At 43.4% G+C, this 72,089-nt stretch overlaps 1 protein-coding gene across 1 annotated transcript; it reads left to right on the forward strand.

Moving 5' to 3' along the window:
- Window positions 1-3,407: 3,407 nt before the first annotated feature.
- Window positions 3,408-34,288, forward strand: TMEM52 (transmembrane protein 52). Its single transcript, XM_031961570.1, has 5 exons — window positions 3,408-3,474; window positions 4,263-4,388; window positions 23,734-23,803; window positions 26,834-27,012; window positions 32,902-34,288. The coding sequence occupies exons 1-5, from the start codon at window positions 3,408-3,410 to the stop codon at window positions 33,174-33,176; spliced, it is 717 nt and encodes a 238-aa protein (XP_031817430.1). The 3' UTR covers window positions 33,177-34,288.
- Window positions 34,289-72,089: the final 37,801 nt, after the last annotated feature.

Consider the following 72,089-nt stretch of genomic DNA (forward strand, 5'->3'; position numbering starts at 1 on the left):
GTTTCTTTTTCTGTAAAAAAAGGAGAAGAGACGGACCCGAAATATAGAACACACTTTTAAGTTTAATCTACACTCTTAACTTTCTGAAGTCTGAACATTCAAAACAATCAACCAAATCCTGAATTGCAGCTAGCTGGGACGGTGGATAAAGTGGAAAGAATCCACCACAACTCCCCATTCTGCACACACACACACACACACACACACACACACACACACACACTCACACACACACACACACACACACACACACACTGCTTTGTTTTGTTTTGTTTTGTTTTTCATTTCTATGTATTTCCAGCACTTACGCCTGGCTCATAGTAGGTGCTTCATAAATGTTTTTTGACTTGACCAAAAATCCCTAGGTTGTTCCCCACTCTCAGCCCCTTTGTTCCAGGCTTCTAGAAGCCTTTCTCCTTGCCAGGGCTACACAAACACATCCTTCCCTTGGGTCCTTGATGTAATGCCTCTGGGAGCTTAACTCAGTGTACTATCCCTCTCTTACCTCCTTAATCTCTCCCTAACCCCCAGCTCCTTTCCCAATGGCCAGCTATGTCAGAGAACTAGCCCATAGGGATAACCTGGGTTTTCATTGCTCCCAATGGAGCCCTTCTCATAGAAGCAATGTGGTACATTGGCAAGTGTGTTTGATGAATTCAAGTTCAAACCCCCAAGTCCATCACCAACTTTATGACTTTGAACAAGACCCTTTTAGACCTCAGTTTCCTCTTCTGTCAAATGAGGCAGTCCACCTATGCTACCTCTGAGGTCTCTAATCCTGGAGCTCAAATCCTTCTAATATTGAGTCTATTCTGTGGCTACTGCACCCAAGGGTGCTTAGTGTTGAAAGTCTTAATTGGCACAGTGCCTAGCAGAGATTAAGCCCTTGTTGACTGACTAATGTGGCAACTTGAGGCAACACAATACTTACTCTCTGAGTACTCTTTCCCCCCAAGGAAAGGGGGACAGGAAAAAGGGAGGAGGAAGAGGAGGAGAAGAAAGAGAGAAAAGGAGGAGGAGAAAAGATGGAGGTGGTGGATGAAAGGAGGAAGAGAAGAGGAGAAAGAAGAGGAGGAAAGGGGAAGGTAGTGGATGAAAGGAGGAGGAAGAGGAGCAAAGGAGGAGGAGAAGGAAGAGGAGGAGTCTTCAACAAAGTCTCATCACCAGGAAAAGCCATTCACACCATGGGAAATGGTCCAACCCATACAGATGGGACACTGGGAATAATCACCCCCCATCACCAGCAGCACATGAGGGAACACACACCCCTGGAGCCTCTGGGAACATCTCCCAGCATGTCCAAATCTTGCCCATCCTTAAAACCCTCTCTCCTGCCTCTTCCATCCCCTAGATTACCATCCTATGTGTCTTTCTTTCCAAAGCCAAACTCCTGTGGAGGGTCTTTAGGGCGTCCCCTATGTTCATTACCTCAGTTTCCTCCCACTCCCTTTTCAAGCCTTCTCAATCTGGTTTCTGGCTCCACAGGTCAATGGAACCTACTCCAGGAAATGGTAAATAACTTGCTGAGGAAACTCCAACTAGGAGAGTTGGACAACTGAACAATTTGGACTCATATAACCTATAGAGAAGCAGCCTCGTAAAATGGAACAATCGCTAAATTTGGAGTCAGAGGACCCAGATTCAAATTCAGATCCTTGCTCCTTACTAGCCGTGTGACTTTGGATAAATCATTTCAACACTCTGAGCCTCAGTTTCTCTATCTGTCAGATGAGAAGGTTGGACCCTTCCAGGTCTAGATCTATGAACTCTTCACATCCAACCAACAACTCCCCACTGTGACATCTCCACTTGGAAGCTCCATTAGCATTTCAAACTCAAAATAGCCACAGTGGAATCTCTTATTTTCCTTCCCCAATCCAGATCTCTTCTCCAAATCTTCCCTGTGTCTATGAAGGGTCTTATGTCCCATTCTCAGAGCCTGTTCTGGATTTTTCCTCCCTTCCTCCCTTCCCTATCTGATCAGAAGCCCAGACTGGCCAATTCTCCCATCACTATCTATCTCATCCATATCTCCCTCTCTACATGTAGCTCAGGCCCTGAACTATCACAATAATCTCATTAAAGAAGTCTCTTTATTTTCTCCCTTCTCCAATTAATTAATCAGATTGACATTCCTAAAAGGTAGGTCCAAGATACCCCTTCCCTGCTCAAAAACCTTCCTTGGCTCCCTAGCGCCTCAATTACCAAATAAAAAATGAAATGATAAAACAAAAACTCCCCAGACTATTTAAAGCCCTCTGAGTCTGTCTGCTCTGTACATTTCTAAAATTGCCGTATCACACTCTTGCGTGCAGCCTTTCCAAACTAGCCGCTAGCTATTCCCTCAAACTCAATGTTCCACATTCCATCTGTGCCTGTGACTAGAACGCACCCTTTCCTCCCCTCTGCCTCTTAGGGAGGGAAGGGAATAAGCATTTATATAGCACTTACTATGTGCCTTTACAAATATTGAGGTCTCAATCATTTTTATAAGACTTTGTGTCCAAATTTCTCTCTCTCCTTCCCTCCCCAAGACAGCAAGTAATCTGATGTGGGTTAAATATATGCAATTCTCTTTTTTTTTTTTTCTTTTTGCTGAAGCAATTGGGGTAAAGTGACTTGCCCCAGGGTCACACAGCCAGAAAGTGTTAAAGGTCTGAGGTCTCATTTGAACTCAGGTCCTCCTGACTTCAGGGCTGGTGCTCTATCCACTCCACCAACTAGCCTCTCTGTGTGGTTCTTTTAAATATATTTCCATATTTGTCATGTCATATTTCATTTGAGCCTAAAAAAAAAAACCCCAGGAGGTAAGTGCTATTATTATCCCCACTTTACAGTTGAGGAAACTGAGGCAGGTAGCAGTCAAATGACTCGCTCAGGGGCACACGGTCTGAGACTGGATTTGAACTAAAGTATTTCTAACTCCAAACCCAGGATCCTCTCTGTGGTACCCCCAAGCTGCTTTAGGATTTCAGGTTTCTTTCCAGTTTCAACTCAGAAATGGGAATGATCCCAAGAGCTGCTCATAATTTATATAATTTATTAGTCTTAGATATCTAGGAGTGCCAAGTGTATAATAAATATTAAGGGAACGCTGGGTGAATTGAATTGCTTTGAGCCAGATCAAATGGTGGAGAGCTAGCTAATAACCCAAGAGAAGGACTGAACAAAAAGCAGAGGGGAGATCCAGAGGTGAGTACTGTGGGTGAGGGGCTAAGCAAATGCAGGGAGGTAAGAGAGCTCCAGACAAGATCCCAAAAGCTGCCAGATCCCTATCTTGGAGTCCTTAGACTGTCACATTTTTTCCATTTGGCCCCAGAGGTCAGGGAGGGGGGACCACAGATAGAACTTGGGATTTTAGGAAAAAATTCCACAACAGTTGGCGTAATCTCCAAGTGCCTTGGGAGATGGGGAACTTCCCCTCCCTGAAGGTGTTTAAGCAGAGGCTGGGGGAGACCTTCTGGGGGGCTACGGGTGAGGGGATACTTTTTCAGGATGGACTGACCTAAAAGATCTCTAAGGTTCCCCTCCCCCTCCCAATTGGGTAATTGTGTGATTCTGGGAACTCCCATCGGAGTTTTCTGATATGGGGAATAAAGGGCTGACTCACCTCAAGATCCTAAAAGCATTTATCAGAAACTCAGAAAGATACGTTTGACAGTCAAACAATAAATAAGCAAGTTACTAAGCACCTATGCTAGATTCTAGGGACACAAAATAAGGCAAAAACTACTACATAGGACACTGTGTTTGAGTAGTTTCCAACTCTTTGTGACCCCATTTGGGGTTTTCTTGACAGAGATACTGGGAATGGTTTCCCCTTTCCTTCTCCAGTTTGTTTTACAGATGAGGAAATTGAGGCAGAAGATTATTCCCATTTAATCATTTAGTACTAAATAAAAGCATTTGCAAAGGACTGGCTAAGGGGGGTGGCGGCCAGAGCCCAGGGCTTGGAATCCTCATGGGTTCAAATCCCACCTCAGCCCCCCTCCCGCTCCCCCCCCACTGAATCCTGGGCAGGTCACTGTGGCTTCTTGCTCAGAAGGAAATGGCAAACCCTCTCTAGCTTCTTTGCAAAGAAAACTCCACTTATCTTACTGAGGTAAGGGAACAGCAGCAAAGGCTTGGATAAGGGCCCATCGGCCAGGGCCCCACTCACCACAGTTAACTTTAGCAGAGGCATTTACTTGGAGGATGGCTCAGTGGCAAAGAGCACAGTCATCCTCTGACACTTCACGGACTACCCCTGACCTTATCCCAAGAGGCCTTTGTCTCAGAGGGAGCAGGTTCTCTCCCCGACTTTGACCGGGCTGTCCAGGTCTGGACTTCCAAGAGAGTCCCAGCAGTCCAGGCTGGCCCACGCCGGATGCTGAAGGTCGGTGCCAAAGGTCTGGCTTTGTCCCCCCGAGCATCCGCGCTGAGCTGGTTACAGCCCTGGAAGCCGGGACCCAAGCTAGGCCAGAAATGACAGACCTTGGGGGGCAGTAAGAGCCGGTCCCCAGACCCAGATTCCCAGACCCAAGTGTGACCTCGGCAGGAGCCCAGGGCTCGCCCCTTCATCCCATCCCAAGTGTGAGCGTGCAGGTCAGTGCGTAGCCAAGGAGGGGTGGTCGGAAGCCCAGTGTGGTCGGGGTCTCTGAAGCTGGGCCAGCTTGGGCTCCTGGGACAGCACAGTAGGGCCGGCGCCCACACCTGCCCCCATCCCTCCCACGTCACTGTCTGCTGGGATTGGGCTGCTTGCTCGTGCCATGGAGAACTTGTACCACCGGAGCACATGAGGCACGTGCCATCCTCAGCTCTAACTGTACATGCGTGTGCGGGCAAGCCCCAGCTCCTACGTGTGCTTGTGCACATACTGCGTGTGGGGAGTGAGCCCCCGGCACGTGTGCGGGCCATCGGGGTGCACGCATGTGTGTGTGTTATAGCTGACATGTAATGCTTCCTGGAGACCGCGCTCAGGATGACCGCCGGCCAGCCCCCCGCGGGCAGAGCGGCCTTGCCCGCTGGCCTTGGAGCGCCTGCAGAAGGCCCCGTCCCACGGCCCGCATTCCCATCAGGCTAAAAGGTGGCTCCCGTGCCTGTGACGCCCCATGAGACACACAATTGGAGAGCAGAACTTAGGCCCTCTTTGTCCTCCTAAATCCTCTTGGCCTCCGAGAACACTCCAAGGACCTTGATCGCTTTCCCATTTGTTTTTTTTTCCATTGGGGGTTTAGGGAGTGGAATCTCTGACACTGGGAGTTTCAAAGGCCAAAAGTCACTGTCCAGGCCGGAGAGCATCACGGAACTGAGAGGCGAGGGGCGACCCCCTGGGGAGAGCTCGCAGATTCTGGCGGCAGAGGCCGAGACATGAAGGCGAACGCCCAGTGTGTCACACAGGAGCAGAGGCAGCGTGGGGGGAGGAGCAGCCATTGATCTCCCGGTATCTCTGAACTAAATCTCCTTTTGTAAAAGCCTCCAGATGTTAAGTGGTTACATTGCATTAGGATGCTAAAAGTGGCTAGGGTTCAGTCCTGTATGACTTTCCATAACTCAGTTCAGAGTTTTCTTGGAAAAGGTACTAGAAGGGTTTTCTCATTTCTTCCTCCAGCTCATTTTACGGATGAGAAAACTGAGGCAGACAGGGTGAAGTAACCTGCCCAGAGTCACACAGCTGGCGATTTGCCATTTCCTTCTCCAATTCATTTTACAAATGAGGAAACTGAGGCAAACAGGATAAAGTGACTTGTCCAGGAGTCACACAGCTGGTGGTTTTCTATTTCATCTCCAGCTTATTTTACAGGTGAGGAAATTCAGGTAAAAAAAGAAGTGACTTGCCCAGAGTCAAAGAGTCTGAAGTCAAATTTGAATTCAGGTCTTCCTGAATAGCCGAGAACTCTGTCCACTGAGCCACCTACATGCCCTGGGGTCTTAGAATGGGGAGAATACTTCTGGTGGGGCTGAGTTAAGTTCCCAGGAAAACAACATCCTATAGACATTTCAGAGCACCCTGGAACTCTGAGGGACAATATAGAAAACCTGGCCCTTAGAGATTAGGGCCAGCTCATATGTGTTACATGTACATGTATATATGCATGTAGCATAACAGATAAGCTGGTGTGTCTATATGTCTTAAGCACCTCCCATCTGGTGACCTGGAGCTGGCAAAACTCTCTGGGCCTCAGTTTCTCCATATGTCAAAGAGGAGGTCAAGAGATGAATGTGGGTCTTCTTGAGTCTAGAACCAGTGCTCTTTGATGCTATTATGTTTAAAAAAACAAAAACAAAAACAAAAACAAAAACAAAACAAAAAAAAAAAACATTAAAGCGATAAACTGGGGAAGAATTTTTACATTCAAGGATTCGGCTAAAGGCTTCATTTCAAAAAATATACAAAGAATTGACTCAAATTTATAAGAATTCAAGCCATACTCCAATTGATAAATGGTCAAAGGATATGAACAGACAATTCTCAGATGAAGAAATTAAAACTATTTCTAGTCACATGAAAAGGGGCTCCAAATCACTATTGATCAGAGAAATGCAAATTAAGACAACTCTGAGACACCACTACACACCTGTCAGATTGGCTAAGATGACAGGAAAGGAGGACAAATGTTGGATGGGATGTGGGAAAACTGGGACACTATTATATCGTTGGTGGAGCTGTGAACGGATCCAGCCAGTCTGGAGAGCAATTTGGAACTATGCTCAAAAAGTTATCAAACTCTGCACACCCTTTGACCCAGCAGTAATTCTACTAGGCTTGTATCCCAAAGAGATTTTAAAGGAGGGAAAGAGACCTGGATGTGCAAGAATGTTTGTGGCAGCCCTCTTTGTAGTGGCCAGAAACTGGAAATTGGATGGATGCCTATTAGCTGGAGAATGACTGAATAAACTGTGGTATATGAATATTATGGAATATTATTGTCTTATAAAAACAATCAGCAGGGGGATTTCAGAGACTTACGTGAACTAATGCTAAGTGAAGTGAGTAGAACCAGGAGATTATTGTACATGGCAACAAGGCTAAAAGGCGATCAATTCTGATGGATGTGGCTCTTTGGGGTGATTCAGGCCAATGAACTTGTGATGGAGAGAGCCATCTGTACCCAGAGAGAGGACTGTGGGAATTGAGTATGACTCACAACAAAGCATTTTCACCCATTTTGTTGTTGTTTGCTTGTATTTTGTTTTCTTTCTCATTTTTTTTCCCTTTTTGATCTGATTTTTCTTCTGCAGCAGGATATTTCTGGAAATATATATAAAAGAATTGCACATTTAACATATATTGGACTACCTGCCATCTAGGGGAGGGGGTGTGAGAAAGAGAAAAAATTTGGAACACAAGGTTTTGCAAGGGTGGATGTTGAAATTTATCCTTGCATATATTTTGAAAAGCTTTAATTAAAAAAAAAAAAAATACCCCATTAAAGGGACTGGGGGAGGAAGGGATGGGGCCGGGTGAAGGAGCTACTTGTTGACCTGATAACTTCCTGGGGTATGTATTTAAAATATTTAAACCTCCTAAGACTTGTCAAAACAAGTGACTGTTCTGCCCTCCTGATGATTCACCTGTGGGAAATAAGCTATCAAGAGAAACCTAGAAAGTCTTGCTAAAAAGGGTGGAATCCATAGCAGCTCTGGGGACGTTTCCATTCCTGCTATCCGTGGAGAGCCCAGGTTTCAGAAAAGAAATGAGGGCATCGGGAAACAAAGAGCTGATTAAGAAAAAGGTGTCTGAGAATGAGCTTTGGATTTCTAAGTCACAGCTTAAAATAGTAGCTCTTGGCTAGGGGCAGAGTTCATCTAGAATTTATTTTCCTAGAGTATTGGAAATCTAATCAAAAGGGCTTTAAAATGATAAGGAGGAAGGAACTGCCACACATACATGTGCTGTGTATATATAAATATACTGCACATACCAACATCTGTTTATTTACATATAAACGTGTACATTATAAAAATCAGCAATACATATCATGCAGATTATATATAAATATATGTATCTTGTTTATTATCTATACCTGAGAATTTGGGTATGAAGTCATGGAGGCTTCCTCCTCAAACTTTGTCTCTTGTAAACTTCTGGGTTTCTCTACCATTATTCTTCCCACTCTGTAATTATTTTACATTTCATTTGGTACTTATATATACCTGTATGTATAAATTGGAAACATGTATAAATATATCTAGCTATGTGTGTACATACAAACTTAATAGCTTAAAACCATACCAAGGGTTTGGGACTCTGTGCACCTATCTAATATACATGCTTATTTTTGTAAATGTACATGTGTAATATATATGTACATATATATAAGTATGTACATATATATGTAAATAACTATATATATATATATATATATATAGAGAGAGAGAGAGAGAGATAACTACATGTATATTAAGTGGCACAATGAATTGAGTTCCAAGCCTGGAGTTGAGTCAGAAAGACCTGAGTTCAAATTCAGTCTAATTCTTACTAGTTCTGGGTGCTAGGTAAGTCACTGACTCTACTGACCTCAGTTTCTCTCAGCTAGAGAAGAAAATAGGAAACCATGACAAAATCTTTGTCAAGAAAATCCTAAATCGGGTCACGGAAAGTCAAACATGACCCATGGATAGAATTTTCTAACACAAATTTTTTGGAATTGTCTTGAATCATTGTATCTCTGAGAAGGTAAATCAGTCATGGTTGATCATCATACAATGTTGCTGTTACTGTATACAGTATACTCCTGTCTCTGTTCAGTTCATTCAGTATCAGTTCCTATCAGCCTTTCCAAGTTTTTCTGAAATCCATCCACTCATCATTTCTTAGAGAACAATAAGCGTCCGATTAAGTTCATACAACACAACTTGTTGAGTCATTTCCCAATTGAGAATGCCCTCAATTTCCAATTCTTTGCCACGACAAAAAAGAGCTTCTTTAAATATTTTTGTATATATGGGTCCTTTACCCATTTTGATGATCTCTTGGGATACAGACTTAGCAGTCCATACTAAGTGTCTTAATGGAGATGGGGAACAAATGGCAGCTTCATTGCTTTCTAGCCAATTGCAAGTTACAAATCCAAGGTAGGCTAGCTAAAGGACCTGAGCTTCAGACTGTGTTCCTGGACAGGAAGGTGCTGGGTAACAGATAGAAAAAAGGCTCAATTTATAAACCAACAGCAATCAAGAAGTTCTGAAACCTTCAGAGAAATAACTAGAACAGCAATCCCTGAGCCAATAGAGCCTATAGTTGAGTCACTTTGAGCCACCAGAGATTTCCAGCTGGCCAATAATGGTAGAGTTCAGCAATAGTCTAAGGTAGTTCAGACCCAAACCGAAGTCATGAATTTGCAGAGCTCAGACCAGGGGCAACAACCAGACTTTGCCCTGGATCAGTCCATTTGGAAAAGGCTGAAAGCTTGTAGGTTCCCAGCCTGAGCTGTCCCTGAGATCCTACAACAATACAAGACTCAATATCCACAAAAGAAGCAATAGAAACAACCAGGATCTTCTTCCCAAAAGAAGTGCACAGAGTCTGTTCCCAACCAAAAATCCAAAGTGAGAAATTGGGATTCTTTTGTCATACACATGACAAGTGGTCATGCAAAAGATATTTCCATATCACTCACATTGCAAAAGGAAATATATAAAATCCCAATAAGAATAAAGAAAAAAAATTTGAAGTATGCTTAGATTTCCACTCAGAGTTCATCACTTCTCTTTGGAGATGGTAAGAATTTTTCATCATGATTTCTTTGGAATTGCCTTAGATCATCATGTTGATCAGAGTAGCTAAGACTTTCACAGTTGATCATTCTTACAACATTCCTGTAACTGTACACAATATTCTCCTGGTTTTGCTCACTCCACTTTGTATCAATTAATTTAAGACTTCCCAGATTTTTCTGAAACTACACCCCTTATTATTTGTTATAGGATAATGGTATCTAGCAGATTCACATAATACACCTTTTTCAGCCATTTCCTAATAGGCATCCCCATCAATTTTCAATTCTTTGCCACCATAAAAAGAGTTGTGACAAATAGACAAAAATATTTTAACCTTTTAAAAAACTCTTATTTCATTTATTCCAGGGATCCCGGTTAGATTTTTGCCCACATTGTGTTTTGTTTGAGGCTTATAGATTATTACTTTTTTAGGTTTGTGTTAACTCATCTCTGTGACTAATATGGAAATATCTTTTGCATGACCACTTGTATAATCAATATCCTTTGTCTTCTCAAAAGGTGAAGGAAGATCATCAAAAGAGAGGGAGATGATTTGGAGCTTAATATTTTAAAAAATTAATATCATAGGAAGTAGTTAATGAAATAAATAAATATTTTTAAATTGTCAGTGAAATGAAAGCACAAGAGGAAAAAATTGGGAAAGAAATAAGACCTGTGTAAGAAAGAACTGGAAAAGCAATTAACAGTTTAGCACAAGAAGTAAAACACTTTGCCCAAACAACAAATCCCCTATACATTAAAAATAAGTAAATCAAAGCCAATGACTTCATGAGGCAACAAGAAACATTAAAACATAGTCAAGAAAGCTTAAAAAAAAAAAACTGCCCAGATTGAGAAGGAATCTCAGTCACTTTCTGAAGGAAATTCCCAAATGAAAACCTCCAAAAAAATTGTAATCAAAATTCAGAACTTCAGGCTTTAAAAAAAAAAAAAAATACTGCAAGCAGCCAGAAAAAAGGATTCAAGTACTAAGGAGCCACAGTCAGGATCACACACAATTTAGCAGGTGCCACAAACAAGGAACAGAGAGCTTGGAATACCATCCTCCAGAAGGAAAGGATAGAGGCTTGCAGTCAAGAATAACTTATTCAGAAAAACTTATTATAAGTTTATAGAAGAGAAATGGACATTTAATAGAGGAATTCCAGAGCTATGAAGACACTTTGAAGTTCAAACACAGGAACTGAGAAAAACATGAATGAGCAAAGAGAAAGAATTAAAAAAGGATAAACTTTACATCCAAACATGGGGAAATCATATATATGTGCTCACTGAACTCTGTCATCATCAAGACTCATAGAGGGAACCTAATTAGATATAATATTTGGGAATAGCATTGCTATGTCTTGATATTCTTAATAGAAGGATGGAAAGGGGGGGGGGAATACAACTAGGGAAAGAGGGAAAGAAAAACTTAGGGGAAATTATTCCACATAATTGGAGCAATTAAGTGGCGTATTGGATAGAGGGCCAGGTCTGAAGCCAAGAAGACTCATCTACTTGAATTTCAATATGGTTTCAAAAGCTTACTAGCTCTGTGACCCTGGGCAAGTCACTTAATCCTGTATACCTTGGTTTGCTCATACATAAAATGAGCTGGAGAAGAAAATAGCAAATCATTCCAATATGTTTGCCAAGAAAGGAAGAAGAGTCAGATATAACTGAAAAGATTTAATAACAAAAATTTCACATAATTAGGTTGTATAAGTAGATATCTATGTAATCAAGGAGGAGGAAATGATTGATTCTTGAACTTTAATATCATCTGGACTAGTTGGTCAAGGGAGAAAATAACATACATACATACCACTTGGGCAGAAAAATACATCTCATTCAAGGGAAATGAAAGAAGGAAAAAAAGGATATTAATGGAAAATTAGTTTGGGGGGGATGAATTTTAAGTAAAACAAATCTTAAGGATATGCAAAAAATATATTTATAGGCCTTTTTGTAGTGACGAAGAGTGGAAATCTGAGATGTCCTTATATTGGGGAACGAATGAACAAGTTATAGCATATAAATGTGATGGAATAATGATGAAGAGGCTATTTTCAGAGAAACATTAGTGAATTAGACTTAGTAAAGTTAACAGAATCATGTTGATAAAGTGACAGCAATATGATAAAGACAAACAACTTTGAAAGAATTAGAAATTCCAGTTAGTAATGATCGTTCACGATTTTAGAGTTCTCCAATGAAACATATTACCTACCTCCAGATAGAGAGATGAAATCGAGTACAGAATGAGACTTTTTCAAGGGGTGGGGATGACGTGGAAATTTGTTTTTATTTAACTGTGCACATTTGTAACAGCCATTTTGTTTTCCTTTCATTCTCAATTGGGGTGTGGAGGAGGGAGTTGAAGTGGGAGAGAAAAAAATTTTTAAAATTAAATTAAATTATCCATGCATATGCTTTGTAAATAAAAAGCTTTAATTAAAAAAAAAAAAAAAACCTTAGAATATCTGGGGGAGGAATCAACAATTTAAAAAAAATTAAAAATAAAGTTTAAAAAACAAAGGAGAGAAAAACTCATGGGAGAAAATCAAGGAACCAGAAGGAAAACAGATGAAGGTCCAAAGAAGTAGAAACAGATATTGTATCATCATTGCATATGCTCTAGACCAGAGATGTCAAACATATGGTCTTCTGACACTCCTAACTGCCATAATGTAGTTTCAACCAAATTACAATATAATTGAGAAATATTTAGCAAAATAAGTAAAAATACAACAAGAGTTGTTGTTTAATTATGTTTTAACTATGTTTTAATTGTATCCAACTCTTCCTGACATCATTTGGACTTTTCTTGGAAAATACCAGGATGGCTCACCGTTGCCTTCTCCAGTTCATTTTATAGATGAAGAAACTGAAATAAGTGGAGTTAAGTGATTTGCCCAGAATCACACATCTATGAAGTCTGAGACCAAATTTGATCTCAGCAAGACGAGTCTTCTCATTTCCAGATCCAGGACTCTTAACTAGTAGGATGCCATCTAAGTAGTATTGTTGTTTTTAAACTGGACATGTTATAATTCCTTATATTTTAGTTTATTTGAGAAATGGGAGTGAGGAAGCAAATGACTTGGACTTTTAATTATCTGTACTCATAAACTCATTTTACAACTACTTATCTTTTGAATAAATGAATTTCCACCTGAAAAGAAGTTCTCACATGTGGGCTACAATGTCTTCCCTGACCTTTAGTTTCATGTCCCAGCTCTCATCTCTAAGAAAGATACTTTTTTGGGGGGAGGGGGTACTATGAGTTAAGGGTAGGGAATGAAAAAAAGTTTTCTTTTTAATATTAGATCAAATTACAATAACATGATTTAAGGAGTGGAGAGGCAATTGTAAAATACCTTTACATGATCTTTCAGAAATCATTCCTGGATTTTATGACTAGAAAAGAAGTCCCAAACTTAATGTGATGACCCAACAAGAATCAAATGTCATTTTCTCTAATCCTCTCCAATACCTTCCTGGGATGTTGTTTAAAAAAAAGACCAATGACATCATGTTGAGCTTGTTCATGAATTTGATTTTAATGGGGCGGAATTGCACAAAGCCATCAGTCCCACTCTTATTATCAAGTTATCAAGGTCAATGGCAAGAAAAAAGTAAAAATGACTAGTAATGGCCCAGGACACACATCACTATCTCCAGTGTCTTCTTGTGATATAACTAGCTTTATATTAAATTGATGGCATTTGAAATCAGGATCCAGCTTCCTATGTGTCTTTAGGAAATAGCTTAAGTTCAGAAAGGACCCATTCCCAAGGTAATTGTCCAATAGAGTAAGTCTCACAAATTCCCTCCTGCTCCAAAAGTCACAACCTTGAAGATATGGGAAGGGTCATCAGAGCCTCCTAATTCAGGACTCTTTTGAACTAAGGATATTCAGGGATGTCCTAAGACTGCCAGGATTTACTCTACCTTCTCTCCTCTGGGTTTCTTGATCAAATTGACTACATGGTGCTTCCAATGTTATGAACTGCTCAATTTTTCTACTCCTTAAGAATTTCAAACATTCAATTATAAGTTCACTTTGATTTCTTCCTTCCATTATTCCTATAAAACTCAAATTTCTTTTTCATTTATGCTTTTTTAGGTCTCCTAATCTAGGTTAATAATGTTTCACAATATGGGACAGCTAGATGGCCCAGTGGATAGAGCACCAGCCCTGAAGGCAGGAGGATCTAAATTCAAATCCGGTCTCAGACACTTAATGCTTCCTAGTTGTGTGACTCTGAGCAAGTCAATTAACCCCAATTGCCTCAGCAATAATAACAATAGTGATGTTTTACAATCACTTGTGGGCAGCTAGATGGGAACAATGGATAGAGTTCTAAGCCTGAAGATCCATGAGTTGAAAACTGGCCTTAGACATTTGCTAGCACTATTCTCCTCATCTATAAAATGAACTGGAGAAGGAAATGGCAAACCACTCCAATTTCTTTCAAAAGAAAACCCCAAATGGGGTCCCAAAGACTCACACAAAACTGAAAAATGACTGACTCAATCTGGGTTAATGATATTTCATAACTTGAAATTTAAGCCAGAAATGTGAATATAAACTACATGAAGTGATAAGAGGTACTTGGTAACACGCTGTAGATATTTATTGATGAAATCCCCTCACCTCACTCTCCTTAAACATTTCCCTTTAGGAAAAGGAATGGAAAGGATTGTACAAACATCTAATTGCTGTATTCACTGCTTATCTTGGAAACCCTTCATTAAAGAAAATCATTCCATGATTTTTTAAAGATTTCATGGCATTCCTGGGTTTTTCCACATCTCAAATATTCAGTCATCAGAATCCTAACTGGTCACAAGTTTGAATTAGTTATTGATGCAAGACTATTCCGCATTTCCTTGTCCACAGGAGACTGGAAAATGACTCAATTTCTTTATGATTTCTGAAATACAGAGAAGTTTTGGGAAATAGCCTTTTCCATCATCACTAAAAAATTAGATTCCTGATACTAATCTGGAAGCTTCTCTTGAACAACAACAACAACAACAAAATCTGTTGCAAATTCAAATAGTCCATCCCAGCTTGGAATCAGAGCTTTAGCTACTTTTGCTACCTCAGGACAAAGGTTCGCTAAATAGCCAACACAACTTATGGAGCTTTTTTCTAGGTTAACAAATTCCAAACACTAGCAGTGCTCTTCCCATTTTAAATAAAAACAATAAAAATATATCTTATAATTTAAAGTTTTCACGACAACCTCTGAGAATTCCTGCTCATCTTCTGTACCTTTCAAGTCCATGGTTTTTGATGTTCTGGAAGCATGTGGACTTCTGCATTTAGAAGAGTTTCTGCTTTGAAAGTCTTTGGAGAAGACCCAAAGGCTTCAAGGTACCTTCCTCCAAATATCCACGGTTACCAATACACTAACCGACCCAAGATCATCTTAGGAACTTGAGCTGCTCTTTCCATTGTCCCTTCCCTGTCCACTTTCCCACCACGTACCCTGGCCCCCATGTAGACCCCCCTGCCTCCTACCTTGATTTCCAACTCCTCTTAATGTTTTGTTTTCTTCCATTAGAATGTAATCTCCTTGAAAGTGAAATGTTTTCTTTTGTACCCTCAGCATTTAATATGGTGCTGGCATATAGCAAATACTAAATAAATTCTTTTTTAAAAATTTTATATTTTATTTTTCCCCAATCACGTGTTAAAACAGTTTTTAACGTTTTAAAAAGTTTTACATCCCAAATTCTATTCCTCCTTAATAAATTCTTAAGCAAGGATTTATTATTAAATATTCTTTAATACTTTTTATTAATTTATTAAATATTAATTATGTATAGCTGTGTATAAATTATATATAAATACACACTTAATTACTTATTTATTGCTTAATTTATTAAGTAAGGATGCTTAAATAAATTATCTATTCATCTCCTATCCATCTCCATTTACTTGTCTATCCATCTCTCTATCTATCTGAGAAATGACAGAACCCCTTGGATTAAATATTTCAGAGAAAGGCAGTACAAAAAAGATATGATGCTTTTGAGAATACAATTCTGAAAATAGAGAAATAATTCTGTTGGGAAGGAAAAAATAGGGATTGTGTAAAGAGATTTGTGTGAATGCTCATGGGATTCATTAACCAACTTGGATTTTTTAATGTAATTAAAGGAATAAATTTTAATTAATTAAAGATAGAAGCAAAGTCAGGTACAAAGGAGGAATATGAAAGAATGGGAAGGTCTTGTAGGAAAAGTATCACTAATGCCTAAACTCAGAATGAGCAGGGCAATCTAATAATAATGGAAAGGTTTAGTTTGGGGCATTTGTTTGTTTTAAGCTATATGGGGGGGTGGGGGTGGAGGGAAGGAGAGGAAGATCCCTGTTAATCATTTGTTATTGATATTCGTTACTGATAAAATAGGGATTGACTTGGAAAGCAGAATTGCCACCTCAAAGATTCTCTCTCCCTACTAGATTTCTCCTGTGCTTACACTGAGATCACATAAAATGCTTTGACAAATTCAGAGGAACCTCTGTTCCATCATTCTCTGATTAACAATTTGATGCAATTCACACCATCTGGACATGTGTGCTTGCCAATGGAAAGCACCACTGCAGGAGAAGGGGAAAGCAGGAAGCAGTATCCTGGAGTCAGATCATGGTGAGCCACTTGAGACTATTGTTAAGTCTTCAGTGCAAGCATTCACACCTTGGAAGTGAGCAAATGCTATAAATCAGGGCTTGACTTATTTTGGGGGGCGGAGTTCTTACTATCTTGACTTAAGAAAGTATTAGAGGAAATATTAGAAATTCCAATTAAACTAGAAGTTTGTCCTGTGTACATTTTTTCTCCTTGAGATCTGGCTGTTAAACATTTGCCAACACACCCTGGGATGAAGTAATCTTTCCAACTGCTCCCATTCACTTTCCAGAACCACGGTTTTAGAGTCAGAAGAGATCTTGGAAATCATCACAAATCATTGGATCATCTCTCTCTCATCATCATTGTCAAAGTGACCTCAGTGGTCCTTGGCTCCAATCACTTTGCAGAGGAGGAAACTGAGGCCCAGAGAAGGGAAGGGACATTTGAACTCAGGTTCCTTGACTCCAAACTGTGCTTCACTAAAGCTGTTGAGCGCGTGCTAATTATATGGAAGTACCTGAACATCAGCACATGAACAAGTGCTCAGAAGAAATCAGACTGACAAGTCACACAGGAAAAACTAAACGGGTCAAGAATGTCTATTATCATATTGGAGGAGATGTGGACAAATTAACTAATACAGTGTTATATAAACTGTTATATAAATATGTATTTAAGTATTAAAATAAAATTGTATTTTATAATAAAAATATTTTTATTTATTATATATATTATATATGTAAAATAAAAATAAAATATTAAATAAATATATTATATATTTATAAATATAAATAAATATATAATGTATAAATATGTATTATATATTTATTTATATATATATATGTAAATATATATTAAGTAAACATATATATAAACTCTTATATAAACTGATCCAACCTTTCTGGAGAACAATTCTGGAATTTTGCCCAAAGGGCTATCAAATTGTGTATACCTTTTAACCCAGTATAGCACTACTAGGTCTGTATCCCAAAGAGAAAAAGAAAAAAAAGAAAAAAACCTACATGGTCAAGAATATTTATAGCAGCTCCCTTTGTGGTGGCAAAAAATTGGATATTGAAGGGATATTCATCCACTGGGAGATAGCAGAACAAGTAATGGCATATGATTTGTAATGGAACACTATTGTACTATAAGAAAAGAAAAGCAGGATGGTTTGGGGAAAACCTAGAAAGACTTATATGAACTGATACAAATCGAAGTGAGCAGAACCAGAATATTGTACATAGTATCAATTTCGTATGGATGGTCAATTGTGAAAGCCTAGCAACTCTGATCAAGTCAGTTATCCAAGACAATGAGAAAAGATCATGATGAAAAATATCATCCACCTGCAGCGAGAACTGATGAACTCTGAGTACAAACGGAAGTGTATTTTTATAACTTTCTCTATTTTTCTTGGGGTTTTGTTCTGTCCAGGTTTTCTTTTATAGCATGATTAATATAGACATATTTTCTATGACTTTAAATGTTTAAAAAAATGCCTATTTTCTGAACTTGGAGACACAGATGAGCAGTTAATTTACTGATAACATAGAGCTCATAGAGTTGAAAGGATCATCTGATCTAACCCTTCTCAATTTGTGGAGGAAGATCTGGAGGCCCAGAGAAATTTAATTTACTTAATAAAATTTAATTTATTTAATTTTAAAATTACTCCTAAGTCACCTAGGTAGTAAGTGGGAAACCCAGGACTTGAATTGCTCCTTTGCTTTAAAACTGGAAAGATCCTGACACCCTCTCTCTCACCTTGAAACATTCTTTTATTCCCATTGATGAGCTCTTTCTGAGGCCTTCATTTCAGGGAGGGACTTAGGCTGACCATTCTCTATCCTGACAGAGGCAGCTTCTCTCCCAGGACCTTTCCTGCCTTTTTTTTTTTCTTTTCCTTTTTGCCTTTTTTTAACTTCCTTTTTTGGTTATTGTCTCCTCCCATTAGAATCAAGCTTCTTGAGGGCAGGAACATTTATTTTTTGTATCAGAAGCATTTAGCATAGCAAAATAAGCCCTTAATAAATACTTCTTGTCTGTTGGCCTTGGGGCCAAACGCAATACTTTGTCTATCTCATCATGGTATTTAGGTGAGGAGAACAACAACTATATGTTAAGATCATATGCTGGTATTTAACCTCTATCAGATTACTTCCTGTTTTGGAGAGGAGGAGAGGTGAAGAAGGGAGGAAGAAAAATTTGGAACACAAAAAAATGAGTGTTGAAAACTATCTTTATATGTATTTGAAAAACTAAAATACTATTGAAAATGAAAAATCAATCAATAAATCAATGAAAAATAAAACCAATTTTTTTGAAAAAAGATTTCTGATTGGCAAGCTTATTTTTTAAAAAAATCAGAATATGAAATAAAAATGTCTATGTAATCTTTATTAAAGATTCTTTGGTTTAAAAAATAAAATTTTAAACAAAAAAAAAAGGATCATATGTTAGGCAGGTACTACAGAAGGATATTGTGCTGTACACAGGATGATGAGATTAGAAAAAGATTATCTTGGATTACATTTAGACTCTGCTTCTCTTTGATTCAATTGTGGTGGTTGAGTCATTTTAATTATGTCCAACTCCCTGTGAATCCATCTGGACTTTTCTTGGCAGAGATACTGGAATGGTTTTCCATTCCCTGCTCAACTCATTTTATAGCTGAGGAAACTGAGGCAAAGCAGTTTAAGTGACAGCCCAGAGTCAACTAGTAGGTTTCTGAGGCTAGATTTGGCCCCAGACCTGGTGTTCTATCTCCTGTGCCCCCTCTGATTAAAAAACCCATTTTATTAACACCAACAATCTTCAGGTCTACATGTCTACATGATACATAACCCATAAAATATTGCTTTCTTTGAAGAAGAAAAATGAGAGGTGGTGCAAAGGACAGCAAAAACCTGTCATGGATAAATAATTCAGAAGCAACCCAGTCCAGCACTCTCATGTGTGCACTACCTCCTGCGTACAGACAAGCATAATGGGGAGGCAAGCAGTTAATTTCTCCAATATCATACAGGAGTTGAAGAAGAATTTGAACCCAGAACTCTGACTCCAGAGCAAGTAAGCTTGCCACCCTGCCATACTGATGGGTTTGCATAGGGATTGGCAAGTTTCTACCGGTAACTTATTGAAAGAAAAAATAAAAAAGGTGTCACCTAAAGATCACACGGTTGGAAAGAGGATGAGAGAGAGTAACAAAAATGAGAAATAATGGATAGGTGGTCAGAGAACCACATTCCTATCCATGGAATATTAAAGGACACAGGAGTTTTTTGAAGAAGGTGGTGACAAGGGGAGAGCTGTGCTTTTGGCAGCTGAGTCGGGAATTGATTAGAGTAGCGAGAGACTAGGCAGATAAAGCAATTAGGAGCCTCCTGCAATCAGCAGAGAAATGCTTTGTCTTAAAAGTTAATGGATTCAGACAATTCCAATAGACTTGGGATGGAAAATGCTATCTGACTCCAGAGAGACAGAACTCTGGAGACTGCATGTGGAATGAAGCAGAGAATTTTCACCTTTTTGTTTGCTTGCTTGCTTTTTCTTGTTGTTTTTTTCCCTTTCGGTCTGATTTTTCTTGCACATGACAAATATGGAAATAAGTCCTTTTATAAGGACTGCACATAATTGCTTAATGTCTTGGGAAGGGGGAGAGAAGGGAGGGAGGGAGAAAAAATATGAAACACAAAGTCTTACAAAACGAATGTTGAAAACTCTCTACGCATATTTGGAAAAATAAAATACTATTGAGGAGCGAAAGAGGTAATGGATTCTTTCTCAATTTATAAAAGTTGAATGAATAATGGATGAATGGACAGCGAGATCAATGCTATCAGCTTCTTTGCTGCTAATTAGATCTAAGTGGTAAATCTCCCTTCTCCAATCATTAAATGCAAGGCAGTTTTACAGGTCTGACAAGATGCATTAACCTGGGGAGGGGGGGGGGGTGCGCCCACACTATTGTATGAATAAACATACATACAGTGTATCTCATTCTTCATGTGCAAGAGATACCATAGCCTGTGGTGTTGTCAGGAGATCCCTCCTTCTGACTTGAACTATACCTCTGGGAGGAGTGTGTGTGTGTGTGTGTGTGTGTGTGTGTGTGTGTGTATTTGTGCATGGGCATTCATGGATACACTTTATTCTTCTCATTCAGCACCGGTTGAATGATCACTAAACCGCTGGAAGATGATAAGATCCTAGATTCATATCTAGACCAACTCTTCCTTTTACAAGTGAGGAATCTGACTATGCAGCAAGGATGGTAAATGATTTGTCCAAGGTCTCCCAGAGAGAGGAATTAAAGGTGGAATTTGAATCTGGGTTTGCAGGACTCTGAGGTGAGATAGTGGATAGAATATTGGAGTAAGGAAGACCAAAGTTCAAATCCAACCTCACACACTTCCTAAATGTACAAATTCCTGGACAAATGATTTCTCTTTGCCTCCATTTCCCCGTCTGTAAAATGAGCTGCAAAAGGAATTGGCAAACTACTTCAAGAAGCTTTGCCCCTTAAAAAATCTCAGATGGGATCACGAAGAATCAGAAATAATTGAAACAATAAATAAGGCTGGAGAAGAGACGGGGTCAAATGACCACTACGTGAAGATGATAAGATCTCGGATCCACAGGTGAAAAATCATCTGGATCAACTCTTCCTTTTATAAATGAGGGAACAACTGAAACAGTAAACAAAACTGGAGAGGATTGAGAGGAATATAACCAGCTTTGAGTATTTGGAGGGTTATCATGGGGAACAGAGAATAAAATATATTGTTTGGCCCAGAGGAACAGAGAGTAAAAATTCCAAGAGATGCAAGAAAAAATTGTGTAGCCAAGGGGATGATGGTAAATATTTAATAATCAGCTCTCCAGAAATGGAGGGATGTATGGTCAACACACTTTTAGGTTTAACCTACATAATAACATTTTCTGCATCATTTTCTTAAGTCTGGACAAACAATAAATCAAGCTCCAATTTGTGGTATTTGTCGGTTTTCAAGACGTACGTGCTCACACTGAACATTTAACAATCAGCTCTTTCTGTTACATGACTGTGTCAGAGATGTCCAGAAATAGATTGACCTGTCTTGGGGCATAATTACTCAAGTAAAGTTGACTTCACTTCCTCTTCCCTCCTTCCCAAGCACCTCAGACGTATCCACCACAGGCTAGCTCTAGGGTTCTGCAATTCCAGAACTAGGCAGACTGGACCGGACGGGGTATGAGTAAGGTTAGAAGGGTCCCAGGCTGATTGCCTAAGGAGGCTGAGTCAGTGGGCAGCCTAGTGGGGATTTATGGGAGATACACGGTGGGTGATGATGTCAGTGGGGTGGAATCATTTGGGTTTCTGAGGTGGAAGCAGCTTTGAGGAAGTTTTCCCAACCAGTTAAGAGACAGGTTGAAATGGGAACCTCACGCTTCATAGAGCCACGAAACTGGGAGAAGCAGAGGATGCTGGGGATGGAGAGGACCCTGGAGCTCAGGCCAAATCCCTTCATTCCTCTGCGGTGGAGACCCAAAGCCCATTGGAGGCAGGATTCAAATCTTTGTCTCCCACGGAAAGGGGACTGGACGCGCCGGGCCCTCAGTCGGAGTTCTCGGGTTCAAATCCCGGCTCAGCCACAGCCTCAGGACCCCGGGCAGGGATTTCACCTCCGCATTCCCTCTTCCGTAAAAGTGGAAAGGATCTCCAAGCTCCCTCGTTCCTCTAAATCCAAGGGCTGGGCCCGGAATACAGGGCAATGGTCGCCGAGGGAGCGGGCTCTAGGACACCCGCTCCCACTTCGCCATCCCGTTTTCACTCGGCTTCACGCCCGTGGGGGAAACCGGGCTCCTTCCCTGGGCCTCGGTTTCCCCATATGGAAAACGGAACCGAGACTTTAAGGCCAGGTTGGAGGGTTATGGAAACAGACAGTAAAGCTAATCCTAGCTAAGCCTGGGTGGGTCCGGAAACCGCCCAGCCCCACCAAGAAACCAGGCGTGGGTCCCGGAGGGCCGGCCGGGGTGGCGGGCTTGCTGGGAGGATGTTTGGGGGTGGCCGGGGGCCTCTCGGAGGGTCCGGCCTGTGGGCGGGGCAGCGGCGGAGGGGTGGGTCCTGAGGGTGGGTGGGCGTGGCGTGCTAGGAGGGGAGGGGAGCCGAGAGCAGGGACGGGGCAGCCATAAAGGCGGTCCCGATTCCCCGGCCGGAGGTTCCTGGCCACTGCTGGGCGGCGGGGGCCCTGTGGAAGGGTGCCATTGGTCACGGCCACCCCACTGGGGTGCAGGAGGCTGCGGCCGGGTCTCCTCTGCTCTTCCTCCTGCTGCAGGTGAGCGGTCTGGCCGGGACTGGGGGACACTTCTTTGTTCCAGGGGAGGCACGCGGAGCTGGGGGATGAGGGGGTATGGTTCCCGTGGCTGACTGTCCGCCCCCTTTTTCCTCCGCCCGGGAGGCGCTCCCCTTTTTCCCCCTCCCTCGGTTGGAGGTGGGGCGGGTCCTTAGAGAAAACCCCACTGCCCTCGTTCCTCCCCCGCGGGGCACACAGGGAAGTGGCAGTTACCCACTGACCTAAGCTGGAACAAGGGAGGGGATCCCCCCTCATTTCCCTTCCCCTCCCCTCCTTTCCCCTGGGCTTCCTTCCTTTCTTCCCCCCTTTTCCTCCCTTTTTCCTCCCTTTCCCCCCCCCCCCCGGAACTCTTCCCCCTCCCTTTCCCCTCACTTCCCCCGTCCCTCCGTCCCTTCCTTCCTCTTTTTTTTTTTTTTTTTTCCCTTTTTTTTTTTTTTTTTTTTTTTTTTTTTTTCTTATTTTTTTTTTTCTTTTTTTTTTTTTTTTTTTTTTTTCCTTTTTTTTTTTTTTTTTTTTTTTTTTTTTTTTTTTTTTTTTTTTTTTTTTTATTTTTTTCTTTTTCTCCTCCTTCTCCCTCCTTCTCTCCCTCCTTTTTCTTTCTTCCTCCTTCCCCTTCCCTCCCCTTCTCTCTCTCCTCTCTCTCAAACCCAACACACCACCACCACCAATTCCTCCCTCCCCCCCCCAGCCTAGAGGAAACCAGGGGCTCCAGTGACCCCCACTCCTGTTGGGAGAGGTTGTGATATGTGGGCCCCTAGGGAGGGAATCAAGGAACGATTCAAGGGGAGGGGAGGGAGTTAACTGCCAGTTTTGGGCTTAAAAAGTCCCTGGAGGGTTAAATTCCCTCCCAAATACATCAGTTGTATCGAAACCCAACCCAAGCTGGCAGCCCAGCCAGCTTCTCCTCCTTCCAAGGGACTTGCCCCAGCTCGTCAGGGCCCTCTCTCCTCCTTCCAGGGCCTAGGGTGGGGTCCTAAAAGGGTTCCCAGCCACCCCCTCCCCACCTCGGTCGGGGCTAGGGCTCTCATTCCAGTTGTGAGTGAATCCCCCCTCTCTCTGCTCTTCCAGGTGCCCCGCCAGTGCCAGCTGGACCAGCCTGTGGTATGTCTGGTAATCAATGGGCAATGGCCCTCCACAGAGGAAGAGGTTCCAGCCCACTCCCGGCCGGTCCGACTGGTTTGCCCAGGGAGGGACACCTCCGTTGGCCTGGCGCAGCCCAGGAGGGGATCTACCTGGGAACTTAGAGCTTCCGGAAATGGAGCTGAATGGGGAGGTCTTGATGCAGCTCCCCAGGGGCCAGGGGGTTGGGGCCTCCCTGTGGGGCGCCTGGCTGCGGGCAGACGGCCAGGAAGAATCTCCATTAGCTCTTTAAGTCCCTATCTCCTCTTCGGGACTTTCCCCCCAGGTTATACCAGGCGCTCTTATAGCCATCAGACACTTCTCCACAGTTGGGAAGTGGGGCCCCCCGGGCTTTGCCTACTTTAGGAACCCTCATCCTGAACAATCTCATCTGGCAGGCGGAGCGAGGATTCTTGTCCCTCTTTTACAGATGTGAAAACTGAGGCTCAGGAAGGGAATTCTCTAGCCAGGCTCCCACAGCCTAGTAAATAACAACATCGTATTTCAAGCTGACTAAATTCAGTGTCCTTTCCATTAGTTAGACATGTTAGAACCCAACTTTCTCGTTTTGCAGATGTTCACAGATTTTGGAGGGAGCTGAGGCGAGACTTGAACTCATTTCTCATGCCTTTTTCTTAATTTTTGGATTGAATGTTGTTTCCACCTTAATGGACGCCAGGCAGGGGAGGCCATGCTCAGAGGACTGGACTGTGTTCCTGCAGACGGAATTTGATTTCCCCACCCCCCCTGGGTTCATCTTTCCTGGGTGAGAAAGGATCCCTGGGGCTTGGGCTCTCCACCCAAGGGGCCACCCAGTCAAATTAATAGATGGGTCTCCATAAAACAGTAGCTGGGAAGACTGGTTTCAGGGCCTTTTGCCTGATTCCCACCATCCCTCCCCATTCTGCCAACAGTAGATCTTCACTGGGAAACCTAGAGATGTCCCAGGAGGGCACCCATGGCTCACCAGGGTCTGCCCACAGGGGAAACCTAGAGATGTCCCAGCAGGGCACCCATGGCTCACCAGGGTCTGCCCACATTTATTCCCAGCCACAGGATAGCCTCCTTTAAAAAAAAAAAAACAAAACAAAACAAAAAAAAAAACATCTAGCTGCTAGGGCTCAGTGGGACAGATTTTCTGTCTCAAAATGTTCTCTCCTTTCCCCAGCTACAGCTAAGGAGAACCCTTTCTCAGCATCTCCTTCCCCTCCCCTGTGCCCAGTCAATGGAGCCCAAACAACTACTGTTGGATGCCCCTCTGCTCCTCCTGGAACTCCTTGCCCTTTAGCTTCCTTTCTGTATTTTCCCCCAGGCAGGGTCACCCAAGCCCCATCTCCCTGAGGGCATGGCAGGCAGCCTCTGCCTAGCCAGCCTGTCACTTTCCCAGTTGATGGCTGGGCACATCTTGTTCCTGGAGGGATCGGGTGAGCAGAGGCTTGAGGGCAGAAGTGAAGTCTGGAGACAGCTGTACTCTCCCGTGCTCCTGGGAAAAGCCAAGTCCTTTCCAGCCAAAGACCCTTTGGCAGCCGGTCACATTTAGAGAATGCCATCCCAAAGCTACCCCTGGAGACTCAGAGATGTCCTGTTCCCATCTGAGAGATGAGAAAACTGAGACTTAACAAAGTTTCTCATCCAAATGACTTAAATTCAAGTCCTGCCCTTGTTAGTTCCTGTATGAACTTGAATTAGTAATTTAATCTTCAATTTATCATTTTTAAAAATAAAATTATAAATTGTTTTTAGTTCCAACTTTTGTCTTTCTCTTTACCCTCTTCCCTACCCATTGAGAAAGAAAGAAATATGATTCCCATTATATATGAAATCACAAAATATCTAAGTCACTTAACCTTTAACTTGTGTAGCTAGGCGGTCATCCAGGGTTATCTCCACTCATCCTGATCTGTAGCTAGATGGTCATCCAGGGCCATCTCCACTCATCCTGATCTGTAGCTAACTAGTCATCCAAGGCCATCTCCACTCATCTTGATCTGTAGCTAGATGGTCATCCAAAGCCATCTCCACTCATCCTGATCTGTAACTAGGTGGCCATCCAGGGCCATCTCCAGTCGATAGCCCCCTCTCTGTGCTCTTGATACCAGGCTACTTTTGATGTTCTAGCAACAGTAACTGGAACAGGGTATGGGTGTGAGTGCCTAGATGTTCCCATCAAAGGGAAGAGCCTTGCTGAAGACCCTTGGGACTATGAACTTTGCCATTTGGCTATGAAGAATAAGTAAATTCTAGGGCAATTTACCAGTTACTAGAAGTCTCCCAAGTGTCTTCCAGTGGCTGGGAGATAATGAATTAATGAAATGATAAGTAATGAAATGAAATGGGATAATTAATGAAAAGGATTTCCTGGATCCTAAAGACTTTATAAATGTTAGATGTTGCTCACCCCCAGGGAAATCTGGCATTTGTGGTGCCTTTGAACCCCATTAAAAAGGGGGGCCCAGAGGTTCACACCCAGGTCCTCTGCCTCCTTAGGGGGTATTTGAGTGACTGGTCTTGAAGTTGAAGAAATAATTGCAGGATTACAAAGGAAGAACTAGAAGAAGCCTCAGACTACCCCTTATTTGACAACCAGGGAAACTGAGGCCTAGGAGGTTAAAGACCCATTCAAAGTGCCATAGATAGTGGTAGCAGAACTGGGAACCCAGAGCTAGCTCTCTGGCTCTTGGGCTGCTAGGTGAGGCAATGGATTTAGGCCTGGGCCAGACATTTCTTATTAGCTGTATGACTTTGGGCAAAGTCACTTATCCTCTGCCTCATCTGTTAAATGGGAATAATAACAGGTTGTTGTGAGCAGCAAATGAGATAATATAGGTAAAGGGTTTAGCAGAGTCTCTGGCACTTTGTCGGTGCTGAATAAATGCTCGTTTCCTTTTTAACTATCGTATCCCTGATATGTCTCATGGAAAATCTATAGAGAAAAGTAGGGTCTCTGTTAAGGCTGAGGGTCTGTTATTCCCGGTCCTGAAACCTTCCCAGCAACATGCTGTTTCTCCCCCCTGCTCACAGGCTCATCCTGCTGACTGTGTTCATGCTGCTCCTCTGTGGCATCCTGGCCAGCTGCATCAAGTTCTGCTGCCAGAGGAAGCGGCTGCCCGCCCAGACCACGTTCCCCCTCCCTAGGAGGCCCTATGATCTGACGGTCATCACGGTGGACAATGACAGCACCATCCACAGCACCGTCACCTGTGAGTAACAGCCAGTGCCGGCGGGAGGGGGACGCCAGGGGCACGGGAAGGGGGGATCACAGGGGCACGGGATGAAGGTGGGATGTGGGATTCAACTCAGCAGTCAGCCCACAAGGCGTGGATTAAATCTACCTACTATGTGCCAGGTATGGAAAATTCGGATACAATAAAAAAAATTCATCAGGTGCCTACTGTGTGCTAGTCTCTGAGTACAGAGTGCTAGGAATGAACAGAAACTGAGCAATTACTGTTGTACACCTGGTGCTTTATTAAGTGCTAGGGATACAAATACAATGAATGGGTAAATGAGCATGTATTAAACACCTAATGTTTGTCTGGTGCTGTATTAAGTTCGGGGATACAAATAAAAAAGTGAAAACAGTCCCTTGCCTTCCAAGAGCTTATATTCTACTGAGAAAGGCCACATGTACATATATGCAGCTAAATATGAGACATAAAAATAAAAACAGATTATTAGAGAGGGAAAAGAGAACGGCTAGTCAGACTGAGGACCAAGAAAGACCTCCGCCAGAAAATAGAGCTTCAGATGAGCAAGAAACTTAAGAGAAGAGGATAAGGGGGGAAAGGAGGATCCCAGCCATCCAGCAACCAGAGCAATTATTAGGCACCCACAGTGTGTTAGGTACTTCGTTAGGTGCTAGGAAGATAAAGATCCAAATGGGAGACAGCATCCCAGCTGAGGACCAGTAAGTGGACAATAGGAAAGAGATGCGGGAGTCAAAAGTAATAAAGCAAGCATTTATTAGGCACCTACAGTACAGTTAGGCACTTTACTAAGTGCTAGGAAGATAAAGATCCAAATTAAGCAGATCTTACCCTCAAGGAGTTTATATTGTGCTGGATTAAATGAAAACAATGTATATTGTTATTGTTCAGTCATGTCTGACTCTCTGTGACCCTCTTTGGATTTTCTTGGCAAAGACACTGAAGTGGATTTATCACTTCCTTCTCCAGCTTATTTTGCAGATGAGGAAACTGAGGCAAAAAGGGTGAAGTATCTTGCTCAAAATTACACAGCTTGTAAGTGTCTGAGAACAGATTTGAATTCAGGAAGATGAGACTTCCTAACTCTACTCCCAGCACTCTTTCCACTGCGCCAGATTTGTGTGTGTGTGTGTGTGTGTGTATATATCGTATAACATATACACACTCATATTTACATGCACACTGTGTGTATTTGACATGTATGAGTGTATCTGTATACATGTATGTGTATACAGTGTACATATATACACATGCATATATATTTCTTTTTAAACTCTTTTATTTTTTATTTTTTATTATTATAGCTTTTTATATACAAAACATATGCATGGGTAATTTTTCAGCATTGACCCTTGCAAAACCTTCTGTTCCAACTTTTCCCTTCCTTCCCTAGATGGCAGGTAGGCCAATACAGCACATATATTTCTAATTACATATGAAATCAATTTTTAACACCAAATATGTTCCAAAAAGCTTCGTGGTAATTTTGAGCTTCCCCACTAACATCGAGGAAGAACTAGAGGGAATTTTAGGGACCATCAAGTCCATGTCCTTCCCTTTATAGATTTACAGATGTGGAAACTGAGGCTCCAATGTTAAAGTGACTTGCCCTGCGTCACTTGGCTAATAAGTGTCTGAGGGAAATTTTGAACTCAAGTGTTCCCAAGTCTAAAAACAAAAAATAGCCTATGGAGCTTAGGAGGGGAAGGCTTCAGCAGCTAGGGAAACCTGGAAAGGTCCTAGGTAGGAGGTAGCACCTGAAATGAGTCTTAATAAGAATGGAGAGGTCCCAGGGGGCAGAGGAGTTTCTCAGGCCTGGGGGAATTACAAAAGCAGAGGCAAGAAATTCTGAGGTAATACTCAGGGAATTGCAAGGGACTCTGTACCAACCAGTCCCCACAAGGAGTGCCCGCTCTGATATAGCTGACGCAGGGCCATCCAGCCTCTGTTTGAAGACCTTCAAGGATAGGGGCACCTGACTTTGGGACCAATCTAATTGTTAGGAAAGTTTTCCTCCATTAAGATATTTTACCCACCTTTTCCCTACACAGTCAGAGAGTCTGGGACAAGCTCCTATTAGATCTGTCCCTGATTCCACTCTGATCCTTTTTTTTTTTTTTTTTTTTTTTTTTAAATAATAGCCTTTTATTTTCAAAATATATGCAAAGATAGTTTTCAGCATTCACCCTTGCAAAACCTTGTTTTCCAATCCCCTTCCCCCACTCTCTCCCCTAGACAGCAAGTGATCCTGTATAGGTTAAACATGTATAATTCCTCTATACATATTTCCACATTTATCATGCTACTCTAATCCATTTTTAAAGCTTTTTCAATTTCCAGCCTGGTCTTCCCCTAGAGAAATATATCTTCCTCCCATAATCCAGCCTGATCTTCCTCAGAAATATATACCTTTCCCCCATAATCCAGCCTGGTCTTCCTCAGAAATATACCTTTCTCCATAATCCACCCTGATTTTCCTCAGAAATATATCTTCCCCCCAAAATCCAGCCTGGTTTTTCTCAGAAATATATCTTCCCCCCATAATCCAGGCTGGTCTTCCTCTAAAGAAATATATCTTCCCTTCCATAATCCAGGCTGGACTTCCTTTCACTTAATTTTTTTTTTTAATTTGGAGAAGCTAAATAGAAAGAAAGCTGGAGGTGGAGGCAGGAAGACCTGGATTCAAATCCTACCTCACACTCTGATCTAGTTCCCTTTCTCTCAGCTTCAGTTTCCTTATCTCTAGAATGAGACTTGAATTAGGTAATTTCCAAGGTTCTTCTAGCTTCCATCTTACAGTGGCGGGGCTGAAGGAAGGAGAGGAAACCTCTTTTTTTATTCCACTCCAATGGGAGCCCCCAGATCTGGATTCCCAGCATGAGGGGAGAAGTGCAAGATGGCCAGCACTCTGGTTCTGTTTTGGATTTCCCCCTCTAAATCTTTTAAGTCAAAGAGATCAAGAGATAACAAGCTCCTTTGTTCTTCCTGGGTAATAATTAGTGAGTATTACAATACCCTTATCCCAAGTGCTTCAAGTTTTCCAAAATCCTTTCCTGGCCTATGAACAAGTGTTTGTGAAGAGCCTACTATGTGCTAGGGCATGTGGATGGTGCTGAAGTGCATAGAGTGCTGGGCGTGAGTTCAAATCCCATCTCAGATATTTGCCAGCTGTGTGACCCTAAGCTAGTCACATGTCCCCATCATCCCCTGGATCTCAGTTTCCTCAGATGTAAAATAAAGGCATTGGGTGAGCTGATCTCTAATATGTCTCCCAGCTGTAATTATGGATGAAGCCTTAGACTCTATCTAATCTAATATTTTTATCTTTTAGAGGCAGCTAAGTTGTCAGAGAGAGAGCCCTAGGCCTGGAGTCAAATCCAGCCTCAGATACTTCCTAGCTGTGTGACTCTTTTTTCAACCTATCTCTCTCATTTGCCTCATCTGTAAAATGGGGATAATAATAGCACCCACCTCCCAGAGATGTTGTAAAGATCAGTTGTAAAGATCAGATGAGGACTTCACAAATCTCCGAGTGCTTTCTAAATATTACTTTTAATTATTATCAATTATTATTCTCAGTAGAGGAAAACTATGGGATTTAGACTCCTCTATAAAGTAACTTTGAGACTCTATATTTAACCTTATGATTCTATGGTTATATCATGGGTTAGAGGTAGCTGTGGCAAGAGACCTTTCAGGGGTAAGACACGAGTTCAAATTCTACCTTTGACCTTGAGTGATTATGTCAAATGATCATAAGTTTAGCAGTGTAAGAAACCTCAGAGTTCATCATTTGACAGCTGAGAAAACTGACACCCAAAAAGAGGGAACCAATTCACTCATGAGCTTCAGTATCTGAACTGGAATTAAATGACTTGACCAATGAGTCAGGGCTAAAACTGTAGAATAAACATGTATGAAGCTTTCATTGTGTTTGGAGCCTGTGCTGAGGAGTAGAGGAGAAGGAAAATTTAGTGAGAGCTCCCTTTATTGCCTCTTCCCCTCACTGTGGGCCCTGGATTCTAATGTAGGAGGGGAATGCACTAAGCTAGCTTTTGCCTAATAAACCATAAGGAGATATGAAAAGTGTATGGGGGCAGGGAAAGGGAGACTGAAATGCTCAGTGAGGGTCAAAGGAGAAGTTTCTTAAAGTTTTTTAATCAGGCAGAGTTTTATAGTCTTTGATTTGAGTGCTTCTTCCCTCTTAGAATCCCTAGTTTCCTTGAAAGTTCTGCTCAGAGACCGCCTTGCACGTGGTCTCTGCCAATTTCCTCACTGAAATCAGTCATATATGTTTTAGCGCCGGAGGGGACCTTAGTCACGAAGCCCACCCCTCTCATTCTGCAGAGAAAGAGAATGACTCCCAGAAAAGTGAAGTCACCTGCCCACAATCACACAGCTATTAAGTAACAGACCCAGAATTCACATTCAGGTTAGCAGACTTCAAAGCCCATGCTTGCTTCCCCACGGCACCAAGTCACCTTTCAGATCGCTCTGATTATTTTTCCATTTTTCTTTTTTTGCTTTGACCTGTAATTTCCTCAACATAGGAAACTTCTGGTGAGGAACTTCCTTCAGCAATATCTCATCAGAAAAGTAGGATTGTCCAGCTTCACGCCGACAGTATGTGTCAGAGACTGGGCTTGGCTCCACTCCCTGTTCTCTACCCATCACATCGTGCTGCCTTCATGAACACTTTTCTATATTGTCTTAAGCACATTAGAATGAAAACTTGAGGTCAGGGGCTGGCTTTCTTTTTTGCTTCTATTTTTCTCCTTAGCACTTAGCCCAAGGACTGACAGTCTATGCTTAAGAAAGGCTTGTTCCCTTGTTAACGTAGTAGATGTATAATAAAAGTTAAAATGAAGGAATAGGCATTTTGTGGAGCATAGTGCCCTACTGTGTAATGGAGTCCCAAAGATCCAAAATGAAAAAAGGTTGAGAATCTTTAAATGGTGAAAATCCAGCAGGCAATCAGGGTGGAACATTCTGACATAGGGAGTGGCTGGTGGACAAAGGCATGGTAGTAGGAGATTACAGGCTTTATTCAAAGGGTAGAGTGTAACCCTGTATAGTTTGACCAGGGTGTAGAGTTAGTGGAGGGTATAAAGCAGGGGTCCCCAATCTATGGCCCGCGGGCCAGATGCGGCAGCTGAGGACGATTATCCCCCTCACTCAGGACTATGAAGTTTCTTTATTTAAAGGCCCACAAAACAAAGTTTTTGTTTTTACTTTAGTCCGGCCCTCCAACAGTCTGAGGGACAGTGAACTGGCCCCCTATCTAAAAAGTTTGAGGATCCCTGGTATAAAGTAACATGAGAAATCTGGTTTGGGACAGAGATGGAGAAAAGGCCTTTAATTTCAGTTGGACGTGGACTTGACTGGACTGGACTTGAAAGAGCCATCAGGAGATTAGAGTTGCAAGTCTTTCTATTTTACAGAGGAAGAAAACAAGGAATATTATGCGGGGAAATGGAACCGCTTGCCCAGAGTTCATACAGATAACAAGTTTCTGAGCTGGGATTTGCTACCATATCATGTTGCCCAGCCTGAATTCCTGGTTCCTAACCCTGCCTCTGAGAAGTGCAAGACATATTTAGTCCTGCACCCCTGTGCTACACATGAGACACTTTGAGACCCATGGAGTTTAGGTGGAGTCACAGCTAATGAAGTGTTGTAAGTTAAATTTGAAAACCCAGCTCTTAACCCTTAGGTAGCCAGTGAAATGGGATTGATCCCAGAAAGAGTTTTGAGCTGGACCATCAGGGGTCTCAGGCTGGGGAAGTCTCTTTTCTAGTCTGGCTGTACCGTTGTATCCCATCCTGATTCTTCCCCCCCCCCCCCCATAAGGCCCTTGCTGACTTCCTTTGCTCTTTTCTCCAGCCTACAGCTCTGTGCAGTACCCCCTAGGCCCACCCCTGCCCCTGGCATTTCGGGAGATGGAATCAGGCACTGTGGCCCCTCCAGCCTACAGCCTCTATGCCCTAGAGCTGCCCCCCTCCTACGAAGAAGCCATCAAGATGGCCAAACCAGGCTTGGAAAGAGCTCCTTCCTCCCAGAAGGCCAATTCCAGCCCAGAACAACCTGATCCCTGTGGGGATTCCCAGCCCGGGAGAGGACCGGGATCCTCCCCAAACCCTGCGGAGCCCCAGCCGTAGCCCAGGAGCATGAGGGGCTTTGGAGAGAGCTGTCCCAGGAGGCTTGAGGAGCGGCCGAGGTGGGGGGTCTTGGAGACTGTCCTTGATGTCCCTGCCTCTGGCTTGGGGCCAGCTCGGCGACCTTCACTCAGAAGGGGATCTGATGACACCCGAGGAGCAGGCCGGTAAAAATAGCAGATGGCCCTGACCAGCCTAGGCTTCTCCCCCCAGAGGGAGGAACGAAATGTCCTGGGCTCCACTCGCCTGACGCCATCGGGAAGAAAGAGGGCATCGGGCCCCCCAGCTGGGGGCTGTCAGTTCTGGCCGGGTCAGACCAGGCCACAGAGGGGGAGGAGGGCCGGGCCCGCCGCAGCCTCTCTCTGGCAAGAGTTGCCCAGGAATGGTGTATTCCACTGGCTGGTGCTGTGATGGTCACAGTCTGCAGAAGAAACTGGGACTGTGAAGAGCGATCCAGGAGAAGACCTCAAGCCCCCTCGAGGGGCTCAGGGCGGGGGGAGGACTTCCTGGGCTAGAGTGAGAAGAGACTTCCTCTACCCCCTCCCAGGCTGGCAAGATGTATGTGTTGTGGGGGAGCTGGGTCCCAGCTCATCTCGACTTTGCCCTCCTTCATTGGATCTCAGAGCCATTTACCCCGGCCCAGGCCTAAATAGGACTTTCCCCTACGGCAGACCCAGCAGAGGGTCATCTGGCCTTCAATGAAGAGATGAGAACTCGTTTCCCTCACAAATTACCCATTAAGTGACAGAAGATTTTTTTGCATTAAGTCTAAATTTTGCCTTTTTGTAACTTCTCCCCATAACTCTCTGAAACCAAACAGGGCAATAATCATCCTTCCATGTGACGTCGACTCAGATGCTTGGAGAAGTTTTCAGGGCTCCCCTCCCCACCCCAGGGCTCCCTTCCCCAGGATCGTGTGGGATGCACTTGGGCCTTCACTATTCTGGCTGCCCTCCTCTGGACTTTCCTTGGTCATCCGGGCCTGATACTGTCCAGCACTGAGGGGAAGGTGGGACTGCAGCAAGAACTGGAGGGAGGACGCTGGGGGCTTGGGGCAGTGGGAGGAAGAAGTTCCTTATGTCTCATGGTTGAATGAACTGCTCCAGTCTAGTCTGCTTTGATTTCTGTGGCTTTTTACTTGGGGGGAGGCAGGGGAAAAGCAAACTTTGGGGGATTTTTTTCCTGTGCTGATTGAGTCTGGAGTAAGTGTGATGGGGAAGGAGAGGAAATGTGTAGGGTCCATTCTTCTCTCGGTGACAAAAATAAATTAACAGCACATTTATTAAGCACTTACTGTATGCCAGGCACTTTCCTAGTTGGATTCCCAACCAGCAACTCAAGCTCACCCGGATAGTAATTGACAAAGGTAGCATTTGAACCCAGAACTCTTTCCCCACTTCCAGATCTAAATCCAGAACCCCAATTTTCTGGTCTGACTATACAATGAGAAAGGGGGAGGGTGATATAACAGAATGGAAGCAGGAGACTTGAGGCAGCTAAGTAGCATTTGGTGCTAAGAGCACCAGAGCTCTTTCCCCACTTCCAGATCTAAATCTAGAATCTGAGTTTCTGATCTGTGACCCTACAATGGAAAAGGGGGAGGGTGGTATAACGGAATGGAAGCAGGAGACCTGGGGCAGCTAAGCAACATTTGAACCCAGAGCTCTTTCCCTACTTCCAGATCTAAATCTAGAACCCCGAGTTTCTGATCTGTGACCATACAATGGGAAAGGGGGAGGGCGGTATAACAGAATGGAAGCAGATCTGGGGCAGCTAAGCAGAGCAGTAGGCCTGGAGTCAGAAAGAACCGAGTTCAAATGCAGCCTCAGACATTTACAAGCTGTGTGATTTTTAGCAAATTACTTCACTTCTGCCTCCATTTCCTCATCTGTGAAATGGGGATAATAATGGCAACACTCTCCTAGGGATGTAGGGGGGATGAAATGAAATCGCATCTGTAAAGTGCTTAGCGCAGGACCTGGCGTGGAGTGGGCACTCTACAAATAGCTATTATAATTATTAGCCCTGGCGCTGATACTCCTGGACACGCTGTATGGCCACAGCCAAGGGCATTTGTCTCTGCGGGTCCCTTCCTGCCCCTGCCTCTATATTTGAAGGGGAAGAAGGCTTGATCTGCCCTTGCTGCCAGTGGGAATGGGAAACCATTGACTCTGTAAATTCCAGGCTCTTTGACACTAGACCAGGTTTCTGCTGCCCCGGAGCTAGTGATGGAGATCCCTTCTAAGGCCAAAGGTCCCTCCATTTTGCTTTGCTTTCCTTCCCCACTCTGAGCCCTGTCCCTGCTCTAAATCTGCATCTTCTCTCTCCAATGCAGAGGAAAAAGTGGGGGAAGAGGAGGTCTTTAGAATGGGGGGCTGGACTCCAAGGCTGATGGAATCCTGAAATGGTGGAGGGGACAGACAGGTAGAGAGGTGGTTGCCTGAGCACTTGTGACCCACATTGGGGCTTTCACCCAGCTCCCCCAGAGCTGGCTCTGCAGGGAAGATGCTAGCAGATGGGAGTGGAATGGTCAGAGCAGAGGCGCTGAGAAAGGAGGGGATACAGCAGGGGGTTTCTGAGGCTCGAAAGAAAGTCTTTATAAAGAAAATTTATTCAGTGGGCTTGTGGGGAAGGTGCTGTGTTGACCAATCAGAACTCGCGTCCTCCATCCATCTCTATTGGACCAGCTTAAAGGATTCTCCAGTCATCATGGCCACAAACTCTAAGAGCATGAATTTGGGAGTCAGAGATCAATCCCATCTTCCTAGCAGACCTTTTGAACCCCAAATCTTCCCTACCCATTTCCCAACATTGTGAGGGGAGCCGGGCAGGCAGGGAGCTGTCCACACCTGGTTAATCTGGATAATCCCAGCATGAAGAGCTGAGTGTTCTGAAACATGAGCAGCAAAGGGAGCCTACCCCCAATAATCAAATGGCCAATGGGTGGGGACTGCTCCCCACAGGGAGTGTATTTTATTTGGGTCGGAGCTCTAAGTGGGAAGTCCCTTTTAATGCAACCCAAGACCAGCCCTGGAAGGTAGCTGCTCTCTCAATCCTCCAGCAAAAGCCTCCAACAAAGGAGAGGAAAGGAGAGCAATATCAGCCAAGTTGGGGCACAGCTTCCCATCCCAAAACTTCCTTCAATATTTCATCACTGAGGAAGAAACCAGGAGGAACAATGATCTCTCTCAGCCTAGCCCTCCCAGAGAAGCAGGGGCAGGCAGGAGGGGGAAAGAAGGACTGGGATAGTAAGATGGAACAATGGTCTCCCATCCTAGCCCTCTCAGAGAAGAAGGGGCAAGCAGGAGGGGAAAGAAAAGAGGGGAAGGGCAGACAGGAGGGGGAAAGAGGGACTGGGACCAGAAGACAGAAGAAGCAGGGGCAGTTAGGATCGGGAAAGAGCAGACAGGAGAGAGAAAGAGGGGGGAAAGAGACAAGAGGGGGAAAGAGATGTGGGGGGGGGGGGAAGGGCAGACAGGAAGGGAAAAGAAGGGGGGAAAGAGACAGGAGGGGGAAAGAGAAAGACTGGGACAGGAAGAGAGAAGGAACAATGGTCTTTCAGCCTAGCAGATGCAGGGGCAGGAAGGAACAGGGAAGAGCAGGGGGGGAAAGGCAGAAGAGGGGAAAGAGACAGGCAGCTGGGGCAGACCGGGAGGGACTAGGAGAGATGGAGACAAAGACAGGAGAGTCTTGAACAAGGCATGATCAGGGCTGAGAAGGTGGCGAGATGGGGACAAAGAAAGTCCAGAGATGGGGACAAAGAAAGTCCAGAGATGGGGACAAAGAAAGTCCAGAGATGGGGTGATGAGAAAGGGACAGGAAGAGAAACAGGGCTGACGTGTCCTTCCCCAGCCAGGGCTGCTGCGTTGGGCCAGAAGGAGGCAGATCCCCGGAGGGAGCGGGGCCGCAGCCTCCATGCTTGCCCACCTGCTCCCGCTCCCTAGAGTACCGGGGGCCCCAAGGGCCGGGACTCTTCCTGAGCTTCCATTGCCCCCTAGCGCCAGGCCGGCAAAGGACAGCCTCCCTCCCCCTACCCGCCCTCCGGATTGAGGTGGTGGGATGGCTCTGGGCACCTGGCTGAGGAAGGGCACAGGGCCAAGCGTCCCCTTGGGTTGGAGACTCCGGTCAATGGGTCTTTGGGGGAAGGAGGCAGAGGTGTGGCTGGGCCCTAATTTGGGGGACGGCGGGGTGGGGGAGTATCCTTACCTTCATAATCAATGGTTCCATCGCCGTCTTTGTCAGCCTCCTTCATCATCTGCTCAGCCTCCACCTCATTAAGAGGCTCCCCGGCATTCATGAGCACGTACCTAGCGCGGGGAATTCCCCAAACCACAAAGCTAAACCAGGCTCCCTTCCTCCAGGAAGCCTTCCTTGCTGTCCTCCCCTTCCCCTCTCCCCCTCCCATCTATGTGCCTCCTCCCAGTGACCAAACAGGGTTGACACAGTTCAGCCCTCAGACTAGTGAGAACTCGCTCAGCCTGTGTCCCCAGAGCCATGTTTCCCCCTCATTTTGTGGGCCCCCTGAAGGCAGGGCTCCCCATTAGCCTGGCTTTCCATTAACTCCCTTGTCCCAAACCTTCATCCCCCAAATGGTAGGGATATTCCCTGTCCCCCCCACCTTAACTTTTAGTACTCAATTCCTCCACCCATTCCACCTCCCTCCCCTCCACAAACACACTCCCCAACTATACCTCCCCCTACAATTCACACACATTCCACCCCCCCACACAACCACATACAAACACTTCACCCCACATTCCACTCCACACACTAACACACACAATCTCCGGGTGTTTCCCATCCTTCCTTTGCATCCTTGTCAAGACCGCTCTCTCAACCCACATCCTGGTTTTCCCTTCTCTGATAAATCCCTATGACAGAACCCATCCCTTAAAATGCCTTCAGGGAAAAATAAATTTTTGGATAGAAGAAGAGACAACTTTGAGGAGCTGGGCGCAAAAAACCCCAGACTTCCCTCTCCCCCTCAGATTGGACCTGCCTCCCTCCTCCCCTCCCCGCTTGTCCCCCTCTAGATAAAAGGGCTCTTTCCCCTCCTTCACCAGGGTCCCGATGGTTGGCTGTGGCCTCCCTCCCCTTTGGGCACTCCTGGGTATTTGGCCCTTTGGTATCAAACTGTCAGTGGATGGGTAAATGAAGGGCCAGTCACCATCCCCTCCCCTCCCCTGGGGCTCCCAAGGAAATATTGTCCTCCCTCCCTTTGGTACTCCCTAGGGAAATTTGGGCCTGGGCATTTCCTCCTTTCAGAACGGACCCTACCTCCCCCCTCAGAGGTCAGTGGATGGGACAGGGTGAAGGAAATACCCAAACCCTTAGTCTTTGTCCCCTTCCTTGCCATACTCCCCATTCCTCTTGGTTTTCCCAAAACTCATTAGCCTTCAACTCCTTTCTTCACCAGTCCATTTCCCTCCTCATCAAACATCTGAAATGCCCTTGTTCCCTTATCTGATCCCGACTCGCTCCTCTATAAACACCACCCCCCGTATCTTCTACACCAAATCCATTTCCCCCACCTTCGGATTCTTTAACTCAGGGTGGGTCAGTTCTCAAATTTCCACCTCCTTCCGGGTTGGGTTTCTCAGGTAATTTCAAAATCTCAAAATTCCCCTATTAAAATTGCTTATCTAAGTTCAAATAAACAAGAAATGGTTTTTTAAACTCTACTAATGTTGAAAAAACCCCTCCTTCTCCCAGGAAATTTCCTCTGTTCAAAACTTCATCCCATTGCCCTCCCTTGTAGGACTGGATAAAACAATCCCCCATGGAAACTCACCCCCTATTTCCATGTATTTACTTTTCCTGTCCTGAGTCCTGTTTATAATCCAAATTCTTAGGCAAAAAACCCAAAAAAATGACAATCCTTCATTTTTGAAACTGAGGCTCAAAACCCAAAAAAACCCCAATATGCTTTACAAATTGGCAAATTCAAACCACATCTAAATTTCAGAGCACTTTGCCCTGCATCCATCTCGGTCTTTAACCCTATTTAAATTTTCTCCAGAATACGGAGGGTTTCCATTTCTTCTCTAGCTCATTTTTACAGATGAGGAAACTGAGGCAAACAGGGTTAAGTGACTTGCTCAGGATCACTCAGCTAGGAAATGTCTGAAGTCAGATTTGAACTCAGGAAGACAAGTTTTCCTGAGTCTGGATCTGATGCTTTAGGCATGATAGTACTTCCTAGTGGCCATTGGGAAGCAGCACCAGGTTCCAAAGGCATGGGTTAGAGCTTGTAAAGGGGAGGAAGCTTCACTCCCCCATCTCTCTCCCCTTTTTCCAGAAACCCTGATGACTTTCCCTAAATGGGAGGGGGAGGCTGAAGAGCAGAGAAAGACAAAAACATCCCTCCCTTTACTGGAGGAAGAGATAAGGAACAAGCCCCAACATGGAACCTTCTCACAGCTGTGATGCTAAGTGTGGTCCTGGTCCCCCAAACTCCCAGATTCAGAAACTCAGCAAGCCCCAACTAACCCCAGATTCTCCTGTGACTGCGCATATGCCAACCCATCTCCACCTCCAAGCAGAACAAACTCCAGCAGGACAAAGCAACCCAAAGACCTTTTCTGGGAAAGGCAAATCCATCCCCAAGACAAATTAAGCTTTTGGATTGTGTCTGGTTTGGGAGTATCTGTTTTCTTGCACTCCCTTCTCTCCTCTCTGTCTCTGTCTCTCTGTCTCTCTCTCTCTCTCTGTCTCTGTTCTCTCTCTCTCTCTCTCTCTCTCTCTCTCTCTCTCTCTCTCCCTCTCTCTCTCTCTCTTCTCTCTCTCCCTGTCTCTGTGTGTGTCTCTCTCTGTCTCTCTATCTCTCTCTGTCTCTGTCTCTGTTTTTTTTCTCTGTGTCTGTTTTTCTCTCTGTGTGTCTGTGTCTGTCTGTCTGTCTCTCTCTCTCTCTCTCTCTCTCTCTCTCTCTCTCTCTCTCTCTCTCCTTCTCTCTAGATTCTTCCATCTGCTACCAATGGGCTTAATGACCATCTTTATGGAGAAGACTTGGAGATCAATCAATATAGCCAGCTCCAGGCTCTCTACTGAGCTCCAGACACACATCACCAACTGATTGGGAACTCAACATGGCCAAAACAGAACTCAATATCCCCCATTCCTCGTTTCCCATTTCTATTTAAGGCACCACAACTTTCCAAGCACCATGGTGATAATTCAGTGCAATTCACCATTCTTCCTTCTCCCCAGTGCCTCATATCCCCGACAACCCTTCTCATAGAGTTGTTGGGGGCTGCAGCAGAGAGCACTGGACCTGGAATCAGGAAGACCTGAATTCTACTCTCAATTCAAACACTTACCCACTGTTTGACTTTCAAAGCAGATATTTGTAAAACTCAGGCATATAGTAGGTGCTTAATAAATGCTCATTCTTTTCTATTTCTCTCCCTGTAACTAATCAATGGTCGGGTCTTGCCAACTCCATCCCCACAATATCCTCTGCCTCACACCCTTCTTTCCACTCATGGTCATTCTCCTGCTTCAGGACCTCCTCTCTCTGCCTGTAGTAATCACGGGAACTTCTTAATCAAACTATAATATTTCCAGTCTCTCCCTCTTTTCTCTGCTTCTTTTCCTACATCGCTGCCAAAATGAACTTCCAACCACTCTGACCATATCACTTCCCTACTCAAGAAATACTGTGGCTCCCTGTTGTCTCTAGGATAAATTATGAATTCTCCTATTTAACTTTCTGGCTCTGTCTTACCCTTTCAGCTTTGTTACCCATGATCCCTCTTCACACCCTCTACTTCCCTACTCAATACTCTCTTAAATCCCATCTTGCTCCCCATAAAGATGGAACATTCTCCCTCTACACCCCAGTCAAGCTCCCCTAAATCAATATTCTCTTAAATTCTGTCCTGTTCCCCATAAAAGTGGAAGAATATTCTCCTTCTACACCCCAGTCAAGCTTCCCTGACTCAATACTCTCTTAAATCCTGTATTACTCTCCGTAATGGTACGAGAACATTGTCTCTACCACCTCTGTGCCCCTGACCAGGCTGTTCCCCACACCAGGAATGCCTTCTCTCCTCACCTTGGTCTCTTAGAAGTTCCAGCATCCTTCAAGTTTCTGCTCATTCACCACCTGGTATAGGAAGCCTTTCTTGATCCCCTAATTTTTACTACTCTCTCCTTTCTCCACAATTTATCTTACATACACACACACACACACACACACACACACACACACACATAATTACACTGATTGGGTGTTGCCTCAGTAAAACTGAGATCGGAAAGGCTAAGGAAAGATCTTAGCCTAAAAAGGCCAAAGTCTCCCAGGACCATCTCCAGTCGTCCTGATCTATGTCTGGTCTTTGGACCCAGATGGCTCTGGAGGGGGTAATCTTGCACAGTCCTGCCTCACTTAAATCCATTTCCCTTGCATGTCACAGCATCCCCTCCCTGTAGCCATGGCCCCCTTCAAGAACAAAATTAATTTTTATTAATTAATGGAATCCATTAGTCCATTATTTTACACACGCTCCCCAGTAGAACATAAGCTTTCCAAGCACAAGAATTGTTCAGTTTTGTCTTGGTATTCCTATCAAATAGTGTCTTGCGCCTAGTAGGTGCTTGTTGGTTTGATTAGATTGGGTGGGAATGGGGAGGACAAACTCTGATTTCTTAGGAATAGGGAATCGTCCCTCTGACAGCAATTACTCTGCCATTCTTAATCTTAAACCCTTGCCCAGGGTCACACAAAGGCAAAACTTGAACCCAGGACTTTCTGCTTGTGAAGACAGCTCGTCTCCAGTATCCCACCCTGCCTGCCAGTGTGGGGCTGGCCATCATGGCTTCCTTAGCTTAGGGTTCTGACCTTCCCCCCAGCCCTGGGAGCCCCAGCTCGGGCTTCTTCCTCATGCTCCCCAGCCTGCCCCAGCCTAAGGGTCACGGCCCCGCGGGCTTACTCTGGAGAGGGTCACCAAGTGCAGCCATACTCACCATGGTCCGGCTGAGTTGTGTGGAGCTGCTCCCGGGTCAGTCCAGCTCAGGTTTGAGAGGAACAGAGAGGTGTGTTTTAGTCTCAGCTCGGGGCTGGGCACGGTCTGCCCCATTCATTCCCCTGGGGCTGGGGCTTCTCGGAGCCATTTATGGTTTGGGCAGAGTGCAGGGGGCCTATTTTTGGACATTCATTTTCTCCTTGGGGCTGCTCCTGTCAGTCCCTTTCCTACCATCAAGATATCCCCGAGTTCTCAGGTAAAAGGTCACTCAATACCTCCTTTTCCTGCGTTCAGGGTTGAGTCCTCAAATATCTATAGATCAGGGAATGGACTTCATGGACAGCTTTGTCCTCTCCAGCCTCAGTTTCTCCATCTGAAACAAGTGATGCTTCAATTTCATTTGGCACAAATGTTTTTTACATATCTATTCTGTTCAAAGCTGGGAATATGAGGGACTGGGGTAAGGGACAGAGAATATACAAAAGACACATTTTCAAATTTAATCTGTATTATTAATATTTTTTATCATTTTCTTAAGTCGAGAGACAAGCAACAAATAATAAATCAAGTCCTGATTTGCCGTGTTTGCCAATTCCCAAGATATCTATGTTCATACTGAAAATGTAACCTTTGGTTGTCAAACTGACTCCCTTGGTGGAGGGGGAGAGGAAATAAAGGTCAAAATAAAAGCATCCCCTTGCCCTCGAGGAGCTGATATTTCAGTAGAATTGTAGGGAAACAACACATAGGCAGGAAAGTAAACAGGAGGTTATTGAAGGAGAGAGACAATACCAACAAATTGGAGACCAGGGAAGGCTTCCCGTAAGAGGTGGCAGCTGAGCTGAGCCTTGAATGAAGATAAAGTAAAGTAAGAGTTAATTTGCCTTCTAAGTTGGATCTGGAAGGCCCCTGTCCTCAATAAGCCTACATTCTGATTATGGACACAGAATTCATATATAGGAAACAATTATGGAACAACATCCAGAATAATAATAATAATAAAATAATAAAAATAATAAATAATATAAAAATAATAAATAATAACTGACACTTTGAGGTTTGCAACACATTTTAATCATGAAGTTTATGTTATAATTATAGTAACAAACACATATAACACTTAAAATTTTGTTAAGTGCTTTAAAAATGCTATTTCATTTTATCATTATCATAACCCAATGGAGGGAAGAATATTATTATCTCTATTTTATATGAAGAAATTAAATCTCCAGAGGGATAAAGTCTCCTGCCCAGAGTCACAGAGCTTGGAAGAGAAGCGCCCGGGGATGGATTTGATTCCAGGTCTTCCTGACTCCGGGTTTAGTGCTTTGTGCACTGTGGGGCCCCTCAGTGGCTTCATTTCGTGTTTATCTCAGTATCTTGGGAAAGATACTGGATCTCCCGCCCATTTTAGAGATAAGGAAACTGAGGCAAAATGAGTTGGATGACTCATTCAGGGTCTCACAATTAGTTGAGAGAGCAGTATAATATAGCAAAATGTGCTTTCAATTCAGAAGGAAGAAAGACCAAAAATTGCCCCTGGTGCTTATCAGTTGTGTGACTATGGGCAAATTATTTAGTCCTTTGGAGCCTCAGTTTCCTCATCTGTAAAATGGGGTACCTGTAACTATTTTACCTGGTTTATTATGAGGTTCAAATAATGTTACACATTAGTGTGACTTATCTAGAGGCTATAAAATTATGAATAAATAAATTATATAAAATAAAATAGAAAGTATATGTGTATGTATACACACATATGCATACACACACTTTCCCTTCCCTATTTATCTATATCTATATAAATTGCTATTTAGATAGGTATTATATATATGTATATTATTATATGTATATATAAATTGCAATTATTAATGGTAAAAGTCTAAGGATCAGTGGAAGGATCTGAACTCAGATCTCTCTAGACAATAGAACCAATGCTTTTTAAAATCTTTTTGTCATAAATTTTATTTTTTTTAATGAATGTTTCAGTACACGAAGAAGAGTTACATAGGGAACTGGGAATGTCTTTTATGAACAGTTTGGCTTTTGATAAGATACGTTCAACTGGACATGATAATAACAGAGCTGCCCCCCATGTAGATCTCCCGACCTTCTCTTTGGGGGAGTATTTTGCCAGCACTCTTCTTTCTTTCTGGGCCAGATTAGTTAGAACGAAGTGCTGAGCTGGGTGTGCCCCAAGTTCTGGCAGCAAGGAGCCCTCTGGGACCTGATGTGGCCAAGCAGGGGGAGAATGCCAGAAGGAAGGAGCCCAGGGTATGGGCCGGGAAAGGCAGGGAAGCTAGAGGGGGAGGGGAAAAGGAAGTGTGTGGGAGAGGGAAAAAGGAAGTGTGTGGTAGAGTGGAAAGAGCACTCTTTCTGAGTCTTTTCTGACTTCTTACTGGAGTCAGAAGACCTGAGTTCAAATCCTGTCTCTGATGTTTACTGCCCATGTGACATCAGGCAAATAATTTCACTTCTCTGGGACTCAGTTTCCCCACTTGTCAAGAGGAGTCTGGGGAAACTAAATGCGTGGAAAATGCTAAGAGGAATTCCGGAGACATCTGTGGAGTCCAGACTAACTTCTAGATAAGTCAGACTAATGTCCAAACATCCAAACCTGGGAATCCAAGGATTTGGGGGGAGGAGGGGGAGAGCCTCATGATTTGGTCCCAGGTACTCTTTGAACCTTGTTCCATGAGCACCTGAGCTCCCAAGAGCCAGTGTGGAAGCCACCTGGGAGGCCAGGATCAGGACTCCCATCTTTTCCTCTGATACTCACTAGCTGGGTGACTGCAGGCAAAACACTTTACTTACTTCTCTGAAACTGTTTCCCAATTTGTAAAAGTGTCCAGCAGGTAATTAAATGTTATTAATTCATTGAGTAAAGATATCAGATAGGGGTTCTTGTGAGGCTCAAATGAGTTAATATGTTGGTTACAGAAACAACTGGCTTTGGCTTTTTGTCCCAACTCTGCTACTTTGTAGCTCCTGGGCTTTTCCTGCCTTCTCCATACTCTGCCCCACCAGCATGTCTCTCCCTCATCATCTCCATATAAAGTCCTTCCTTCCTTCCTTCCTTCTTTCTTCCTTCCTTACCTCCTTCTTTCCATCTCTCCATTCCTCCTTTTTTCTTTCTCCCTTCTTTCCTTTCCTTCTTCCCTTCCTTCTCTCCTTTCCTTCCCTCCTTTCCTTCCCTCCTTTCTTCCTTCATCCTCTCTTTCTTTCTTCCATCCCTCCATCTTTCCCTCCCTCTCTCCATCTGTCCTTTCTTCCTTCTTTTTCTCCATCCTTTCTTCTTCCCTCCTTTCTTTCTTTTCTCCTTCCCTTCTTTTCTTCCCCTCTTCCTCCTCCAGGAGCTAGATCTTCCATAAAACTTTTCATGTCCTTCGCCATCTCCTCCCTGCCAGGTGAAAGTAATGGCTCCCCCCTCAGATGTCTAATAGTTTTCACCTACTATTCGATCCCCTCAAATTGGCCACCTCAGTTATTCCCCCTTTATACCATTTCATCTCCTGCCTTTATCCATATCTGGAATACCTTCCTCCTCCTTCCCCTTGTTCAATACCAAACTTCTCCCCATGTTTCTTAGAGGCCCTTCCTGATTCACCCCTTAGTCCCACTTATTAGTGCTATTTCCTTTTTAAGTTTCCTTTGAATATACAGACTCTGCGGCACAGAATACAATATACAAAGAGCAAGCCTCCCAGCTGGGAAGAAAGAGCAGCTCAGGTAGGAGGCTTATAAGGGTGCCACAGTGCACAAAGCATCGGCCTTGGACTTGCGAAAACCATAGTTCAAATGTTGCTTCAAAACTTACTAATTGTGTGTGACTTTGAGTAATATAATTAGTAATAATAGCTTTTATATTAGTACTTTGCAAATATCATCTCAGTTTATCCTTACAACAACCCTGGGAGATAGATACCATTATTATCCCCATTTTACAGATGAAGAAACTGAGTCAAGCAGAAGTGAAGCTTTGCCCAGAGTCATTCATTTAGTGGGGTTTGGAGGTCACATCGTCCTCCTGATTCTAGGATCTGTCTCGTAGTACATACCTGCCAAGTCATTTAACTTCTGTCTGCTTCTTCATCTTCCTCATCTATGAAATAAAGTTAATTAAAACTCCAGCCTTTTAGGGTTATTGTGAATCTCAAATGAGATCATATTGGTAAAATGGTTTAAACCTTAAATGCTTTCAACTCCTACATCAGATACGAGCTGTGTGTGACCTTGGGCAGGTGCATTGCCCTCTCAATGCCCGAGATAACCCTCTGACTCTATGTCACAAAAAAAGATGTCATCCTACATGACAACGTGACCATAGGTCTCATCCCTCTCCCTGTATTTGTATTTGCTTTTCTGAACTCCTCCTACCAATTCAAATGTAAACTTCTCTTTTTTTCCACATTAGGGTATTGTGTCTTAGTCTTTTTTTTTTATTTTTTCCTAATTACATATAAAGATAGTTTTCAACATTCACTTTTAAGATTTTTGCATCAATATTCATTAGGGAGATTGGTCTATAATTTTCTTTTTCTGTTTTCATCCTACCTGGTTTAGGTATCAGTACCACGTTTCTGTCATAAAAGAAATTTGATAGGAGTCCTTCATTCCCTATTTTTTTCAAATAGTTTATTTAGCATTGGAGTTAATTGTTCTTTAAATGTTTGGTAGAATTCACATGTAAATCCATCTGGTCCTGGGGATTTTTTCTTAGGGAGTTGATTAATACCTTGTTCTGTTTCTTTTTTCTAAAATGGGACTATTTAAGTAATTTATTTCCTCTTCTGTTAATCTGAGCAATCTATATTTTTGTAGATACCCCTCCATTTCACTTAGGTTATCAAATTTATTGGCATAAAGTTGGGCAAAGTAACTCCTAATTATTGCTCTAATTTCCTCTTCATTGGTAGAAAGTTCTCCCTTTTCATTTTTGAGACAAAAGTTTCATTTTCCTCATTCCTTTTTCTAATCAAATTAACTAAAGGTTTATCTATTTTGTTGTTTTTTTCATAAAACTAAGTTTTAGTTTTACTTATTAATTCAATAGTTTTACTTTCAGTTTTATTTTTCTCCCCTTTTATTTCAACATTTGCTTTTATGAGATTTTCCAAATTCTAAATTTTTCTCCCTCCCTCCTCTCCTACTCTCCAAGACAGCAAACAATCTGATAGACAATGATATTAGTCATATTCCCAATAATCATGCTATAAAGGAAGAATCAGAATAAAAGAGAAAAATCACAAGGAAGGAAAAATGGAAAAAAGTGAAAATCATATGCTTCAATCTTCATTCAAACTCCATAGTTCTTTCTCTGAATGTGGGTGACAGTTTCCATCATCTTTGGAATCATCTTGGATCATTGTATTGCCGAGAAGAGCTAAGTCTGCCATAGTTGATCATTGTATAATATTACTACTTCAAATGTAAACTTCTTGAGGTCAAGCACTGATCTTTTTTTTTTTTTAACCTTTCCAGTGCCCAGCACACAGCAGGTACTTATTAAATGTTTATTGATCGGAATTGAATTCCCTGTATCATATCCTATCTTTTGTCATACTTGAGCATAGATACCTCTTCCCTTCCCATTATATGACAATGTCCTAAAGGACAAGGATTTGACTGTTATCTTCATGTTCCCAACTGAACAGAAGATACTGCATACAGTAGGTGATTAATAACTAGTAGTTGAAATGAAGTTTAATCTGGCAGCCTCTGTGAGAAAGATTAGAAGGAGAAAGACAGAGCTACTTGGGAGGTTATTATATTAGCTTAGACAAAAAGAGATAAATATTATTTATCATTATTATTATCATTATTAAATGAGCTCTCCAAGGCCCAGGGGCTCCATCCTCTTAGTCATCTGAACCAGAACTGCTCCCCAGGGCTATCTGTTCCCAGCTATTCTGGGTTTTCTCCTGGAAAGCTGTGAGTGGATCAAGAGACAGATGATACATAGAAGGATGGATGGATCGATAGCTAGATGATGGATAAATGAGAGATAGCTAGGTAAATGAATAGTTGGATGGAAAAAAGGAAGAAAAGTGGATAGATGGATCAAGAGACATGAAAGATAGAAAGATGGATGGATAAATAGTGATAGATAAATGACAAATGAGAGGTAGATAGTTGAATGGAAAGAAAGGAGGATGGCTCAATAGACATAATAGAATAGATAGATAAATGAAGTGATGGATAGATACGCAGACAGATATTTGGATGGAGGGAAGGATGGATGGATGGATAGGTGGTTGGGTAGATCAAAAGATAGATGATGGGTAGATAGAAAGACAGATAGGTAGATGATAGAAAAATGATGGAAAGGCAGATATAGCTGGACAGAAAGAAAGGAGGATGGGTCAATAGATGATAGGATGAATGGATAGATGATGGATGAAATGATAGATGGAGATATAGGTATAGAGGGAAGAATGGATGGATGGATGGATGGATAGATAGATGGATGGATGAGATGAAGGGCTGACTTAAAGTGGGAACATAAGGATATAGAATAGAGGTCATAGCAACGAATATATATTTAGGATGAACAGGTAGAAGGCAGAATGACCAGGAGTGGGGCAACGATTAGATGTAGGTGGCTAAGAGGACTGAGTCCTCCCAGGGGAACAGCCTGAGAGAATGGTGAGGATTCCTCAGATTTTGAAAACAGGACACCAACCCAGAAACTGCCACAGTCCCAGGCAAAATGCAGCCTCTATATTCTTTAGGCTGTACTCTTGTAAAGGGAAAGCATCAAGGAGCAGTGCAAGAGGTCAAGGGAGGCTCCTACGCACAGAGCTGCTACCCTTCTGTGGGAGGCCTGGCTCCTGAGTGACTCAGAACCCTGGCCTGAGATGGGGAGGAGGAGGGGAGGAGGAAAATCCTCTATAGGAGGAGACAGGTGGGGCCCCAGCTCCCCAAGGCCCAGGGGCTCCATCCTCTTAGTCATCTGAACCAGAACTGCTCCCCAGGGCTATCTGTTCCCAGCTATTCTGGGTTTCCTCCTGGAAAGCTGATCTTTCCTTTGGAATCCTGAGGAACAGGAATGAGTCCCAGGAGCAGCTGAGGTTCCTGGGCTGGTAATAGAGATCCCACCCAGATTCACACTCAGACCATGTGCTCAAACACACGCATCCCACTCAACTATATAAAATGAAATGTATACAATAACTCCAGCACATATTAGGATAACCCTTACTCTGTGCTCACCAGCCTTCCCTGTCTTTCCCCACAAATGGAATTATTCATGTTGTTCAGTCATTTCAGTCCTGTCCAACTCTTTCGAGCCCCATTTGGGTTTTCTTGGCAAAAACACTGGAAGGGTTTACCATTTCCTTCTCCAGCTCATTTTACAGATGGGGAAACTGAGGCAAATGGGATGAGGTGACTTGCCCAGAATCACTCATTTAATACATGTCTGAAAGAAAATACATGTCACCTAGCTGCCCCCATTTTCAGTGACAGAGAGAACAGCAACTTTTGCCCTCTTCATTTTCTTCATCTCCCAGACCCAGGGCTTCTGGTCTCAGTTTCCCCAAAAGAATATTAAGAAATATTTGCCTCCAGACTTGTCAGACGTGAGCCAGAGCTCAGATCTCCATTCCCATGGTATTTGGAGGTGTCTCCACATACCTGTCTGATAAGAAAAGGGAAGCATCAGGTCCTGTTTTTTTGAAGAGGGGAACTGTGACTCAATCTGATGGTCAAAGACAGTTCCTTGTCTCCTTTTCTTTCCCCATAACATAGCTCCCAGCCCTCCTGGAGAAATGACCCCAGACACTAACTGCCTCTCCTGCTATGGTCAGGGCAGGCGAGGGATCTGTGTCCAGGAGAAAAATCCCGCAGATTCCCCTCACCACCACCACCTCCTCCTCCACTTCTTCCTCCTCCTCCTCCTCCTCCTTCTCCTCTTCCTCCTCCTCCTTTTCTTCCTTCTCTCACACACTCACACGTGCACACACATACACACACACTCACACACAGACACTCACACACTCACACATTCACACTCACTCACACACACTCTCACACACAGAGACACTCACACACTCACACAGACACTCACACTCACACACATTCACACACACACACACAGACACACACACACACTCACACACTCTCACACATACAGACACACACAGAGACACTCACACACTCACACAGACACACACACACAGAGACATTCACTCACTCACACAGACACTCACACTCACACACACTCTCACACACACTTACACGTACAGACATACACACACAAACACTCACACACACAGACACTCACACACACTCACACACAGACACTCACACAGACACTCACTCACACACAGACACTCACACACAGACACTCACACACATTCTTACACATACAGACACACACACAGAGACACTCACACACACACAGACACACACTCACACACACACTCACAGAGAGACACACACTCACACTCACTCACACAGATACACACACACACACTCTTACACATACAGACACATACGCAGACACACACACACACTCACACACAAGACACACACTCACACACACAGACACTCACATACACCAGTATCGACTTCTTAGGCTCCCTAAGAATTTGGATGGACAGTAAGGGATGAAGGAAGACAGGAATGGCTGCTGGGGGTGGAGGGAATGAAGCAGAATATCTGTTCTGGTCCCTCTGGGGCTCCCAGGCTATTGACAAGACAGGTGAGACTTCTTGTCCCCATATAAGGGGAACAGCTCCTACTTTCCATGGAGGATATAAAAAGCTGTTAAGACGCTTATTCCCTTGACCACTGGCCCAAGGCTGAAACCTGCTGATGCAGAAAGCATTAGCACTAATGGGGTCACAGGGTGAGGGTGAGGATTCTCAAGGCCTTGCCTGGAATGTCCTCCCTCCCTTCATCTCCTCCCAGTGAAATCTTAGCCATCCCTGAAGGCCTTGTCCTTCCCAGAATCCCTCCACGGCCACCTCTCCCTCTTTCTTTTTCCCCCCTTGGTCCCACTCTCTCTTGTGTCACCCTCCTGAGCTCCCTTGAGCCAGGGAACCAGATATAAACTCTCTTTAGAGCCCCTTTGGCTCCCCTGAGAGTGTTGGATGAACAAACTAGGGAGCCTCCTCCAAAGTAGGGCAGCAATGTCCCCAGGGTCATTCTGGATTTTGTGGGGAAACCTAAGTAAGGGGGAGTAAGGGGCAGCCCTTAGTCCCTAAGGGAGGCTCACCCCATGAGAACATCAGTATGATCAGCCCAGGAATCCAAGATGGTACCAGCTCTATTTACCCAGCCCTGACAGCACAGACTGGACCCCAGCCCCTGCCCAACACACCTATGTCTGTGTCTGTGACTGTGTCTGTGTCTGAGTCTGTGTCTGTGTCTGTGTCTGTGTCTGTGTCTGTGTCTGTGTCTGAATCTTTGTCTGTGTCTGTGTCTGTGTCTGTGTCTGTGTCTGTGTCTGTGTCCGTGTGTGGCTGCCCTTGTTCATATGTTTGGACAGTTGGATGAGTGAGATTGTGCTTAAGGATCTCATGGAGTGTCACACTGGGGTGCCTCCTACCCATTAAGCCAGGTCTACAACCTCCATTCCTGATCCTCCCTCCCCAGCCCAGCCCATAGCAATTTCTCTCCCTCCTCTGAACTTCCAAATCTCTCTCTCTCTCTTTCTCTCTTTTTTTTTTTTTTTTAACTTTTTGGCTCCAGGAACAAGAATATTAAAACTAGCATTTATATGGTTCTTGTGCATTAAAGCACATTTTACAAGCATTATCTCCATTTTACAGTTGAGGAAATTAAGGCAGATAAGTTAAGCAACTTTCTCAAATCTACATAGCTACCAAGTGTTTAAAACTGCATTTGAGGGGCAGCTAGGTGGGGCAGTGGATAGAGCACCAGCCCTGAAGTCAGGAGGGCCTGAGTTCAAATCTGGTCTCAGACACTTAACACTTCCTAGCTGTGTGACCCTGAGCATCCTTGATTCTGCCTTCTCCTTCATTCTATATATTCCATCAGATGCTAAGTCTTGTTGATTCCACCTCCTAAATATCTCCTGCATCTCTCCCTCTTCTCTTCACTCACATCATCTCTTCCTTAATTCAGTCCCAAATGTCTTTTCTCCTAGACCATTGTATTCTCCTGTAACCATTGCAGGGATGATTGATGTCCCTGCAAGCTGTCTATTCCCTTTCCAATCCATTTTCCCCACAATTACCAAAATTATCTTCTTAAGACACCGGTCAGACCAAGTGACTCCACTCTTAAGAATTTCCATCAGTCACTGTGTGATCTCAACTTTGATAGACTTAGCTCTTCCCAGCAATACAATGATCCAAGACAATTCCAAGACTGATGATGGAAAAGGCTTTCCATATTCAGAGAAAGAACTATGGAGTCTGAATGCAGAGCAAAGCATACTATTTTCACTTTTTGGTTTTTTTCTCTTGGTTTTCTCCCTTTGTTCTGATTCTTCTTTTACGAAATGATGAATAAGGAAATATGTTTAAGATGATTATACATGTATAATTTATATCAGATAACTTACCCTCTTGGGGAGGGGGAAAAGGACAGAAGGTAGGGAAAAATGGAAATCAAAATCTTATAAAAGTGAATGTTGAAAACAATCTTTAAATTGGAAAAATAATAATTATAAATAAATATATGATTTACAAATATATGAATTTACAAATTGGGGGGGGGGAATCTTTATTAGTTTCCCATTTCCATTGTTGCTGTTTGTCCTTTGTTCTCAAAGAGGACCATGACATCAGAGAGGTGATAGGCAAGTGAATTGGAGATAAGTGAGGGAGGGCTGTGCAAGTCACCGGCCTCACTTTCCCCTCCAGAGCCTTCTGGGTCCAACAGCCAGGTATAGCTCAGGATGACTGGAGATGGCCCTGGATGAAGTGGCAAACTTTGGCCTTTTTTAAGCTCAGATCTTTAACAGATCCCAGTTTTACTAAGGCAACACCCATTCACTGTTTATGACTAGGTAAGAAGTGAGGCCAAAAAATGGCCTTTTTTACCTAGTCAAAATAAAAAAAAAGAATTAATCTGGAAGGGAAAGACCCTAGGAGTTTGTGACCAGAACAGAAATAACTGCTATTTACGTTCACCCTGAGCCAATCAGGGCCAAAGCAAAGACCAAATGGCTTGCCCTGGGACCTTTTGTTGGCCAATCCAATGAGAGCTCAAGTGATTTGGTTTAAGGCATTATCCTTAAGAAAGAATGTAATCCTGTTTCCAGAAAAAAAAAATACAAACTTCTGAACTTATGTGAAAAGTCCTTTACAATCCACTTCAGACCAAACTTTCCAGCCTTCTCTTCTATTACTCCCCTTTACACACCGTACATGCCAGCCTAACTGGCCAACTTGCTGCTGCTTCTTTACCTTGCAACTCATCTCCGACCTCCTTGCCTTTGCAGAAGCTGTCCTTCAAGTCTGGAGCCCCCTCTCTCCTTACTTCTGCATCTAAGAGTCTGCAGGGTCTTTTAAGGCTCAGTTCATTTGCCATCTACTATGAGGTCTCTCTTCTGGATGTTAATACTTTCCTGCTCCTCCAACTATTTTTGAGTTTACTTATCTGGGAATACGTTGTATTCTCTAGGAGAGTGTAAGGCCCTTTGAGGGCAGGTACCGATTGGGGGCTTGTCTTGGTATCTCTGCCCATCATCCTGTTCCAGTGACCACTTGCTGGGGACATACCTCCCAGCCCATAGCTAGGACGCTGCTCAGATAGAGACAGAATCCACTGAGCAGATACTCCTGCAGCTTGGCAGCATCTGCTAGAGACCATGCCCAGTTGCCGCAGCTTTCCCAAACCAGGGGGCACCTTTTTTTTACATATACAATATTTTTGTCATCCAGATTTTTTCCCTCCCTTCTCCCCATTCCCTCCCCTAGATGGCAAGTAATCCAATATTATGTTAAACATATGCAATTCCTCTATACATAATTCCACAATTATCATGCTACTCAAAAAAAAAATCAAATCAAAAAGGAAAAAAATGAGTAAAAAAACAAAATGCAAACAAACAACATGAAAAAGAGTGAAAACGCTATGTTGTGATCCACACTCAGTTCCCACTGTTCTCTCTCTGGGTGCAGATGGCTCTTTCCATCATTGAACAAATGGAACTGTCTGAATCACCTCACTATTGATGAGAGCCTCTTCCATCAGAATACATCCTCATACAGTATTGTTGTTGAAGTGTACAATGATCTCCTGGTTCTGCTCACTTCATTCAGCATCAGTTCCTGTCAGTCTCTCCAGGTGTCTCTAAAATCATCCTGCTGGTCATTTCTTACCGAACAATAATATTCCATAACCTTCATATACCACAATTTATTCAGCCATTCTCCAACTGATGGGCATCCATTCATTTTCCATTTTCTTGCCACGAACACAAAGGGCTGCTACAAACATTTTTGCACATGAGGGCCCCTTTCCCATGGAGGAAGTCTTTATGGAGAACCATTCCCATAGGAAGCCCCTACCAAGGTTGATTTCACTAACTAAGGATATGATTATGTACATATGCCCCCAAATACAGAGGTGAAAAGGGGGAGTATCAAAAGATATCTCCATTTAAATCCATCCACAGACATCCTCACAGCAAATAATTTTATCCTCTGACTTCCACAGCTGGGCGAGTCATTTCATCAACTCCTGCTTCACTTTTCCTTGTAAAATTGGGGATACGTAATAACACCTATTTCCTAGGATTACTATGAGGAGGTAAAACTTTTTGAATAGCTCTTCATACACAGCAGGTGCTTAATAAAAACATCTCTCCTTAAATGGGGACTGCCAGGAAGCTGGTGGAAGAGAGCCTTGGGTGATCCTTCTGGTGTGATCCATCATCATCCAGGGCTGAGGACTCCCAGTGGGGATGGGAAGTTAGAGAGGAGAGGGAGCTGGGTCTTTCCCAGAAATGGGCAATAGCAACTGTGTTTCGGACACATCATTCATGAGCCTTCAGAGGGGCAAGGATTGAAGTGGGGAGGGGGACGCTCCATGACATCCTGGGTGACTTCTGATAGGTACTGGTTCAATGATGGTTACAGAACTGCCGGCACTTACTGTGGCTTGTGGGCAAGTCATTTAATTTGGCAGCAAAGTGGCAAACAAGAACGCACAGAGCTGCATCTGGAGTCAGAAAAAATGAGTTCAAATCCAGCCTCAGACACTTCCAGTGGGGTGACCCTGAGCAAGTCAGATAACCGCCACAAAATGAGGATAAGAACGTTGCCTCCCTTCCAGGGTGGTCATGACGGTTAAATGGGGTAGTATTTGTAAAGCTCTTCACATGGTCCTTGGAGCACAGAAGGTCCTATAGGTCAGTTGTTACTAACTTCAATGGGCCTGAGCTTCCCCTCTTATAAAATGAGGGGTTTAGACTAATGGTTTCAAAGGCCCTTCCCAGTTATTATATTCTGTGCTATATTTATCATTTCCTATTCTAGTGCTCCTCCAGCTCTGACACCCCCTGTTCCAAGGCCCTCCTGCTCTGACTTTCCCTGTTCCAAGGCCCTCCAGCTCTGACATCCCCTGTTCCAAGGCCCTCCAGCTCTGACATCCCTTGTTTCTAAGGCCCTCCAGCTCTGACATCCCCTGTTCTAAGGCCCTCCAGCTCTGACATCCCCTGTTCCAAGGCCCCCCAGCTCTGACATCTCTTGTTTCTAAGACCCTCCAGTTCTGACCTTCCCTGTTCTAAGGGCTCTCCCAGTATGGACATTAGATAATTCTAAGGAGCTGAGCCCTCATCCCAGGTCAGTGGGAATGGGAGCTCAGAGAGCTTTGATCTCTCCCTCTGTCCTCCCTCTACTGGACTCCTCCTTTCCCCACCCAGTTAGCCAGCCCTGTTCTCCTCCAGCTGGAGGCAGCTGCTCCACAGAACCTGTGCCAGGGAAATCTTAGGTGCTGACCTTCCCCACCACCCCGTCCTGGCTTCTTCTCACCCGGCCCAGACTGAGGGCCAGCCATCAATTTTCCACCCAGCCTAGCGGAAAAATCACAGCTCCCCTTCCCGAGCTCAGCAGGGGGCGATGGCCAAATGGAAGCTGAGAGGAGGGAGCAAACAGAGGGAGGGAGGGGCCGCAGGCCTCCTGTCTGGCCTCCTGAGACACTGTCCAGCTCCGCCTTGATGCAGGAAATTTCTACTAATAAGGTCTCAGACACTGTTCTGGGAAATGCAAACAAGCCAAGTCATTTAGTGGGAGAGGGGCTCCAGCTGGGGTCCAAGCAGCCCCTGGAGGTGGCCCCTTCCCCCAATTCCTCCAGATGGTGCCTTTATCTGCTAGGGCCAGGACAATGGTCAGTGGGATCCCTTCCCCAGGCGAAGGGTGGCTTGGAAGAGAAGGCTTTCAGTATGACAGTTTATCCCCTGCCTTTACAGCTAGCAAAAAGCTGGGGAACTGGGAAAGAGTCTTAGGGAAAAAATCAACAGGCAGGGGTCTGTCCAACTCCATTTTATGTTTAAGCTACCTCCACCCCATAGCCTACAGACCAGCATCTCTTAATAAATAAATAAAAAATATTGATAATAATAAATACATAATGGCACTTTAATAATAGTTTATTAATTGAAAGGCTGATTATCATAACCTTCCACTGTTCTAAGTGGCTCTGGACGGGTCCCTTCCCTCCTTGGATATCAGTTATTCCTCTCTATAAAAAAGAATGGATTGAACTAGATTCATTCATTCATTTATCCCGCAACAATTATTAAGCCACTTACTATGTGCTGATCACTGGGGATAATAATAATTAGCCTCGATACAGGCGTTAGAGGCAGGTAGGGAGCAATAGACAGAGCAAGAGGCCTGGAGCCAGGAAGAACTGGGTTCAAATTCAGCCTCAGAAACCTACTAGGTGATCTTGGACCACTGCCTGCCTCAATTTCCTCACCTGTAAAATGAGCTGGAGAAGGAAATGGTAAATCACTCCAGTGTCTTTGCCAAGAAAAGTCAGATTTGACTGAAATGACTGAACAGCAATAACAGTAACTTCTGACTACAAAACCATTGATCTTTCTGTGGTAGCATGCTAATTATGTATATCAAAACATAAATTCACCGAACTGCTTTTTTTCCTTTTAAAAAAAAAAAACCTGTTCTACATTACAAGGTCTATATTGGTAGGAAGAAAATGTTTAACAACCAGCTCTGGGGGAGGGGGAGAATCTTTTCACAACATAATTTTAAGTTGAACATCTTCTCCATCACTTTCTTAAATCTATTCAAGTCACAAAACAATAAATCAAGGCCCATGTGCAGCATTTGACAATTTCCAAGGTGTGAGTGTTCACAGTAAAAATTCAACCATCTGTTCACTTGCATTTTGTTTTCTTACTCATATTCTTTCCTTTTTAATCTTATTTTTCTTGTGCAGCAAGAGAATTGTATAAATATGTTTACACATATTGGATTTAACATATATTTTAAGCTGTATAACATACATTGGAATACCTGCCATCTTGGGAAAGGGGTGAGGGGAAGGAGGGGAAAATCTGAAACACGAGGCTATGCAAAGATCAGGGTTGAAAAGTTATCCATACATATGTTTTGAAAATAAAAAGCTTTAAGAAAACTGTATAAATATGTATACATATATTGGATTTAACATATACTTTAACATATATAACATGTATAGGACTATCTGCCATCTAGAGGAGGGGGTATAAGGAAGGAGGAGGAAATTTGGAACAGAAGGTTTTGCAAGGGTCAATGTTGAAAAATTACCCATGCATATGTTTTGTAAATAAAAAACTATAATAATAATAAGAAAAAGAAAAGAAAAAGCTTTAAAATTATAAAAAAATAAATTTTTTTTTTTAAATTTAACAATCAGCTCTTTACTTAGAGCCGGCTCCAGTACGGCCTTGGGAGAGAGTAATATATCTAATGTTTTCTCAGCTTCAAAATGAAGAAGGCCTCCAGGATCTCTTCTAGAAATGGGGGTGAAAGACAAATGGGGGGTGAAACAAAAACCTAATGCCTTTTCCGGCTTGATCATCCCATGGTTCCATGGCTCCAGGCCTCATGGAGAGAGAGCCCACCAGATGGGCCTTTCCCTACCTCTCATCCCTTTATTCTTGGTCCAAGACTTTATGGCCCCATCCAGGCTGCAGTTCCAACTCAATACCACGAGGTGTCACTGGTGTGCCTCAATCCCAACCTAGAGTTACTTAGGCAGAAATCTACCAGGTAGAGAAGCCCCTTCTCACCTGTGGGCCCCCTGCCCAGCAAGAATTAGGGAGCAGCATCCCAGGAAGAGGCACCCCAAGGCTGCTAGGTGTCAAGGGGGCTCTGGGGGTCAGATCCAATAACCAAGAGCCTGGGAATGTCAGGAGTCTTACACTAGCCCTAGGTGGATCCCTGCTAACCTGGCACCCCTTTATTTGCCAATTCAGGAAAAGCCAGGGCGGGGATTAAGGCTGTGGGTCCCCAGTCTGGCTCTGCAGCTTTGCTATCCTGTTCATCTCATTTTCTGGATCGATTTCCTCACCTACGTAAAGAGAGGATTGAATTAAATAATTTCTAAATTTCCATCCAGCTGTGACATTATTCTACAAGATATTCTCTCTAGTTCTCGTGTCAGTTCAATTCAACAATGGTTCATTTCAAGCCAACTCTGCTAGTTGCCCAGGAGATATAAAATTTAGATAAGGCGCTGACCTCCCAGAACCCACAGCCTGTGGACAGATAATTCAGAAATGTGCTAGGGAATATTTAATAACCAGTTCTCCCCACAAAAACTTGTATGCAGGATATATTTTAAAGTATTCAAATTATTTTTATTTATTAATATTTTCTCCATCACTTTCTTAATTTAAATAATCAAGCCCTGATCCATAGCATTTTTCAGTCTCTGAATTTCATGTGCTTGCATTGAAAATGCAGACTTTCTCCAGCACATCTCAGTATATGATACACAAAGCTAACTGCAATATGCAATAGTATATGAAATATGAACAGGATAAACAAAATATTAAAGAAGAGAGTTGGGGAAAGGTATAATATAATAAGGATGGGTCTCCTGAGACACTGTCCAGCTCCGCCTTGATGCAGGAAATTTCTACTATTGGGGAGGCCTTGCCTCCCAAAAAACATAAATAAATAATAGAACATTTGAAAACTGACGTAATATAGGACCTAGAGGAATGCTTCTATATGGCCAGTGGCCTGTTTCTGTTTGAATTTGACATCCCTGATCCAAGGCAGAGAAGAAAATAATTTCTTGACTCTTCTTAATTATCATTTTGTTCTTGAAAAAGGTGGAGGAAACACCAGAAGGAAATTCTATTGTTGAGCTGATGCTCACTGAGAAGGAACTGGTTGCCAGGAACCCCAGAGGAAGAAAGAAAAGAATTGGAAGGAGAGGAATGGTTATCCCATCTTAGAATTTGTGATGGAGGGAAGGAAGAAAAGCAGATTCACATGGATGGACCTGTTAAAAGAAGAGATTTCAGAGAATTCAGGAAAAGGATCCTGTGGAGAAAAATACTAGCAACCTTTCAAGATGAAATTCTAAAGACACTTAGAAGGAGGAGGCAAAAGAGGGGAGTTGCCTAAAGAAACAAACATGGGTACACGGGAAACTCATTAATCAACTCCAATGTATTCTGAAATGCAGAGAAGATTGAAGCAAAGGCAGGGAACGGGAGATGAATACAGTAGCCTGGAGCAAGGGGGAAATAATGTTGGAATGAGCTGAGCGAGGAGAGGGAAGCTAAGGACAACCAAAACAACAGTGGATGGGGGGGATCTGGGAGGGAAGGGAAAAGAAGAGCAGAGTAAGGTTAGGACCCCGGCTAGAGGTTGATGTGATGTGATAATGGATGAAGGGGGGAAAATCATGCTCCACTCTCTTACTTGGGGTTCATATTCTCCTCCAAGGAAATGGATCTTTCGACTACAAAAACTAGGGAAAGGAAGCAATTGAAAGTTGAAACCCAAGATGGAGAGGAAGACAGTTAAGAGATGACTGTTATGAATTCAAGTCCCCTGGTCCAGATGAATTATATTCTCCATTATTGAAAGATTGATGTTTGAGTCTTAGTCAGAAAAAATCCCAGAGGCTACATAAGTTGCCAAAGCACCAGAGAAGGGCAAATCTTATTTGGATTTTCTAAAAAGGGGGGGGGGGAAGGATGAAGAAAGAACCTGCAAGTGAGCCCTGAGAAATTCCGGAAGGAAGGCCCCATGAGCAGTTGTTAGCAGACATCTAGAAAAGGAAGTGGGGGTCACGGTTCCAGCCTGGATTCATCTGGATGAAGAAAGCTTTTTTCACCACGGGTTTCTTGGAATTGTTTTAGATCAGTGCATTGCTGACAAGAGCTGAGTCTATCAGAGTTGATCATGGAACAGTGTTGCTGTTACTGTGCACAATGTTCTAGTTCTGCTCACTTTCCTCCAGCCTGATTTCTGCAAGAACAGATCATGAGTTGAGGTATGTTTGTGAAGTTTTCAAAACATTTACAGCTTAGAAATTGGCAAATGCTCCAGATCAGGGCTCAATTCATTTTTTTCCCCATTGTCTAGAGCAGTGGTTCTCAAACTTTTGTTTTCAGTATTTTTATCCTACGAAAAATGATTGAGGATCTCTCCAAAACGTTTTTGTTTATCTGGATTATATTTATAGACATTTACCATATTGGAAATAAAAACTATTTTTGAATTTGTAGACCCTCTAAAAGGGTTTCAGAGATCCCCAGGATTCTCTAGACCATACTTTGAGAACCAGTGGACTCTAGACCAAGGCTCCTTAAACTTTTTCCATTGACCCTTTTCCCCCCAAGAAATTTTTATGTGACTCAGGATCTGTAGATATATCAAATAGGTATACAATTCAAAGATTTACCAATAATAAATCCTAATTTTGCAGCCCTCACCTTCAGTTACGAGACTCTATATAGGGTTGTACCCACAGTTTAAGAAGCTTTGGTCTAGATCAGAGACATCAAATATAGGGAGGCGGGAGTCTGGAACACTCCCAAATGCACCTGAACCAGATTAAAGTATAATTGGAAATGGCTTAACAAAATAAACCAAAAAAACGTAAATATCAGGGGGGGCAACTAGATAAGGTGCAGTGGATAGAGCACCAACCCTTGAGTCAGAAGGATCTGAGTTCAAATTTGACCCCAGACATCTGACATTTACTAGCTGTGTGGGATCTTGGGCAAGCCACTTAACCCCAATTGTCTTGCCCCCCCCCCCTCCAAAAAATAAATAATATAACATTTGAAAACTGACTTAATATATGGCCTAGAGGAATACTTAGATATGGCTTAATGGCCTGTTTCTGTTTGAATTTGACATCCCTGATCCAAAGTTTCAAAAGTGATAGAGAACTTTTAGCATCTACATAGTAGTGGATAGAGTGCCAGGCCTGAAGTCAAGAAAACTCCTCTTCCTGAGTTCAAATCCAGCCTCAGACACTCACTAGCTGTGTGACTCTGGGCAAGTCACTTAACTTGATTTGCCTCCATTTCATCACTTACAAAATAAGTAGGAAATGGTAAACTACTCAAACATCTTTGCCAAGAAAATTCCAAAATGAGATCACAAAGAGTTGGATACAACTCAACAACAGAAAACATTTTGGTAAAACAGATTAAACTTAAAGGTGTGTTATGTGCATTTTCCCCCTCCCCAGGAGAGCTGGTTGTTAAATATTTATAATCTCACCCCTGTGCCAAACCAATCTTTTTTTTTTTTTTTTTTTTAAACAGTGTAATTTGAAGGGTAGAATGTAAATGCTATCCACCTTGATTTTAGCAAAGTATTTGATGAAGTCTTTGGAGCTAGCCTTCCACATAAGATGGAGTGACTCAGGCTAATGGTATCACAATCAGGTACATTCAGAAGAAACTGACTGGCTCTCCCCAAAGAGAATTTGCTAATGGTTTGATGTCCATTTAGAAGGAAGTTTTCAGTGGTACAAAGTCCCAGGGACCCGTTCTTGGCCCTGAGCCTGTTGACATTTTATCTAGGCGTGAAGGCCTGGATAGTATGCTCATCAAATTTGCTGCTAACCCTAAATGGAGAGGCAAATTAACACTTGCAGATGAGAGAATCAAGATCTGAAAAGATCTCCAGGGAAGAGAATGTTGGACCAGATCCAAAGGAGTAAGTACAAAGTTTTACACAGGTTTTTAAAAAAATGAACTTTAATATCACAAAATGGAGGCAGAGGGGACTTGCCCCAAAACAGATCTGGAGTTTTTAGTGGACCACAAACTCTATATGAATTAACAACCTGATAGGGAGACCAGGAAAGCTTATAGGATCTCAAGGTGCATTAAACAGAGGCAGAGTGTCCAGAATTAGGAAGACCATATCCTTCCTTATTCTGCCCTGTGTCTAGAGGGCCTTGTCCAGCTCTGGATGCCACACATTATATTAATAAGCTGGAGGGGATCCATAGAAGTGCACCCTAGATAGGAAAGAGCTTTGACATCTTCCCATATAAAGAGGGGCTAAGGGAACTGGATGGTTTATTTTAGGATGGAAATGACAATTTTCTCCAAGTATTTGAAGTGTCTTAAGTACTGGAAGAGAGATCGATTGAGTCCCACTTGATCCTCAAATCCCAAATTCTGCCTAAATCCTTTCTTGGAGCCTCTTGCTATTAGGGTGTTTCTCTCTGAAGTCTCCTCGTACAAGATCGGGTCCCCTTCTAGGTCTGATGTCCTTACTAAGTAAGAACAAGCATCAACAGATCAAAAGACTTTAGACTAAATAGACACTGAATAAAGAGCCGTGACAACAGACAAGTGGCTGGAAGAGAGCCCTCTGAGTTCTTCAGACCAACACCGAATGAGAAGGAACTCCAGAAATTAAAGCATGTGGCTTTCCAGCACATTAGATCAGAAGTTCCCTGAGGGCAGGCACTATCAGGGTTCAGCACAGAGCCTGATGCACTTAAAAACTGCTTATTGACTGAGCAGCTGACACCTTTAAGGGGCAAAATTAGGACTGAGCGGGGTGGACAAGGACTATAAACCAAAGAGGGACTCACTGGGCATCTTAGAGCAGAAGACACGGCTTAGGGGAAGTCCCCCAAAAGACTGGCTCTTTCCCCAACTTCCCCTCCTGGTGTCTATCTATCCACGGAAACTATAATGAAATCTGCTGTTTCATTATCTAATCATTTCCAGTAAACTGAATTATGCCTCAACCACAAAGAGGCCAAGGGTTAACTAGAGATAGAAATTAATGTAATGCTGGGCAGAAAGTCTGCCTCCGCCTGAATGTCAGGAGTTTTCCTGAACGGGGGCTCAGAGAAGTCGGGATTGCTAAAGGGTAGGGGACTACGTAACCTTAGGGAGCGTTAAACACCACCCAGCTCAAAATGAGCTAATTCTATGTATGTATGTTTTATTACCGTGGGTGTGCATTACGTGTAGATGTACATATATGCTAGATAGATAGAGACAGACAGATGGATGGATAGAAAGACAGAGAAAAAACGCATATTTGGACAGATGGATAGATGGATGAATGGATAGAGATAGACAGTCAGAGTCATACAGATGGATAAATAGACAGATAGATAATAGATGGATGGATGAATAGATAGGTAAGTAGGTAGACTAGACAGAGATAGGCAGACAGATGGATGGATGAATAGATAGAAAGACAGAGAAGAAACATACATGGACAGATGAATAGATGGAGATGGAGACATACAGATGGACGAATGATCAGATAGAAAGATGAATAGATGGATAGATAGACAGGTAAGTCGATATGTAGACAAGATAGACAAGTAGGTAGGTAGACTAAATAGAGATAGGCAGATGAATGGACAGAGAGATGGATGGATTAATAGAGAGAGAGAGACAGACAGACAGAAGATGGATGATAGTTAATGGATGGATAGATAGAGATAGACAGAGACAGACATGTGGATGGATGGATAGATATCAGATAGATAGATAAATAGATAGGTAGACAAGATAGACAAGTAAGTAGGTAGACTAGATAGATAAAAATTGGCAGACAGATGGATAGACAGATGGATGGATTAATAGATAGATAGATAGATGATGGATGGATAGATAGATGGATGGTTAATGGATGGATAGATGGAGATAGACAGAGACAGACATGTGGATGGATAGATAGATATCAGATAGATAGAAAGATAAATACACAGGTGAGTAGATATGTAGACAAGATAGACAAGTAAGTAGGTAGACTATAGATAAAAATAGGCAGACAGATGGATAGACAGATGGATGGATAGATAGATAGATAGATAGATAGATAGATGGGGACAGACAGAGACAGATAGACAGACAGATGGATAGATAGACAGGTAAGTAGGTAGGTAGACTAGATAGAGACTGGCAGACAAATAGACAGACAGATGGATGGTTGAATAGATAGATAGATAGATATGTAGATAAAGGGAAGGAGGGCAAATAGAGATACAGAGAGACAGGAAGAGAGACAGAGGCTGAAAAGAAAGAGAAAGACTAAAGGAGATATGGAGGGAGGGAAAAGAGAGAGAGAGACACTGTAGTTGTAGCTATTTTCATGTTGTCTTCCCCAATAAAATGTGAGCTCCTTGAGAGCTAGACTGAGCTCCTTCTCCTGTGTTCCAGTGCCTCCATGGAGTTGAATAGAGAGAGGCGGTAATGAAGACATGTTAGGCTTCTGGCAACTTCCTAACCCCATCCAAGACGAGAAAACAACCTGCTCTCCATCATGGGATTTTCCTGATGATCAAAAGGTAGTATGAGCATAAACAGGAATAGGGGGCCCGGACATGTGATTCCACTGGCATGGGAAACCCCCTGGTAAGGAAAGTCCCTCTCCCAGGACAGGTCAGCACCCTCCCTACAATTATTATGTATTATCTTAGGGAATTGTTTCTCAGTTAACTGAGGAGTTAAATGACTTGCTCAAGATCACACAACTGGCTGATAATTACCCAACAGGATCTGAAGCCCTGTTTCCTTGCCTTCAAGGCTCTCTATCCAGTGCTCTTGGCTGGATATAAAAGAGTAAAAAAAGAAATCTTGAAGATCCAAATAAGGATAATGCCCTTATTTACTTTCACAGCCTTTAGAAAGAGAGTTCCTGCCCCAGGACAAATAGGGTGAGGAAGGAAGTCATTTACTAGTCAAAACCTGGCTGGACTGCAAGGAGTTATTTACATAGATTTGCATATGCTTTGCATACACTCCACACCTGTTCCAGCTTTTCTTCTGCTGGTAGAGACCCAAGGGAGACTCCTTCCATTTGATCAAGTCCTTCTCTCCTCCTGTCTCCTTAAAGGCATTAAATTAGGGAGCCCAGAGCCTCGAGGAAAGTATGTATGTAAATCTTGGCTGTTGGTATGGCATCCTTAACAGGTAGTGAGATGTCGTGGTTAGAGCAATGGATGTAATGTCAGGAAGACCCGAGTTCAAATCTCCCTCAGAAACGTATTAGCTGTGGGATTCTGGGAAAGTTTCACTCCTTTGAAACTGGGATTCCTCATATGTAAAAGGAAGCAGAGATTTAGACCAGGACTTGGACTTAAACTTTTTCCACGTGCAACTCCTTTTTAACCCGAGAAATTTTTATGCAACCTCAGGTATATAAGTATATAAAATAAGTAAACAAATCGAACATTTACTGACAATAAATCATAATTTCACAACCTCCACATTTAGTTACAAGATTCCATATGGGGTCATAACTCACAGGTAAACTGGGATTTACATGTTGCTAAGCAGCATCTAAAATACCTTTTAGTCCTAAATCTATCGCCTAAAATCATTTTGTCCTTGGCTTTCCCTCCCTCATCCAACCCCAGGAGCTCAAGGAATAGATTTCTTTTCTCTTCTCCCTCTCCCCTCCTTTTCTCTGCCTCCCTCCTCTCTTCTCCTCCTCCTCCTCCTCCTTTTATTCTTGTTCTTCTTCTTCTTCTTGTTCTACTTCTTCTTGTTCTTGTTCTTATTGTTGTTCTTGTTGTTGTTGTTCTTCTTCTTCTTGTTCTTGTTCTTCTTGTTCTTTTTGTTGTTCTTGTTCTTCTTCTTGTTGTTGTTATTATTATTATTATTCTTTCTCCTCCTCTTCCTCCTCCTCCTTGCCTCCTGGTTCCTCTGGGCCTCCATCCCCTCATCAGTAAAATAAGAGATTTGGGCCAGATTGCCCCCCCCAAGGCCCCTCCCAATTCCACCTCTGTGATCCTATGTTTCCCTGATGTGTGACCAGTAAAATGGGAATTGGACTGGTTGTCCCCTGAGGTCCCTCGGTGCCATCTGTGTCACTTACAAAGGTATCCTCCCTATGCCTGAGCTCAGAGGGCCTGAGAGCCCTAAGGCTCTGATGGTAATGTCAGGCTCCTGAGCTTTGGAGTCTAAATCCTGTAATCCCGGCTTCTTTCTGGAGACCCATCCTGAGTCATCAGCAGAACCTCGAACTCCATGCCCAGCTAGGATGGGCACAGTTAGGCAGGAAAGCTGGAAAGGGAGAGGAGGAGGAGGATGTCCATGGAGGGAAGTACAAAGCCAGAGCTCCCGACGCCTTAGATGCCATCTAATCCAGGAGCTCTTTACCTGCGCCACCTGCCAGTATTTTTCTTAAGTACCTTGATAATCTATATTTCAGTACAATGGGTTTCCTCTGTCATCCTGTGGATTTCCTTTTCATGATTTTAAGGAAGGATCCATGAGCTCCTCTAGACATGGCGGCCCACGGTACATGTGTGTTTCCATGCACACACACACAAATATTTGAAGAACCCCTCATCTCCTGCCGCCGTCTCATATAAGGAAACAGACCCAGAGGGATTAAGTGACTCGCTCCATGGGGAGACATAGAGAGGGGCTGCAGAGAGAGAAAGAACAAAGGGAGGAGGGTAAATAAACACAGGGAGGTGGCGGAAGGATATGGATGGAGAGAGATGGGCGGAGGAAAGTAAACAAAGAGAAATAGAGAGAATGGACAGAGAGAAGGAGAGAGAGAGGGATGGAGACAGATTCATTAGAAGGAAGAGAGAAAGACAGCCAGAGAAAAGAGATGAAGGAGTGGAGCTGGGCCAAAGCAGATGGAGAGCTTGCAGGTCGAGGCTGGCCTGGGGGGGGACTAGACATGTCACTAGTACCAGATACCCACAGCGTGATCCTGGCACTGCCCATACCCTCCAACATCTGTAGCCACGTAGTTCCCTATTTTTTCACGTTCATTCAGATACTGAGCTAGGGAGATTAAGGAAAAATGAGGGCTAGAGCCGGGGATGGGAGGGCAGGAAAGAGACAGTTGTAGTCACTCTCTCTCAGGCTCCCTCCATGGCTCACAGCCCTGATTCCCGTCTCAGGACTTCCACAAACTCACGTCTCCCTTGCTGCTCCTTGGCTGGGCCTGAGCTTTCCCTCCAGACAATCCTGGAGACCCTTTTCAGACTCAGCCCCTGAGGAAGTTTTGCCCCCTGGGCCTCAGTGGGATGATGGACCAGACATAGACACCTGTCAGCATTTTACATGCCCCCTTCTGCTAGGGGCTCCATGTGCCAGACTGAGCTCCATGAATCCTAGGCCCAACGCTCATAGATAATGTGTTCTGAGAATGGCTGCGGGACAGTGTCATGGGAAGACTAGGACTGGGATCTGAAGACCTAGTCTGGCTGTCACATCCCAAGAGGCTGGACCCCGGGCCCAATGTCTCAAGCCTCAGACCAGGAAGCTCCTTCTCCCCCCAAAACCCCTCAAAACCAAAAATGGTTCCCCATCCTCCACCCCCTGGTCAAAAGGAAAAGGATTCTAGATTGAGCTGGAAAGAACCCAAGGAGTCCCTTTACAAATAAGGAAAGGTCCCCCAGGGAGTCCATGATGACCTAGGTTTGGATCTCAGATCCCCTAATGCTGATCCAGATGCCCTACAATGGGCCAAAGAACAGAGTTTGCAGCCTTCTGTTCAGCAAAAAGGGAATCTGCCCCACCAGGAAGCAGGGAAGCATCTGACTCATTTTAATTCAATCAGTATTCATTGAGAGCTTCCCAGATTCAGGGTTCTGCCCTGTGATCTCTTAAATCTCTGGAACTCCCAGTGAGCAAACTCCTTCTATCACTCTAGGGCTGGACCTCCCTATTCTGCCCCTTACAGTGTTAGAGAACTGCACAGTAACATGAAGAAAGTACATGGCTGGGGGGACTTGAACCCAGGTATCACTGGCTCAGGGACTGGCCCCATCCCCAGGCTACATGACTTCTCAAAGTTCAGGATCAAACTGGTCAGAGGCCTATGCCGGAGGCTTGGGAGGCAGGGAGGCAGAACACCAAAACTTGTGCTCAAGTTGCTACCAGAGAGACCGAGGGAGGGCTGTCCCATGGACACAGGTAAGTACGACCCCACGTAGAGATCCAAGAAACCCAAACTGGAGGAGGAAGGGTCACTGTCAAGTAGAGGAGGGGATCAAGAAGGTGGAAGGAAAGGAAAAAGTTAAAATGGAATGAGATAAGGCAGGAGGCTGCTCCAGGTAAAGACCCTGAAGGTCAGAAAGGAGGAGGCTAAATTCGAGGTCAGGGATTAAGTCCATCTGGCTGGGATTTAATGGGCTGAAGCCAGGATTTCATTGATCCAATGAAATGTCTTCAACCAGAGCCAATTTCTGCAACTTATAGTCATAGAGACCTGCCCAGAGCCTTGCAAGTGACTTGTCCAGGGTCACACAGTCAGTGGGTATCAGAGGCAAGACTTGAATCCCTGTATTTTTTGGTTCAGAGGTGACCTGATCTACTCCGCTACCCCCTAGGGCACAGAGTGGAATAATGGGCAACAAGAGTGGGGAGGGAGGCTGACATCAGGTGACTACGGAGGACTTTCATACCAGGTTCAAGATCTGTTTTATGTAATTTTATTTATTTATTCATTTATGTAATTTTAGTTGTAAGTTTAGTTCCCATGATCAACTAGCATTTATTATTAAATGCCTATTGTGTGCCAAGCACTGTGGTAAATACAGGAGATACAAAGAAAGTCAAAAGACAGTCCCTGGGGTAATAGGGAAGACAATACATAAATAATTAGATATATAGTATCTATCTATCTATACATATATTAGAGCTTCTCCTCTTCTTCCTCCTCCTCCTCCTCCTCTTCCTCCTTCTTTTTCTTCTTCCCTCCCTCAGTCTCTGGTAGCTCCTTGAGAACAAGTTCTGCCATTTTTCATCTCTGCATCCCAAGCCTCTGGCATTGGGATATATATAGATAACATATATATATATATATATATATATATATATATATATATATATATATACACATACATATATGTAGATATGCGTGTATACATGCAGAGATAATCTAGAATCTAGAAATCTAGAAAGGGAGGCACTAGGAGGTAATATAACTCAAAGGAAGTGAGATTAGAGCTAAATCTTGAAGTTTAAGAAACTAAGAGGTAGAGACTAAAGACCAGAGTTTTTAAAATATATTTTTATTTATTTTAAATTGTTATTTTTGCTGTTCAGTCACGTCAGACTCTCTACAATCTTGTTTGGGGTTTTCTCAGCAAAGATACAGGAATGATTTGCCATTTCTTTCTCCAGCTCGTTTTACAGATGAGTAAACTGAGGCAGACAGGATTAAGTGACTAGTCCAGAATAACACAACTAGTAAGTGTCAGAGGCTGAATTTCAATTCCAGTTTTCCTGACTCCAGGCCCCTTTATTTTTTCTTTTAATTTTGAGTTCTAAATTCTCTCTCTCCAGCCCCTTCCCCCACCCCTGGAGAAGGCAAGCAATATGATATCAGTTATACATATGAAGTCATGCAAAATATATTTCCATATTAGCCACGTGGAGCAGATGGTTTTTGAGAAGGGGAGTGACCTGGTCAGACCAGGCCATAGTAAGACTACTTTGTCTTATGGAAATATGTTCAAAAGAATGGCACGTATATACCCTGTATCCGATGGCTTGTTGTCTTGGGAGATGGGGAGATAAAGCAGGGAGGGAGGGAGAAAAATTTGGAATTCAAAGTCTTATAAAAATGAATGAATATATTGTATTACTTGCTGTCTAGGGGGAGGAGAAGGAGGGAGAAAATTTTGGACTACAAGGCTTTGCAAGGGTGAATGTAAAAAACCATCTTTGCATGTATTTGGCAAAATAAATTCATATAAAACTATCTTTACAGGTATTTGGAAAATAAAATAAAATTTGTAAATTTGTAAAATAAAATTTGTAAATAAAATAAAAATATTATTGAAAAAATTTTTTTTTAAAAAGACTACTTTGTCAACCCCATGACAAAGCTATGGAGAAGCTAGATTGGGAACCAATGAAGCAGGATACTGGCAACGGAGAACAACAGATGTAGAGATGTTCACATGGTATAGAAGAGAAGGCTTTAACCTTGGAATCAAGGAGACCTCAGTTCTTCAAATCTCACCAGAGACACTTACTAGCTGTAGGACCCTAAGTAAATCATCCCTCTGGCCCCCATTTCCAGAGATGAGAAGGCGGGCCTAGGGCCTCTGCAGTCCAGTCTGGCTCTAAACCTAGGCCCCAGTGGGACCTTATGGGACATAATTCCATCACTCCTGACCCCTGAGGGCAGACACTCCCTGAAGGACCCCCCCAGGGCCAGACCTGCAACTCCCATAGACGTCACCCAGAGAGGTTCCTTGGCCCACTAGGGATCCCATTTAGCACCAAGGTTTCCATGTTGGCTTAGAGAGTCGGTTTCCAAAACAATATCCCATTTGTCAGCTGATATTCTATCCCCCACTAGCGCAGGAGATGAGAAAAGTGGGAGGGGGCCGACCTTTCAGCCCAGCCCTGAGAAGGTAAACAGCTAGGTCCAGCCTGACTGGCCGCTCGAGCCCAGTGGCCTCTGACAGGTTCTGGCAGCTGACCCACGGATTGTCTTCAATATGGAGCAGCTGGACCCACCACCCCATGCTTGTTCTCATTCACCATCTCCCGCAGCTCCTTAATTGCCTCAGTAAATGTGCTCAGGCAGTAAAAAGGTGATTTGAATGAGGAACAGCCGGCAGCCCAGCCTCCCCCACCACCACCCCCTACAACCTGGCTCTCAGTCTCCTTCCTTCTCCTACCCACTGGCTCCCTTCTTCCCAGGGGATTCTGCCTCATGGGCCTCTCTCTGCAAGAGAAGAAAAAGCAGCAGGCAGAGCTGAAACTAGGGAGGGGCAATCAGGGCATTGTCTCCAGGGCACCACAATTACAGGATGCAAAATTTTAACCCGTGTATTTCTTCAGTGGCTAGAAGCCCTTAGAGAAACTAATCCTCCTTTCCGCCCAACTGAACTGATTTCAATCATTTCTTATGTTCTTTCTACATCCTAATCATGAAGCCTATGGGAGAGGTCTTTGTCCATGGTGGACTTCAAGATGTTTGTCATGTGTGCCCAAATCCCTAGCAATGGTTCTGGTCACAGACACATTGATCCCTTGACACGAGGCAAGATACCCTAGGATTCTGAAACTAGGTTGTATGTTCCCTGACTGCATCCCTCTGATCTAAGCCCAATCTGCTATTGTTAGAAATAATGAACTTCATTTTTAATTATTTTAATTTATTTTTATATATTTTATATTTTAATTATTTTCCCCAATATATGAAATATATATAATATATGAAAACAGTTTTTAACACTCCTTTTCAAACTTTTGAGTTTTAAATTTTCTCCTCCCTCACTAAAAAGGCAAGCGATTGGCTTCGATAATTTTAAAGTTTAGTCGTATTTTTTCCTATTATCAAAAATTTTAAGGGGCAGTTAGATGGTGTAATAGATAAATAGTTCTGAAATCAAGAGAACCTGAGTTCAAATCCATCCTCAGATGCTTAATACTTCTCTTAGGCAAATCACTTAACCACAATTGCCTGAGCAAAAATAAATAAATAATAAGAACAAGGCACTGGCTAATAAAAAACAAACAAACCTAACAAAAAACAAACCTGGGGCAAGGACCCACATGTGCAAAAAATGTTAT

Source organism: Sarcophilus harrisii, chromosome 3, assembly GCF_902635505.1.
Source record: "Sarcophilus harrisii chromosome 3, mSarHar1.11, whole genome shotgun sequence".
Classification (NCBI taxonomy): domain Eukaryota; kingdom Metazoa; phylum Chordata; class Mammalia; order Dasyuromorphia; family Dasyuridae; genus Sarcophilus; species Sarcophilus harrisii.

Coding starts and splice junctions, on each gene's coding strand:
- TMEM52 (XM_031961570.1), top strand. CDS start 3,408: ATGGGGAACTTCCCCTCCCTGAAGGTGTTTAAGCAGAGGCTGGGGGAG. Junction 23,804..26,833: donor ACCAGCCTGTGGTATGTCTG/GTAATCAATGGG, acceptor CCCTGCTCACAG/GCTCATCCTGCTGACTGTGT. Junction 27,013..32,901: donor CATCCACAGCACCGTCACCT/GTGAGTAACAGC, acceptor TCTTTTCTCCAG/CCTACAGCTCTGTGCAGTAC.